Raw genomic sequence first — 60,948 nt, forward strand, 5'->3', positions numbered from 1 at the left:
CTGATGAGGAGACCCTCCCCTACTATTGGAGGCCCTCCATGCGACTGAAGCCCCATCTACATCGCACCGCTGTCACCCCCCACCTCGTTGCAACTGCACAGCAATGCGGCTTCAAGCTCGCATCCCCTGCGAGACACTCGCAATTTACTGTGCATTTCCCTAACAGACGTGCTGTGATCTTTTTTGCCATTATACTTAAATGTGCAGCTGTGCAGTCCTGTGAGCATGAGGGTGCAACACTTCATTGGCTGTTCTGTATTTTAGGGGTTCTGTTGTGTTAGTTAAACCTTGTTAGTTAAAAATTTGTTGCCCTGTGCTCCTTCATTTCCATGCCATCTGTTTGTCAGTTCCCCAGCCTGAGACTCTCGTGATGGTTCGCACTCACAAGCGTGAGCAGTATGTGCCTACTCATCGAACTCTGATTTTCCAGTGCTTTTGTCCTGCCAACATGATCCGCCTTTAATTTGCTTCCCAGGGGTTCCATATTCCTACTACTTTGCAGAGTCCATTTTCTGCTTCCTCTCTCTGCATCCCTTTACTAGCTTGCTTCCATATGGATCATGGATCTATTGAAATACATGGGGGCATTTTGGTCCCCACTGATGAGTTCCTTCTGAACTTGTAGGCTGTAATCCTATGTACACTTACCTGGGAGCACATCTCACGGAACTCAATGGGTAGGCAAGAACGGGATGGTGCTGTAAAAGCGTACTATTCATAATGTGGCAAACTTTAACATTTTTTCTTATCGAAGTCTAAAGTTAATATTAAACACAATTACAAAATAGATAATACACCTAGACACAAAGATAATAATTTTTCAATGTGACGCTGTTCTTTGTTGACCACTGTAAGGGTGGTTTCCATGTATAGCCCCTTCTGTCTCTTCTTCAAGCATTAGGGGTGGACGAAAGTCACTTACCTGTCCTTGAAGCTTGTTCGCGGTGGGGGGGAGGCGCTTCTCTGCTCCCCCCGCGAAGTTCAGGCTGCCCTTATTTTTGCTGTAAATAGCGTTGCCCTTATTTTCGCCGTAGTCTACATAAATCTTTACGTAGACTACAGCGACCAAATAAGGAACGCGAATGGCGGCTCCCTATGGGGGCCGCCATTATCCGTACGTGCTTTTTTTTTTTTTTAAGTCACCCGTGATAGGCTACGTGACGATTAACGTAGCCTATCACGGCTGACTTTGCAGATCTAGCCATGATAGGCTACGTTAATCATCATGTAGCCTATCACGGGGGCATTTTTTTTTTCTTTTATTGGAATGGCGGGGGCAGCAGCCGGTCAAAAGACCGGCTGCCGCTCCCGCCCCGGACGAAGACCCGACGAACCGCCGGCCGGACCCGCCGCCAGGAGGGACATTCGGCAAAGGTAAGTCCTGTCCCGGGGGGGGTGTGTGGGGTGCAGGGGGGTGCGGAGAATTTCTCCCCGAAACTTGTTCGGGGGGCCAAACATGTTGGCGCTCGGCCCCCTGAAGTTTCGGGGAGAAATTCTCCGCCATCCCTATCAAGCATAGACAAGATTCAAGAGAGACTGCTGGAAATATGGTGAGCCTTGGAAGCAGTGACAGTTAATGAGTAACATGACACTCTATTCAAGATGTCCAAAATTGTATTTTTGACAAGCCTGTCTTCTCACTATGACTATTGCTTCTTCTCCCATCTCCATTATTGCTTTCTCTGATTGAGTCAAACGGTACAATCATATGATTGACCTTGGGCCTTGTTACTACTAGACTGTCTGGAATTTAGAACAAGCAGCCATGCCTCCCCCGCCCCACCATACACATATTGCTTTTGTTTGTTGAGCAAGAAGAAGCTGTGCCCACTTTTAGCTCTGTGGATTTCCCCAAGTATCCTTTGCTTTGTTATTATTTCATCTATTTCACAGTTGAGGCCCACATTTGAAAGCTAAGCTGTCAGGTTAAGATGTGATACAATTTGCTGGGTTGGTGTCCCCTCCCCCCCCCCCAACCTTCTACTTCCTTTCCTCAATTATTACAGTTTGGGCTTTTTTGAGGGCTACTTTTGAAAATGGCAAAACAGCTCTTTGTTCAGTGATGAGGCAAGAGTGCAGGCTAAATGCCCTGTAAGAGCTGGCAGCCTCCCAAATATGGGTTGAGTTTGGACAGTCTCTTTGTTTACCCTCAGAGTTTGGCTGAAGATTCAGCCTGTACAGTTTCCCTCAGAACTAAATGTTCTCACTGACAGTTTCTAGTACTTTTGTACAGATAGTTCACATTGTAACAAAATTAAGGGAGATCTGAACTGAACAATAACCTGTTGTTGTTGTTGTTGTTGTTGTTGTTGTTAAAAAGTAGAGTGTGGTGAGAATACTTTTGAATACAAACTTTCATGCAGATTTTTTAAAAATCAGATTCATGCAGAAACAGGATGAATTGAACAGGATGAACTTCAGGCAAAACTGAAAGGGACTGGAAATGGGGTTGGATCCACATTTAGCCCTTTGTAACTGGGCTGGCGGAAGTGGACTTCCCATCGCCATCCCTTCCTCCCCGTGTCAGCCCCTCCAGCTCTTGGAAAATGTGACACAGAGAGTCAGGGGACCCTGCTGAATGGGGGGAGTTGTGGTGTAGGGGAGACGGAGGGGTCCCCAAAATTGGTCATAGGCACCTTTAGTGAGTGGACCCCTTTTGGCAATGGAAGGGAAACCTTGGATCCAACCCAGTCTGCTCTGTCCACCATTATCCAGCATGGAAAAAACTACAACCTCCACAATCCCCGACCATTGGCCATGTTTGGTGGGGCTGATGGGAGTTGTATTCCAAAACAGCTGGAGGGTGCCATCTTGTCTACCACTGGTCTAATCCTTTTCTAGAAGCTTATGTGGCTGCCTTCTACAGTTAACCCCCCCCCCCGAAAGAACCTTATTTTAGTACTATTTCCCCTACCTTTGGTTCTAATTTGAATACTAATGATACTTTACAAGGCTGTTAAGGGCTACAAGTTAACCATATACTTTTCCAAATATTAAAATGTGCAAAGTGGGCATCCAGCAGTCTATAGATATTTATTTTTATTTGAATTGTTTTCTTTGTACACAGCAAATTAAAGACTGCTATTGCAAACATTTCTTCTTTTTTTAAAGAGAATTCCAGCTCTGACAGAGTACCACCACATCCAAGAAGAGGTGACTGGATTAATCTGAGTTTTACCAAAATGCCAGCTTCTTACAGCTAGTTTAGGGAGAAAAACAGGCAAAGCACATTTAAAATGTGGATCATGTTGTTTTACATTTTAAGCATACTTGAAGAAGCACATGGCTCGCTTTCAGGAATGCACCCAACACCAGTTTTACACGTACCCTTGTCCCATGCTCTAAGGTGGTTTACAAATGGGTAACAGTTGCTTAATCTCCCTTTCCCTCTTCTCTGGAACTGCGATTCTAGACCTTTCTAAATTGCACCCCATGGTCCAGCACCCAATGGAGGACTTCCAAAATCCTAGAGGTGCTTGCCCCACCAGGCTTAAAACATGTCTACATTACAGAATTGTTCAAAAAAGACTCTCTTCTTTCCTGCTTATCCTTGCAAATTTCATTTTTATCACTCTAAGGATTATGTTTCCTTTAACTTCTGTACCTTAAAGGATAATATTGTGCAATATTCAGCTCTACCATGTCCACACCCAGACACTCCCAGTCCAACACTCTCACCACTACACCACACTGGCTCTTAAATGTAGCTGGCAATCCAGCATATAATTCATTTGATCTACAATTTGCCACCTCGGCTGTGTCCATTTGCCAAAATGTATCTGCTATCCTTTGCTTTATGAGCAATTTGGCCATGTCATAACCCTTTGATAAAAGAAATTCATACGAGAAACCAGTCTAGGTCCCATACTCTCTCATTGTACCTGACCATGACCTGGCCACATAATTCATCTCTTCAAAAGCAGGTTGACACAATGGTGAGGTTAGCTGGAAAATCAATCTGAGCCAGAGGTGAGCCTCTGCCTTCATTACCAGGCCCGAAATAGGTAAAACCCCCATTTCAGTTCTTATTATGGCCCTTGCGGTGCTTCTTGCTACATCGAGCTCTAGTTGAAAACCCATGTTGAACTGACTCCAGCACAGCCAGGTTTGAATTTGCCCATAGTGCAGCCCCATAAAGCATAAAACAAAAAACCAAAACCTTGATATTGGTCAGTGGAGGGTTAAGCCAACAGGAATGGGTTAACTCCCCTCCTCCATATTGCTAAAAATGTGAAGACCAATGGTGAAAACAGGAATTTAACTACATCAGAAGCAGGAAAATGGCTAGAGAGGAGACAGGACTTGCTGGATAACAAGGAAGTTGCACACCTGTACTAAAGGTGGATCAGGAGATGGCAGAAAAACTGAATCAATTATTTTTGTCTGTCTTCACCACAGAAGATGGGAGGGTAGATCTCTATGCCTGAACTGATTTTTTTTTTATTTCAGGAAAAGTCTGTAGAACTGAGTCAAATAGTGGTGACAAGAAAGGATGTGTCCTTATTTCTCTGTGTGTGTTTCTGCCTCTGTGTGTGTGTGTGTGTGTGTGCGCGCGTGTGCAAGCAAACATCCAAGCACAGGCATTAATAATTAATTTTCTAGGAAATCTCCATGGCTGCTGTTTAGGGACACTGGGGGTGGGGAATTATGAGAGGAAAATAGCTTGTAAAGCAAATGGTGGTAACAAGAGAGCATGCGTGTTTGTTTGTGTGTGATTCTGCCTCTGTATGTGTCTGCGTGTGCATTCGCACAAGCAAGAATTCAAGCATAGGAATTAAGCATGAATAATTTGTTTTCTAGGGAATCTTCATGGCTGCCCTTTAGGGGCATGGGAGGGAGGACCAAAACCAACCCCCTGCCCAAAAAAGACAGCTGCACCAATTATAGGGTTCCGACACGCTTTGAAAATCCTGTTTATCAAGGGAATCTCAAACTCTTAATCACTGCTCAGGAGGATTCTTTCACCTTTTCCTCATCCATGGTGGTGGTGGCGGGACAATTATGAGAGGGAAATAGCTTGAAAAGAGTTAAGCATCCCTCCCCCCTCCGCTGCTCCTACACTCAAAATTGCAACCCCTGGGCCTGCTTTTTATTCCTATTTTAGAAGTCCTGCTGGGCAGTGTTACTTACAGCCATTTCCTTACCCTGTGCCATTTGCAGCTGAATTTATTTACCAATTTACTTGTCTGAAGGATTTTAAATCCTGTCTTTCCATTGTACAGTCCTTCAAGGCAGCTTACAAACATAATGTCAAACAATATAAAATGTCAGTAATAAAACCATTAATAGAAATATAAATTAAGTAACACCGCCTTAAAACAAATTTTAAAAAAGTGGTAGCCAGCAGCAAATACGTTGGCAGTAATCGCCAGTAAATGCCCCTTTTTGTTAGCTTTGTCTTATGTAAATATAAATTATGCAACTTTGGGGTAACACAAGTCCTTTTTATATAAACAGTTCAATGTTCTCTTGTTGCACAATTTAATTGTGGGTCTGTGATACCAACGTAAATATTTTAGTCATTTGTGGCACAATATGAAGGAAGGACTGACGTGACTTCATTTATATTTCAAAGCTGGCTTTTAAAGCCATTCTCGGGGCCATTGTCAGCCCTTGCCAGCATAGCCAATGGTGAGGGATGATGGGAGTTGCAGTCCAACAACATCTGCTGAGCCACACCTTGCCCATGCCTGTAGCAAGACAACCATAATACTGTGGGAGACCAAATGCCATTTTTCTAGGGCAGGGGTGGGAGGTCCACCTTCACTCTGAGGCCCGCATTTCCTCAAAGCTAACTTTCCCCTCATTGTATACGAGCAGTGGGTGAGGCCAAAGCAAAACATGGGTGGACTCACCTCACACTTGCTCTTATACACCCCCACACCTATTCACACTCACATGCCTTCTCAATTTCTCATATATATAACACACACTCACATTCATACACACACTCTCATAAATTAATTCACAGAGAAATTCACATATACATTTTCACGTATACAAAAAGATGCCCATCCCTCCTCTGTGTATCAGTTAGCCTTGAAGTAAGTCTTAGACTTCAACAGATGTCACCCAGATTTTGCATGGAATGAAAGTAGAAGTGAATTCCAAAAGCCTCCCTCGGGGGTGGGGGGTGGGGAGAGATCTGAGGGATTTTAAGGAAAGCAAAAACTGTACTGAGAATTTCTCAGGTTGTTTTTGCACATTGTTAACGGCTAATTAGAAAAGAAAGACATAGCTATTTCTCAAATTGCCCCAGAACTAAGAGCATGCCATGGAGTTTCCCTCCCGGTGTTCCTATTCTGACCCATTGCCTCATGCTGTCCTTGAAAATTTCTACTCAGTCCTGGTTGGTGTGTTTGCTCTTTAGTTCAGACAACAGGACCTTCCCTAGTTGGAATTTTGGAGAAGAAGCCAAATTATGTCAACACAGCTCAACTATAAAAAGTAGAAAAAAAAGCCCCCAGAGTGTGTGGACCATAGAGAAAGCTGTGCAGATCCATTCACCGTGCCCGGTAACCTTCGGCAAAGGTAATTGCTACCGCTGCTTGAAGCTCTTGGTAAGCACACCCTTTCTTCTTAGGTGCCTGGAACTCTTCCACAAAGAAAATCTAGTTTCTCCTACTGAAGGACATGATGTGCCACATTTGAATTTTGGATTTCCTCTATGAATCTCTGAGTGGCAAACAGAATTTCCCTTCATTTTTTCCTTGCAAAACTGACAACCTTTTATTATGCAGGTTAGGCCAACAGTTCACTGCCTGGAGGACACCAGGCACCTCTGTATGCTGAGGGGATACTTGAAACCTTGTCTCCTGAGACAGGTCAAAACTCTAGGCACAATGCTATACTTGCTCTAGCAGTTGAAAATGTTCGAATTAAATGACTTTCTGCAAGCTTATAAAATCCCACTTTATTTCCCCCCCACCAAGACTGCTAATTCTACTGATTCAGTTCATATTCTGAAGGATATCTACATTATTCCTTTATTCCCTTGCACAATCTTGCAGAATCCACACTTTGTGCCAAGAGACTCTTGGAACCATGATGCAGTGCAACTCTGCATGCTGCCTGCCTGCATGGAGACATGTGGAGCCTGTACTGCAGGCAAGGAAATGCTCATGTTGAAGGAATGTTGGACGAGATGGGCCATTGGTCTGATCCAGCATGGCTTGTCTTATGAATAAGTTATAACACCAATGGATTTCTGATGTCTCTTTTAGGCACCTCTGGCCAGAGTCCAACCTGCAACCCCAGCCTTGTGCATCTTTTCTTGTTCGCCATGTGGTCTCTCCTGGCCTGCAGTCTCCTTGCTGCTCTCCTAGCTACAGGTGAGGAGATGCCATCAGCAATTGGGGGAGCAGCCCCAGATTCTGGGTTCTTCAGGATCAAGTGAAGTAGCTCCTGTGATAATGCAATCAGGGAGTTGGAGGGGCCCCTTATAGAACTAGTTTGGGGCCCCACACTCAATGAAGAAAACCCAAAGCGAGATCATATGGAACTAGGCAGCAGCGAACAGTCACCAAACCTCAGCTGTCTGCTCATCTCTCCTTGATTTGCACTCACATTTATGATCACTGTTCCTTCTGTGTGAATGGGAAAACGGTGCAAAATGAACAACTATCAAATGTGAAAGAAATGTCCAGAAATGTGTGTAAGAAGCTCACCAGCATTTTGTATGTTTTAAATGTTGTGGCCAGGTGGGGGGAGTTTGAGATGAACTGAATGGTGTGAATGAAAAATGTTATCGGACAGAAGGATGGCAGACCCAGAAGCTCCAGATCCATGTCTGCCTTGACCTCTTTCGGTTTAACCATCATTTAGAAAAAGAAAGCTTGTGACAGACAGGCAACACCTAGTTCCATGCATGGAAAATTGTGACCCCCCCATTTGAACTTCCTGTGAGCTTTCCTGCTGCCACCAGGTGGAAATCTCCCCCACCCCTAGGTGTCTCTGCTAAACCAGCCTTAAAGGTCTCTCTCTCCCACTTCCTTTGCCTGTTCCTGCATTCTCTCTGTCTGCCATAAGCTTTTATATCTCAGAATTAATTTATTCTGCTCCCCAACTCCAAGCAATCAAGGTTATTCCTTGTTCACTTTTGCAACCTGCATTTCTAACTCCTACCTTCTTCCTCTCACCTTCTGTTGGATGTCCTGAAAACTTCATCATCTCATGTTCCTCTGACCCTAGGCTGAAACTGATCAGCACATATACAAAAAGTTTTAACCTTTATATATATATATATATATATATATATATATATATATATACACACACATACACAAACACACACACACATATATATAATCTCCCCCCAACTTACTACAAAAAAGGAAGACCGTTCGGTTCCTTCACAAAGTCTAAGAGTTCATGCTGTCATGCCCTGGTCCTGAAAGGGAACCCTCAAGGCAAGATGGGGGAAGGAGGCAATCATTGCGGTACCAAGGAAAGCTCTTAGTGAGCAACTTGCTTTAACAACATTGGGACCAGACTGATTCCTTGACCTCCAGATCCCCCTCTCAGCCTATATCCCCTTCTTGAGTAGTAGAAACCTTAAAGGTGCAAGTCCCTAACCTAGAGCCTAGCACACCATCCCATCTCCACAAGCCTAGGACTCTGCCTGCATTGGTGTGCTGGCTCTGTGGACTGTGAGGCATTTGGAGGTGAGCATGCTGGCCCCATGCTGCAGTGGCGCTGATATCTTTGGATGAAGGGTGGTCTAAAAGTAAGTTATAGAAAGAAAGAAAATAAATTGATGGTCTGGCTCAGGGATCACAGTCTGGTATCTTGGGCTCAGGAGTCAGGAGGCTCTGATTCAGTGGTGGTGTTTTGGCTTTGTGCTTCCTCCATCAACACCACTCATTGCTCAGCCTCCATGTCTGTGTCCGGGTCACTGCTGGACTCCAGTTTCATGACATTTGCTCACACTCCTCCCTTATCTCCCTTCTTCCTAGAAGAAAGAGCCGGCGTGGCGTAGTGGCGAGAGTGTTGGACAGGGAGCTGGGAGATCCTGGTTCTAGTCTGCACTTGGCCATGGTAGCTCACTGGGTGACTTTGGGCCAGTCACAGACTCTCAGCCCAACCCACCTCACAGGGTTGTTGTTGTGAGGATAAAAGGGAGAGGAGGAGGATAATGTGAGCTGCCTTGGGTCCCTTGCAAGAGGAAAAAAGGCGGGGTATAAATGCAATAAACAAACAAATATATAAATGAAATAAAGTGCTAAAATAGTTTTGTGTCTTCCTTCTCCAGGCACCTGTCTTGAGTGTGAGCACTGCAATAATTTCGGCAGCACCTGTTCAGGCTATATGAGCACTTGTGATCCTGAAGAAGACACATGCTTTACCAGTCTGAGGGAGTTAACAGTTGGTACGTGGCCTTGAGAGCCCTGGGCTAATCCATAGCACATAAGAAGCTCATGGCCTATCCACTGTAGATTAGAAGTTAAGAGTGTTACAAGTTGGATGGCGCAGGCTTGAGTTCAAGTCTCGCATTTAGCCCTGAAAAGCTGAATGAATCCGCAATGTTTAGAAGAAATATCACTTTGGGTGCCCATGTGGTGGAGTCATCCTCTTTGTGCCAGGCTTGTGGCCCTTACCAAGGGAGTTTTCAGCTTGATGTCTTGGTCAGGTGCATTCGTGCTATTCGCCTTTGGCCTCAGTGTTCATTTACAACCCCATCCCCACTGTCCTTATAAGGATTCTAGTCCTTATGGATGAAAGCAGGGCCTCGAATGTGTGGGCAATAACATTGCAGAAGCTGGATCTACTTCATGGCGGTCGGGGGCAGTGCCCTTGTATAGTTCCTTGCCATGACAGCAAAACCAGGGAGAATTACAGAAGAAATGGTGCAAATAAGCAAATCTGAATTAATTAGGGGTGGACGAAAGTCACTTACCTGTCCTCGAAGCTTGTTCGCGGTGGGGGGGAGGCGCTTCGCTGCTCCCCCCGTGAAGTTCAGGCCGGGGGGGGAGGCTTCCCGCCTCGCCCGGCTGAAATTCAGGCCGGGGGGGAGGCTTCCCACCTCGCCCAGCCGAAATTCAGGCCGGGGAGGAGGCGCCTAGCCTCGGCCGGCCGCAAACTCCAAAGTTTTTTTTTTTTTTTTTAAATGCCCCCGTGATAGGCTACGTGACGATTAACGTAGACTATCACGGCTAGATCTGCAAAGTCAGCCGTGATAGGCTACGTTAATCGTCACGTAGCCTATCACGGGTGACTTAAAAAAAAAAAAGCGCGTACGCAAATGGCGGCCCCCATAGGGAGCCGCCATTCCCGTTCCTTATTTGGTCGCTGTAGTCTACGTAAAGATTTACGTAGACTACGGCGAAAATAAGCGCAACGCTATTTGCGTTGCCCTTATTTTCGCGTAGTCTACGTAAATCTTTACGTAGACTACAGCGACCAAATAAGGAACGGGAATGGCGGCTCCCTTTGGGGGCCGCCATTAGCCGTACGCGCTTTTTTTTTTTAAGTCACCCGTGATAGGCTACGTGACGATTAACGTAGCCTATCACGGCTGACTTTGCAGATCTAGCCGTGATAGGCTACGTTAATCGTCACATAGCCTATCACGGGGGCATTTTTTTTCTTTTATTGGAATGGCGGGGGTGGCAGCCGGTCGAAAGACCGGCTGCCGCTCCCGCCCCGGACGAACACCCGCCGAACCGCCGGCTGGACCCGCCACCGGGAGGGACATTCGGCAAAGGTAAGTCCCGTCCCGGGGGGGGTGCGGGGGGCATGGGGTGAGGTGAATTTCTCCCCGAAACTTGTTCGGGGGGCCGAACACATTGGCGCTCGGCCCCCCGAAGTTTCGGGGAGAAATTCTCCGCCATCCCTAGAATTAATTCTATGGATTTGCATGATGCATACACCACGCCACAGAGTCCTACTGTTCTTGACTTGGGATATTTCTATGTGTAATCCAGAGTACGTGTGGCCCTGAGCTCGTTGTTTTCCAGCAATGGATATTATATGGCCTTCTTATTTGATTTATCTTTTAAAATTATTTTTTAACGTTTATATACTGCCTTATTTACTAAAAAGTGGTATTGATCCACATAGGAATGTGTCCTTGTGTTAATGGATAATCAATAAGAAGCCTAAGGAACCTTGATCCCAGAGACCCCTGCCCTCCGATTTTAATAAAGTACTTTTTTCCCTCCTTTCGCATCCATGCAGCTCCTCTAACAGTGACGTTCATCGGCAAGGGCTGTGCCAAATCCAGCACCTGCAAACGTCGTGTAGCTGAAGTAAATTTAGGAAATAAAGTGTTTCTGAGAGCACACAGGGTCTGCTGCACTGGGAATGAGTGTAATTCACTCCCATATCCTGGTATGTATATTCAGAAGGTCTAGGAACTTGTCTGGCAACACCTCGTGATCTGGCGAACTTCCAACATTCTCTCAGTTTCTAAGGGCAGAAATGCATGCAGAAATACAATGGGTGAAGTGTATACAATTCTGCCTGCATTTATCCTAATGTATGCTTGTTTGTACACCAGTTTTGATCAGATCATTGCATCACAAAATGCAAAGAAGTGCAAACCTGGAAGGATGATTGCTTTCCAGTTTGCTGTATATGCGGGGTGATTAACACTCCATACACCTGGGGTTTTAACCACAACAGTTTACCGGTAAACTAAAGCAAGCAATTTATAACCAAAGGTATTCCAAATGAATTTCTCACCCATCCATCGGTAAGCCAGGTTTTCCTAACTGAGAATGAAACAGGGAACAGGACGTATATGCTGCCCAGTGGGGCACCCGACTGGGGCTTCAGTCCTTTAACAGATGTTGGTGCTCGACCCAACAGCACCCCCTGGTTTGGATGTTCTCGCTGGCAAACCCTGGGCTGTGCAGATTCTCTGTAGCTTCTCAACCGTTTAGTCTATACTTCTTCAAGAGCACTTTCATCTATTATCACTTCATATTTTGTGTGGGTTTGTGTGTGTGCGCTCTTCCACTAATGTGTTTTACTTCACTGAATGTAAAAAAAAGAAAAAAAAAAGATGTAGTATGCAATATGTAGGGAAAATTGCAATGGACCAAAGATGTGTGGTGTGGTGGCAAGAGTATTGGACTAGGAGCTGGGAGATCCGGGTTCTAGTCCCCACTCGGCCATGGAAGCTCACTGGGCGACTTTGGGCCAGTCACAGACTCTCAGCCCAACCCACCTCACAGGGAGAGGAGGAGGAGGAGAATGTAAGCCGCCTTGGGTTCCTTGCAAGAGGAAAAAAGGCGGGGTATAAATGCAATAAATAAATAAATAATAAAATTCTGTAAGCAAAAATCTGTGAAGCTTACCAAAAAAATAACATAAGAGTAGCTTGTTGCAAAACATTTTAACTCACCTGCACATAGTCCTCTCTGATTTACAATGGCTTCCAACTGAACAAACAAGGATACACACATGCTTGACTAAAGGGAAAACTTCTAGATCTTAGGGATGGGCGAAAGTCCCTTACTTGTCCTCGAAGCTTGCTTCGCAGTGGGGGGGGAGGCGCTTCAGTTCTCCCCCCGAAGTTCATGCGAGGGGGGGAGGCGCCCTGCCTCGCCCGGCCGAAATTCAGGACGGGGGGGAGGCACCCCATCCCTCGCCGGCGAAATTCAGGCCGGGTAGAAGCGCCCCGTCTACCTGGCTGTGAAAAAAAAAGTAACCCCCCCCCCCGTGATAGGCTACGTAATGATTTACGTAGCCTATCATGGCTAGATTTCCAAAGTCAGCTGTGATAGGCTACGTAAATCATCACGTAGCCTATCACGGGTGACTTTGAAAAAAAAAAAGCGCATACGCAAATGGCGGCCCCCATAGGGCGCCACCATTTGTGTTCCTTATTTGGTCCCTGTAGTCTACGTAAAGATTTACGTACACTATGGTGAAACTAAAGGCAATGCTATTTGCGTTGCCCTTATTTTCACCTTAGTCTACATAAATCTTTACGTAGACTACAGCGACCAAATAAGGAACGCGAATGGCGGCTCCCTATGGGGGCCGCCATTTGCGTACGCGCTTTTTTTTTTTTAAAGTCACCCGTGATAGGCTACGTGACGATTTATGTAGCCTATGACAGCTGACTTTGCAGATCTAGCCGTGATAGTCTACGTTAATCGTCACGTAGCCTATCAGGGGGCTTTTTTTTTTTTTAACTTTTAATTTCACGGCCGGGCGAGGCGAGGCGCCTCCTCCCCGGCCTGAATTTTGGCCGGGCGAGGCGGGAAGCCTCCCCCCCAGCCTGAATTTCGGCTGGGCGAGGCGGGAAACCTCCCCCCCCAGCCTGAACTTCGGGGGGAGAGCAGCGAAGCGCCTCCCGCCCACCGCGAAAAGCTGCGAGACCAGGTAAGTGACGTTCGTGCACCCCTATTTGCGTATGCGCTTTTTTTGTTTTTTTCAAAGTCACCCGTGATAGGCTACATGACGATTTACGTAGCCTATCATGGCTGACTTTGGAGATCTAGCCGTGATAGGCTACGTTAATTGTTACGTAGCCTATCACGTTTTTGTTTTTTGTTTTTACTTCACTTGTAATGGCAGCAGCGGCAGCCAGTCGAAAGACCGGCTGCCGCCCCTGCCCCTGACGAAAACCCGACGAACCACCACCGGGGCCCTCCACCGGGAGGGACATTTGTCAAAGGTAAGTCCCATCCCGGGGGGGGGCAGGGGGGCGGAGAATTTCACCGCCGATTTTGGGGGGCCGAATGCGTTGGCACTCGGCCCCCCGAAGTTTCAGGGAGAAATTCTCCCCCATCCCTACTAGATCTACCGAATCAGAACTCTTGCTCCAAATGGTTGTAATCTCATGGAGGATTCCTAAGCATTATAGCAGTCATAGTTTTGTTTTGTTTTTTCCCTAGGATTTTTCATCTCCTGCCATTCCAAACTGCCACTCCTGCTATCCACTTAACATCACAGCTACTGAAGTGGAAGGGCAGAAGATGAAATGTTCAGCTCTAATTATATTTTTAAATGACTCTGTTGTTAGTCTATCTAATATATAATATACAACATAATATATTGTATTAGCACAGCACTAATACACACACACACAAAGACTATATATATATATATATATATATATATATATATTGTGTGTGTGTGTATTAGGGGTGTACGAAACCCCGCTTACCTGGCTCCGCCGGGTTCTGTTGTGGGGGAGGCACTCCGTCCCTCCCCCTGGAATCCTCGACAGAGGGGGAGGCGCTCCATGCCTCCCCCTGGAATTCTGGCCAGCCTGCTCCGCTCCGCGGCCAAGCTGTGGAGCCGCCGGCCAGCTCCGGCTGCCCGCAGCTAGACATCCGGCCACTGGGCAGCCCTGCAGGGATGCAAATGGCAGCTGCCATCATTTGCATCCCTTTCCTTCACCGTGATAGGCTACGTAAAAATTTACGTAGTAAAAATTTACATAGCCTATCATGGCAGGGGGGAAACCCCAGCATACACAAATGGCGGTAGCCGCCGCCATTTGCGTACGCTGGGTTTCCCCCCCCCCGCCGTGATAGGCTACGTAAATACTTACGTAGCCTGTCACAACCTCCACAGGGACGCAAATGGCGTCCCTGCGATAGCCGTGATAGGCTACTTAAGTATTTACGTAGCCTATCATGGCTGAAGAGGAGCAAGTGAATGGCGGCCGCAGGACGGCTGCCATTCACACAGCAGCGTGGATGGGAGCAGGTAAGTGCTCTGTTTCGCACGCCTTTTGTGGGGTGGGGGCGGTGGGCACTTCGTCCCTTGCGCCTTTCGTGGGTTGGGGGGGTGGGGGCTTCATTCCGTGATGGTTTTCAGGGGGCCGAATGCACTGGCATTTGGCCTCACTGAGATCCGTTGCGGAATTCTCTGACATCCCTAGTGTGTATTAGTGCTGTGCTGAACATTTCTCCCACATGCTTTTTGACCATTCTCATTCAATTTGATAGAAAATAAATTGCTTTTGAAAAGAAATTCAAAGGAGAAGACATTTCAGAGAAACTCTCATGGGTTGGGTTTGGGGTTCTTGTGCTTACCTTACTTATGAGGTGGCTGAGGAGTGTGCATCAGCTTCCTGTCTGTCACTGTATGATAATCTTTGGCAGCCTGTAGCCTCCTCGGTTTCCCGCACTTCAGTTAAACCCATCATGAGGAAGACATCATAACTCGATTCCTCCCATGGGGCCTTTTCAGTTTAGAAAGTGCAGGTGGCCTGGGAGGCTGCAGAGCAAAGGAAAGATGTGTAATCGAGGGAGAAAACACACACAGCACCCTCAGCCACCTCACAGGGATTAGGTAAATTCAAAAATACCACCAAAAGAAATTCAAAATTCTGGCTCAAAAAAGTGGAAGCCTCAACAGAGTTGATGCTGTTGCCAGCTACAGAATCAGTGCAATAAATTAAAAAAAAACACTTATGGAAAAAAAGGGACCTGTGATACAACCCTTGCCAATAGTGAAAAACCATTGCAGAATTTCTCCTCCTGTAGGAGAAATGTGGTGAAATTGTCCCCCCCCCCATTTCTCCGCCCACAAATAGGCTGGAGAATTTTGAGAGGCCATCTGCACACAGCTCTAATATATCTATATCTCCCCTGCCCTTCCTCGAAAGGTTCCTTCCTCCCTATCTTTGCCCCATTTGTTTCAGGATTGAAACCTGACATTGATCAGAGACACTGAGGCAGAGAACTGATGGGCCCTGGCACTGCTGACTTTCTACTTCAATTTGCAGAGCTGCTACCACCAGAAACCAAATCGAATGGGCTCTATTGTCCTGGATGCCTTGGATTTTTCTCGCCTACATGTCATGGAGAGCGTGTTGACTGTTTCGGATCTCAGAACAAGTGCATTGATGTCTCTCTGAATGCAACAGGTACTAATTTGATGTGTCCAACACTGCATTTCTAGCCTGCCCTTCTTCTAATGAATGCGGAGTGGTGCACATCAAGCAGAGGTGCAGAACCTCAGGTCTAGGAGCTAAATGTAGCTCTCTGGAATTCCCAATCCAGCTAGAGATGTTGGAAAAATCTGTAATGGAACCAAATGAGTTCAGATTTTCATGAATCTGACCCACAGATTCGGCAGCAGACCAGCCTATCTCCTGTTGGGCAGATTCCACATACCTGCATACTGGTTTTCTGAATTTCCTACTGCCCTACTGAATTTTCACACAAAATTGTGTGTAAATTTTGTGTGAATTTTGTCTTAGAAAATATATGCAAAATAAAAAAATCCTGGCCAAAAAAGTGCATTTTCCCCATAGGCTAAAATTTGAAAATGCACATCTGGGTGAATTTGCTCATTTTCACACATGCAAAATTGCACAAATGCATATTTGTGCAAATGCACAAATTTGGAAACAAAAAAAATCCAATTTTGTCGATGGGTGGATGACGGAACAAAAGGTGCCTGGCAATCTGTGAAACACAAGACGGAACTAATTTTCGTTCATCTGGATTTAGGAATGATGGTACATCCCTAAATCCAGCCCAGCAGGGACCCTCTTCCCCTGGCCTCCTGCCTCTCCCTGTCTGCCAATTGTTTGGTGGATTTCCCAGGTTTTGTGCATTTTTCCGCCATTCTAAGAGGTTGAAATGCCTCTGCTAAGGCTGAGTTCCTGGCAGTCAGAATTCTAATCCAAAACGTGCTGGTGTTTACGGCATTTGGGCCCTGCTCCCAGCTCAGCCCCCTTTTGCTTTCAAAAATGCATCCACTAGTGGAATGAAGCCCCAGGGCTGAAGGAGATCCAACACACCTGACTAGGGCTGTACAGACTGTGTAAAATCTGCTCTGTCTGTGTTTCATGGATTGTCAGGTGCCTTTTGTTCTGTTGTCCACCCACAGATGGATGCGAATATTTTGTTTTCATCATGCAGAAAAATATGCAAATAATTGCATAAGTATTTACATAAGAATTTACATAATTTGCCTTAGTATGTAACATTTAGTGTATTGTTCCCCATTCTATTCAATGTTTCCTCAGCAGAAACGTATGTATTTTCCCACTAATTTATATGCATAAATTTTGGGAAAATAAATAAAAAAATCATCCGAAAGTCCACGGACTCCACACAGCCTGAGGGGGTTGGTCTACAGCAGATTCCACAGGTTAGATTCTTAGAAATCCGAGCTCATTTTAGTCTACCTCAAAATTCTCCAGCATCCCTACCCCTACACAGAGCAGCCACCATTTTATCTACTTAGGAGCCTTGTGAGGTAGGCTGAGAGTGTGATGCGGCCCTTCAGTTTTCATGACTCAGTGGGGATTTGACCCTATGTCTCTCTAGTCCAGGGTGATGTCCAACACTATACATCACTGTGGCACTTCTCCTTGCACATTAATAATCTCAAAGTACATGGGGGGGGGGAGAGAGATTTAGAAGCATTACACACAGTTAGGGATGTCAGAGAATTCCTCCACGAATCTCCGGGAGGATGAATGCCAACGCATTCGGCCCCCCGAAATTGGTGGAGAAACGGTCTGCCCCCCCCCCGGGATGGGACTTACCTTGAGCGAATGTCCCTGGCGGCGGCGGCTCCCAGCGGCGGTTCGGCGGTGGTTCAGTGGCGGTGGCGGCCGGTCTTCTGACTGGCTGCCGCCGCCGCCATTTCCAAGTAAAAAAACCAAACAAACAACAAACGTGATAGGCTATGTAAAGATTTACGTAGCCTATCACGGGTAGATTTTCAAAAAACAATGTGATAGGCTATGTAAATGTTTACGTAGCCTATCACGGCTGACTTTGAAAAAAAAAAGAGCGTACGCAAATGGCGGCACCCATGGTTGCCGCCATTTGCGTTCCTTATTTTGGCACGTGTAGTCTACATAAACATTTACGTAGACTACGGCGAAAATAAGGGGAACGCTATTTGCATTCCCCTTATTTTCGCCATAGTCTACGTAAATGTTTATGTAGACTACACGTGCAATAATAAGGAACGGAAATGTCTGCGCCTATGGGCGCCGCCATTTGCATATGTGCTTTTTTTTTTTTTCAAAGTCAGCCTTTTTTTTCAAAAGCAGTTGGGCGGCGGCGGCTGCGGTGGCCGGTCTTCCGACCGGCTGCCACCGCCACCATTTCCAAGTAAAACAAACAAACAAACAAACAAACAAACGTGATAGACTACGTAAAGATTTACATAGCCTATCACGGTGTTTTTTAAAAATCTAGCCGTGTTAGGCTACGTAAATCTTTACGTAGCCTATCACGTTTGTTTGTTTGTTTGTTTGTTTTACTTGGAAATGGTGGCGGTGGCAGCCGGTCGGAAGACCAGCCGCCACAGCCGCCACCGCCCAACTGCCGCCGAACCGCCGCCGGAGCCGCCGCCGCCAGGGACATTCGAACAAGGTAAGTCCCGTCACGGGGGGGGGGGCTGCGGGGGGGCACACCGTTTCTCCACCAATTTCGGGGGGCCGAATGCACTGGAGAAATTCTCTGACATCCCTAGTGAATGCAGCAACTATATATACCACACAAGTTCCCTGAGAAGTTCACCGGACTGGCAATAGCTTTCTCTTGGCTTTGCCGTTAGGAGCAAAGCCAGGGGTGCATATTGCAAAACTAAACTTGGATCCCGGGTGAATGTGTAGGAGTACAATGTGGGTGCTTCATCCTTCCACACAGGGGCTGCATGTTGCCCTCCCCTGCTTTCAGCCAATCGCAATCAGAGTTGTGCAGGGAACAGTGCCTGGGGGATTTTGCTAGGGTTGTCGACTCTTTTGGCCTCCCTCAAAATTCCTTGGATGTTTTGCCCCATCCAGAGTCTCCAGTTTCACCTGAGGAGAACTGTGGGGACAGCTCTATTGGGCTGAGAAGTATCCATTGCAAGCTCGATGCTGACCACCATCTCGGTTATTCCTGCAGGTCCACCATTCTTGGAATTTGCTGCCAAGGCCTGTGCTACTGAGGCTGCCTGTGCCGTAATTGAAGACGGTGTCAGGAGCTTTATAGGTTCAGATATACACATGGATGTTGGCCTGACTAAGGCTGAATGCACTGCAGCCTCCAGCATTTCCACCTAGGCTGCTTCTCCAACCCAGAATATCATCACTGCACCTCATCCTTCTCCTCTAAATAGCCTGTCTTATCTGATAACCTCTCAGTTGAAGGCTTGTTGTTCTGCACTTCTTCGCTCCCAGACTGATTGATTGGTTTATTAATTGATAAGCTTCTCCTAGAGTTGAATCCATTAAAAAGCCACTTTAAGAACAGAACACCCTACTTTGTACAGAGCTTTATTTGAATTGAAGATTTTTATTGTGGAGAAAAGCCTTGGGGTACAATATGTATTGCTACCTCTTGGGGCAGCACTTACTCCATGGGGATGGGGAAAGTCCAGAATGTGGGAACTGGGAGGCAGTGCGGGCAGAGGGAGCCAGGGCGGCGGGGTTGTCCCCATCCACCCGTCAGCTTCCCTGCCTTATCGCTCTGATCATTGGTCAGCAATAAAGCTGTTCTATGGCTCCTCTGCCTAGGGATGGTGGAGAAATCTGTCACAGACTCCAATCTGGCCCCCCAGAGTCTGGGGCAGAATGGACTACCCCCCCACCCCCAAAATCCCCCCAGGATGGACCCTACCTGGCAGCGGCTGGTCCAGGTCATTGTCTTCAATCCGCAGCTGTCCACTATGCCATTTGCATCCCTGCTGTTTGCCGTGATAGGCTATGTAAATATTTATGTAGCCCATCAAGGCCAAAGGCAGGGATGCAAATGGCGTCCCCTATGCCAGATGCCATTTGCGGCTGCAGCCTGGTAGTGGATGGAAGTCTGACTGTGGGCGGCCCCAGCTGGTGGCTCTGTGGATTCGCCGTGGAGTGGAGCCGGCCAAGCAGGTTTCTTGGGGGAGAGATGGATTGCCTCCCCCCGCAGCAGATGCCTGGACCAGAATGGGGTGAGTATTCCGTACATTCCTACCCCTGCCCATGCTGTATTAAGGCTATTGGAAAGCCTCCTTTGAAATGATTGGAATCTTATAAAAACCCAATTGCAGGAAGGGGGCATTTTTTGGGGGGGGCCATTGGGGAGGGGAGGGCTAACTCTTCTCTACCGAACACTACAAGCATCAAAACATGGCGTGTGTGCCCCCCCGCAATCTGGCTTTTTAAATGGCTCCCTTTGTACCAGGGATAGGGATCACATGGCCCCCTAGATGCCGCTGGGCTGCAACTCCCATCAGCCTTTACCACTGGCCATGTTGGCTAGGGCTGATGGGTGTTAAAGTTCAGCAACATAGTGAGGACCAGAAGTTCTCCATTCCTGCAACAGAGTCAGTGTCTGCACTTACATGTGAGTGTGTGTGAGTAGATATGGACAATCACATTGAGGGGCCACATGGAAGCAGTGGGTGGCCCCTCCCACTGTTGGATGTGGCCCCACCCACTGCTAGCATGTGGGCCCCGACATGCTTGCCTGGAGCCAATGCAACCCTCAGGTGGTATAAGGTTTCCCACCCCTGTTCTGTACAACAAATCCATCAATATGAGAGGCATTTTCTCCTTATACTTAATTAGGGATGTCGGAGAATTTCTCCACGAATCTCCGGGAGGCCGAATGCCAATGCATTCGGCCCCCCGAAATTGGTGGGGAAATTCTCCGACACGCCCCCCCCCGGGATGGGACTTACCTCGTGCGAATGTCCCTCTCGGTGGCGGGTCCCAGCGGCGTTTCGGCAGCGGCGGTGGCCGGTCTTCCGACCGGCTGCCGCCACTGCCATTTCCCAGTAAAGTAAAAAAAAAAGAAGAAGAAGAAGTGATAGGCTACGTAACGATTTACGTAGCCTATCACTGTTTTTTTTTTTTTTTACATAACTTTTTTCTTTCGCAGCAGGAGAGGCGAGGCGCTCCCCCCCAGCCAGAATTTCAGCGGGAAGGGATGGGTAGCCTCCCCCCCAGCCTGAATTTCGGCAGTGAGGGGCGGGGCGCCTCCCCCCCACCAAGAATTTTGGGGGGAGAACCAGAGCGCCTCCCCCTCCACCGAAAACAGCTGCGGGACCAGGTAAGGGACTTTCGTCCATCCTTAATAATTATGCTACTCAATAAGATAAATGGGAAAGCAAATACAGCATCAAGACTGTTTTTTCCCCCCTCAGTGCTATGATATATTACTTGAACATCCTTCCTCCAAAGCACTGGGTTTGGAAAGCCTGTTGAAACCATTCACTGTAATGGGAAGCTAAATCTGCCAGTCACAAAACTGCCCTCCCCACCCCCTTCTCTCCCATCCATCTATTATAGTGATCTTGTGGAAGAAAAGGTATCATCTCATGTAGGGATGTACAAATCCCTTACCTGGCTCTGCGCAGGGGCATCCGCGGTGGGGGGGAGGCGCTCCATCCCTCCCCCCGGAATCCTGCCTGGCTGGCTTCGCTCCAGGGCCAAGCCGCGGAGCTGCTGGCCAGCTCCGGCCGCCTGCAGCCGGACATGCAGCCACTGGGCAGACCTGCAGGGATGCAAATGGCAGCTGTCGTAGCTGCCGCCATTTGTGTCCCTGTATTGAGCCGTGATAGGCTACGTAAATATTTACGTAGCCTATCACGGCAGGGGGAAAAACCCCAGCATACGCAAATGGCGGTAGCTGCCGCCATTTGCATACGCTGGGGTTTTTTCCCCCTTGCCGTGATAGGCTACATAAATACTTACGTAGCCTATCATGGCGGGGGGGGGGAACCCAGCATATGCAAATGGCGGTAGCTGCCGCCATTTGCGAACACTGGGGTTCCCCCCCCCCGTGATAAGCTACGTAGATACTTACGTAGCCTATCACGGCCTTCGCAGGGATGCAAATGGCATCCCTGCATTAGCCGTGGTAGGCTACATAAGTATTTACGTAGCCTATCATGGGGGGGGTCCCAGCGTATGCAAATGGCGGCGGCTACCGCCATTTGCGTACGCTGGGTTTTTTCCCCCCTGCCATGATAGGCTACACAAGCATTTACATAGCCTATCATGGTAAGGGGGAAAAAAAACCCAGCGTAAGCAAATGGCGGCGGCTAACTATCACGTAGCCTATCACGGCTATGAAGAGGAGGAAGCGAATGGCGGCCGCAGGACAGCTGCCATTCGCAAAGCAATGCAGACGGGGGAGATAAGTGCTCCGTTTCGTGCGCCTTCCGTGGGGTGGGGGCGGTGGGGACTTTGTCCTGCGCACCTTTCGTGGGTTGGGGGGGTAGGGGCTTCGTTCCACGACAGATTTCGGGGGGGGGCGAATGCATTGGCATTCGGCCTCACCAAGATCCGTCGTAGAATTCTCTGACATCCCTAATCTCATGGAGATACAATGTTTGTGTCTCTGTGTCCCTCTGAACCCTGAATCTTCAGGAATGTTTACATTCAGATTCAGTTCACTTTGGAGGGGCCCCACTTCGATTTAGGTATTTCCCAAATTTGTCTTAATCTGCTCAATCTAGTTTGGGATTCAGCCAAATGCAGAGTACACTCCTCCTAGAAATGCTGACTAGCCTATAGCCCAGGGGAGGGCAATCATGTTTGGTCTGGGGGATGGATTACACCTTTGGTCCAAGCTAGCAGGGCAGATGATATTAAAACTCCAAACATGATTGCAAGCACAAGCATGTGTCCCTCGAAAATGTTCTTAAATGGCTGGATGTGTACTTGTGTTTGATTTGTGCAAATTCCCAAAATTTACACACATTTTCCCCATGGACTGAATTAGGAAATATAGAAAATTTGTGTAAATCAAATGGGGGAACACTGCGCAAATTTCACATCCAATCCCTGCTCAATTGGCACAGTTTTCCCATTGGCACAGAATGAGCAGCTGTCGCAAATTCGTAGAAAAATGGGGCATGATGCGACTGGCAAGCAAATATTGAGAGAATCATGCCAATTTTGGAAAGGTCTCATTTGCCCATCCTTATCTGTGTGTCTCTGAAGGTTGTCTGCTGGTGAGGGAGGATGCTTTGGAGTGGGAGACACACACAGAGAGCAAGGACTTTTGTCTGGGAGCCGGTCAGTGAAGGCTTATGAAGCACCAGTGGGGACTCTAAGGTGGATAAGATCATTTTTAGCCATTTGGAACAAACAGAATTCTGGGACTGTCATCAAGTCCAAGAAAGTTGGAACTGTGCAGGCTTCCTGTTTAACTGACAAACTATTACATTTTTGATCCAGTCCGTTGGTGTGTGCCACCCCCTAAACCGCTGAAATCCTTCCCAGTGTACCAGCACCATAAAGTCACCTATTGTTTGTACCTATGAGTCAGTGTGATTGCTGGAAGCCACCAGGGTTTGTACAGAAGTTACTCACACTGAAGTGCATTCAGCACTTGAATTCAGTCTTGATGATGTAGGCACACAAATGATTTATAAATTCATAACAGTAGAGAAATGAAACATGGAAGTTGGTGCCCATGTGTTGACTTTCTGAAGGAAGAAATATGGTGCAAAAGCCCCAGTATTTGCTGTGTGTGTTTTGTGCATGCATGCGTGCATGTGGTAGAGAAAGGATGTGCAAGGATCATGTCTCACCCTAGGGACATTCACACATGACACTGAACATATGTTTACACCCAAGCGGAGGCTCTCCTCTATCCATAGAAACTTTTCTCTGGGATTTTAGAAAGCCCAATGCAGTTCCCCTGTCAGCATTCTGGTAGGGCAGCAATCAGGAAATGTCAACTGACATGGAGTAATTTACCCAGTGATTTCAGTTGAATGTACTTCCAAGGACGTTATGTTTAGAATTGCACCCTTACAGTACTATCCTAGGCATATTTAGTCAAGAGTCAGTCCCACTGAGTTCAATGGGAGTAACCTCCTAAGTCAGGGTGGGTAACCCATTGACCTCCAGATGTTTTGGGTTGCAACTCTCATAATCCCTGACCATTGGGCATGCTGTCTGGAGTTTATGTAAAATCTAGTCAAAAACAACTGGAGGGCAGCAGGATGCCAAGCCCTGAACTAAGTAAACATCCATAGTGTGACTGCATCACAAGTCATGCACTTAACTTTCCCATGCAAATTAATGGGACCCCAAAGAATTTCATTTTGGCTGGATCATGGCCAATGCCTTGGGGGCCAGATTTGAAAGGAAGCCTTTATCTTTCTAATTCTCAAGTTCAAACAGTATTTTTAAATCCTCTAAAGTGTTTTACCTATACAAACCCCTTAGACTTCCGGGGAAAATTTGATCTTAAAACTATTTACCACTCAATTTCCCTACTGATTTCAGGACTGGAGCAGGCCATGGTGGGTTTGGTTTGAGATTTCCATTCATAATACCTGTCAGTAAAAGTTGGAAAAAAATGGGGATGCTTTTCACCCAGTCCACTATCAGTTACTTGGATTCAAACAGTTTCAGATCCATTTTTTGGACCATGACCTTAAAGGAAACATTGCCTTTTGACATACTCCAGTTCAGTCTGACAGAAACCCTCCAGGGTGAATATTGTACCAGGACCACATCTTTTAATCCAAATGCTTCTGTCATACTAGCTTGTGGACTGCTCTGAATAGTCAGAATTCTATAAACTGAACCCTCAAAGTCCAGTTTAGGGATAGGTGAATTGGACTATTTCCAGTCCATGTCAATTTAACCTGTATCCAATCAAAAGATGGTTCTGTATGATTTCCACAGCAGTCTGTTGTTGTTTTTTTAAAGAAATGCATGAAAATTAGCCTTTATTTTCATAGGCAAATTTCCCTGACATACACATTTTGTATGCAACTTTCCTATATATCCCTAGTGTATGCACCACCTTGATAGCCTTTGAGCAAATGAGGTAGTATAAACATGACAATAATAAATGGTCTGCAACTTTCTTGAAGACGGACATTTTAATGCAGTTTTTAAGATGAGAACTGCATCAAAAAATGTGGAGAAGTTCCTAATCTGAAGGACTACTGTAATCCACATATTAGTTTGGGAAGTGTGAATTCAGACAATTCGCTTATAAATATGGAATAAATGAAATTCTCCCCATCCCTAGATCAGCTATCTTGACTCAAACCACATTTGTCATGGAAGGGAAGTGGGAGCATTCTTACAGGATCACATTTTATTTCATGGTTCCTCCATTTTGAAAACATCTTGCTTTTCACTGTTTAAAAATTAGATATAGAAATATGCACAAAGAAAAAAAGATGTGCTTACTTATATGACAGTAACAGTCTAAACATTAAAACCTACAACTGCATTGACCAAATGGATATATTCTACTCACACTTATAAATTGACCAAGTGGGCTCACTTGAAACCTACTTTTTATAGACTTTATAACTTCATAAATGCAGTATCCAAGTCATTCATACCCAATTAATTGCTAATATATTGAATCAAAAGTTCCAACCTTTCTAATACCAGTGCATATTTTATTGATGTAACTCTGTAACGCTGTACACGTAACCATCTCAAAATGATCCCCAATTTTCTTAATTAATTCCCTTTTACTTAGTTTATGATTACTCTTCTGTAATTTAACAAATAACATTCTTGCATTGGTAGTTGTGTGCAATACAGGCTCCTCCACAGCCAGGGGAATAAACATTTTTATATAATTAAAGAAATAACCTTTGCTTTCAAAATTTTAATTCGAAAATGTCATTAAAAAAACTCCTGAAGAATCCAACATTTATTTCCTCCTACATTATGTATTATGTACATTTGCCAGGCTGTAAAATGCCAGTTTTTACTATGATTTGTTTCAAGAGAAAAGTAAGCATTTTTCCTGCAGTCCAAGATCCAGTTTCTGAAGAATTTGGGGCGAAGATGTGTAGAATTTAAATGCAAATTTTCCTAAGCTTGAAGTTTAGCAGAAAATGGGATGGAATGGAGGTGTGATTGAACACATGCAAAGCTGATACAGACCAAATATAGAATGATCTGTCCATCCTTACCCTGCGCAAAGGGTCTACGGTGCTCAGAATTCACAAGCTGTTAAGATCCTCCTGAGTTATCCCCCCCACAACCCCCCCCCCAAGTTTGCGGTGCCAATTCCTCTACTGTATGGAATTCAGAAGCAAATAAAACACAGGGGAGGGGCTTTCAGAGAAGACGATCTTTTATTTTTAACGTTGCTTTATGCATGGATTTTGACACCCCCCCCCCGCCCCAACCCATAACCCCAGTTTAGCTACTAATCCTGGGGGAAGGGAGTGGAGGAAAGGAAAGGATGCCCTTTTGCAATGGGTTGTCTCCCAACTGTACCGTCTTTTTTTCACCACCCGTTTTACCTTTCTCTTTCCCATCAAGGCACCACCTTAAAAGTCACCTTCTAGAGGAGGGAGATGAACAATTGGGGAGAACAGTGATGGAGATCTAAAGCTGCAGATGAAAGAGGGAAAAGGCAGGAACTGTATTCTTTGCCCACACAGAGTTCCCTTTCCAACACCTTACTTTCTGTTCCTGGTCCTGCAGACAAATCTGAATGCAGCTGTCGAGGGTAAAATCCACTTCTTCTTGTACACAGCTGGGATTTCCCGGTCTGCAGCAGCTGCTGTGGCTTCCTCTTCTCTCTCCAGCTGACAATGGCATCCGCACAGGGGGAAGAAGAGGTAAAAAAAAGAAAGAAAAAAGGAGGGGTTGTTTGGGAGAAGGAGGGGAGAGAGGAACGGAAGTCATCATTGGGCAGTTATGAGAAGTGGAGGGGGAATCCATTCCTTCTCCTCCTTCCCCTCCTCCTCATGTTTCCAGAGCTGATATAGAGAAGGAGAGATTCTCCTCTCAGAGCAGTGCTAGGAAAGCCTCCAGCAGGGGAACCCAAGAGCAGCTGAGAAGCTCCAGCAGGTAGCAGCAAACCAGACCTTCTTTTCTAGGCTACTCAGCAAAGCCTATGGATGGACTAGAAAGTCCAAAAACCTGGTTTCACTGGAGCTCCTTCCTCTGCAGCCCTGGCCCAAAAACATTTTGCTGTCTGAGGCAGAGCAGAAAATGGCACCTGCCTGCTAGGTCCAGGTGCACAGTCAAGTTTATTTTGACAGTTAAGGAAGACAAGAACATCCTATAAAAGTAGGGATGTACGAAAGTGACTTACCTTTTCGCGGATTCTGTTCATGGTGGAGGGGGAGGCGTTCCGTCTCTCCCCTGGAATCCTCGATGGGGGGGAGGCGATCTGGTCCTCCTCCCCGGAATCCTCGATGGCTGGCTCTGCTCCGCGGCAGCTCCGCGGAGCAGCTGGCCAGGCCAGGGCCGTCCACAGCCGGATTTCCGGCTGCAGTGGCTGCTGGGTAAAAAAAAATGGCGTACGCAAATGGCGGCTATGGCCGCTGCCATTTGCGTTCCTTATTTTTCGCCGTCTTAGTCTACATAAATATTTACATAGACTATTACTGCGAAAATAAAGGGGAACGTAAGTAGCATAGTGGGCGCTATCTGTGTCCCTTTTTGATTCACCGTAATAGTCTACGTAAATATTTACGTAGACTAAGATGGCGAAAAATAAGGAACGCAAATGGCGGTGGCCATAGCCGCCGCCATTTGCATACGCCGTTTTTTGTTTTTTGTTAAGTGGGATGTGATAGGCTACGTAAGTCTTTATGTAGCCTATCATGTCTCTGTAAAAAACAAAACAAAAAACCAAATGACCAGACTGCAAATGGCGGTAGCGGTGGCTGGTCGGAAGACCAACCGCTGAAGCCGCCACTGCCAGAGCTGCCGCCCGGAACATCCACCCCAGGTAAGTCTCGCCCCGGGGGGGATCCACGGGGTGGCGGGGGGGGGGTGGCAGGCCATTCCGCCACAGATTTCGGAACACCACTGGCATTTGGCCTCATCGAGTTCCGTGGTGGAATTCTCTGACATCCCTATATAGAAGCACTAAATAATACAGTCATTCTAAATTAAGTAACTGAGAATTGGTTGCATTGTGACACCCACAATGTTTACTCAGAATCAAAGCACACCTTATTTTAAAAAAATGAAGCAGGCAGTGGTGTCTTTTTTGTTGTTGTTAATCTTGGTAGGGATGTCAGAGAAATCCACAGTGGATTCAGATGGGTTTGGATCTCGGTGAATCTGACCTGCAGATTCTTCAGCGGGCTGGCTTCTTCTGAGTCGTGTAGTTTCCATGGAGTTGCAGACCAATTTTTCACTCGTATTTGCGTGTGTGTGTGTGTGTGTGTGTGTGTGATTAGTGCTGATTTGCATTAACTAATGCAGATTGGCACATTTGTGCAAGTGCGTACTTGTGCAAGTGAGCATTAGCGCTAATGTGAATTAGTGCTAGTAGAACAAAATTCTCATTAAAAAGAAATCCAATTCTGTTAATGAGCAGACGATGGAATGAAAGAGACATGACAATCCACAAAACACAGATGGAAGGGATTCAGCAAAAACTCCACATCCTCTAGCTCTAGGTGAAAAGCAAGGGCTGCAAGCTGTATTGGAACCTAGTAATGTGGGGGGTAGGGGGCCTTTAATGTTTTCTTTTCCCTCCATTGTTGTCCCAGTCTGGATCAGGGCAACCATGCCTGCAATTTATATTGTGAAATAATGATCCATTAACACATAGGTAGGCAACCAGAGACGGTACACTTGGATGGACCAAACAGAATGGTCAAAGTGTGCATCTCCAGGCAAGGTGACTGTCCCTGTAACAAGTCAAAGGTCTAAGGTGTTGAAGTGTCAGTCTCTGACTGCTCCTCAGGAAGCAGGTTGGTGGAGGACATTCAAGGAGGGATGTCTGCAAAATTTGTTTCAGTTTGTTTTTGATCAGTATTTACCCAGTCTGCACTGTCCAGACTGGACATGGATGCAATCTGCAGTCAATGGTCATACATTACTGAGCTTGCAATGAGATGTACGGGCAACCCTCCCCGCAACCCTGCCAAGTGCATTCAACAGCATGCATACATTTGAAAAATGTGCATGAAAAAATATGTACTTTTGAAAATATGCACAAATAGGCTTTAATCAATGGGAGAAGAATGCATATATTTCAACGTTGCTCATAACTGATGCATTCATTTGGGGGGCAAAATGCACAGAAATATGCATGGATTTTCATGTGAATAGAAAAGAAGTGAAGCTTGCAATCCAATATCGACTTGAGTTAGAAGGAGCATCGAGATGGAATTTGGAGAACTTCAGTGAGATCAGGTTTTGCGGGTTCACACATCCCCATGTTTGAGCTCAGTTTAAGTTGGGACCTCCTTGGGGTAAGTTGTTCCTTAGAGCTATGAAGGGTGCCAAAGGCTCATTCCCATCCATCATGGGTTAACTCCTCCCACTGCTCAGAACAGACAAGGAACATGTGACCAAGCTTTTTGCCTTGGTCCTGTCCTCTGTGGCTCCTCCTAGCCAGTTCGTTCCTTGCCTTTGCCTGGGACAGAGCTTGCTCTTCTCTCTCTTCAACCATCTCCTTTTCCAGGCCTTTCCCCCCCCCCCGTCAGTCCTTGTTCTACCTCTTCCTTAACAAACCTTTCTCTCTTTCTAATTTAGTCCTTTCTCTCTTTTAAAAATGAACGAATAGAGAAGAAGAGTTGTTTTGCTGACCTGTTTTCTGGCTCTTCTGCCTTTTCGCCATGAGATGGCACCACTTAGCAAGAAGAGCTCCAAATCTAGTAAGGAAAAAGAAAAGGTGTGGTCAGTAGCGCACCTCAGAGTCATCTGGAATCCAACCACGGATCACAAGGCACCACTCCCGCTCAAGCTTGAGGAGCTGGTGGCTCTGACAGTGAGGAGTTACAGGAGGGCTGGTAGCATCCAGGCACAGCCGACGCACGAACCCCACTGTTGCCGTAGCAACCACAGCACAGCAAACACAAGCAGATCGGAGTGGAGCCTTTGCTGTACTGCATGACGAGGGACTGGGTGTCCTCTGCATAGTTCCTGCCTCAGAAGAGGCCGACCCAGATACCAATCTGGATGAATCTGTGAGGGCGCATAAGCATTCTGTGGGGCCCAGGAAGTGGGAGTAAGCTGGGACGCACCCGGTATTTTGCCACCAACAATCTGTTTCATTTTCCCAGGATTGTGCAGCCTGCTTTTTGCAAACACAGCCTTTTCTGAGGGATAATAGGGAGCCACAGCATCCCCAAGGCGCTCCCTCCTCCCGCACAGGAGATTCAGCTGAACAACAGTCCCTCCTTCCCCAGGTTCAGGCCTGGTTTAAAACAATTCAACAGGCCATCAGAAGGGAATTGGCTCAGCTTCCTCTTCAATAAAAGGGATATAAAAAGTGCAGGGGAAGGACTCCTTCCTCCGTTTCTTCTTCTGGGGCTCCTTCACACGGAGCTTTTATCCTGCAATTGAGATTGCTCCTTCACAGATGTTTGCGGGCTCTTTACATGACGCCATGACCCTCCAGGGTGTCGCCTGCACTAAATGCCCTTTGTTCCATTTTTAAATAGATTGCAGATAATGAGCTATCAAATTACCCCGTTCTGTTCCACTTCAGTTTCCTCCGTGAAAAGAGTTAAAGCGGCAAAAAGAGGAGCGAGATCAATGAAAGATCATGGAAGACTCAGATATGGGGAGAAGGAGGGGGGAAGGGGAGGGGGGAAAGAAAGCATGTGTAAAGGGGGTCAGTTGTGATCCTGCATTTAAAATGGAAGCAGAAAGCCCCATTTTAAATGCAGGATTTTAGGCTAGTGTAGAGATGCCCCTACTCCTTCCCTACAGCTAGGGATGTATGAAAGTCACTTACCTTTTCGACGCGCCGCACCTCCACCTGAAATCCTAATCCAGTCGGCTCCGCTCCACGGAAATTCCACAGAGCCGTTGGCCGGGGCCGCCTGCAGCTGGACATCCGGCCGCTGGGCAGCCTTCCGGAAAAAACAACAACTGTGTACGCAAATGGCGGCAGCTACGGCGGCCACCATTTGCGTTCCCTTTCTTTTGCTGTTTTAGCCTACGTAAATATTTACGTAAGCTATTGCAGTGAAAAAAAAGGGGAACCCAAATAGCGTAGTGGGCACTATTTCTGTTCCCTTTTTTTCTGCCATTTTAGCCTATGTAAATATTTACATAAGCTATTACGGCGAAAAATAGGGGAACACAAATAGCGCCCACTACGCTATTTGCATTCCCCTTTTTTTTCACCGTAATAGCTTACGTAAATATTTACATAGGCTAAAACAGCAAAAGAAAGGGAACGCAAATGGTGGCCGCCGTAGCTGCTGCCATTTGCGTACGTGGTTAGGTTTTTTTTAGCTTGCAGTGATAGGCTACGTAAGTATTTATGTAGCCTATCATGGCAAAGGCAGCTACGCAAATGGCGTGGTGACCGCCATTTGCGTAGCTGCCTTTGCTGTGATAGGCTACGTAAATACTTACATAGCCTATCACGGCAGCCTGGTAAGCTTCGTCCCGGGGAGGATTCTACGGGGGGTGGGGGGCCGTTCCGCCACGGGTTTCGGGGGGCCGAATGCCAGTGCATTCGGCCTCACTGAAATCCATGGCGGAATTCTCCGCCATCCTTACCTACAGCCAAAGAAAACATGAAAGAGGGCACTTCAGTCCAAACACTCCAAGGTGCCTGCTAAAACTAAATTGCTCACACCTTCCACTGTTTTTCAGCCCCTAGTTCTTCTGACCCTTGCCTCACAGTCAAGAGAAAACATCATCACTCCAAAGGAATCTCACCTGAGCACCCTTTCTGACTCAGTTTCACTTGTTTTGCTAAATGAGTGGCCAGGTGGATGGTCAGATCCTGGGACAGTGGACAAACCTTCCAGTGTAGGATTATTTTACAATGATGATTTTCTTCCTATTCTATCTAAAGCTATGGCTACTCTGAACCGTAACGCTTCTCAGGAAACAACCAAGCAGCCTTACAGAAGTGAAGCATTATTCCCTGACCCTAAGTCAGTTAACTGTGAGATACCTTTTCCTTCTTCCTTTGAAAAATTGGTTAAAGGTGAATGCAAGGCCCTCTACCAAGGCAAAAAAGAGCTCAAAAATACTACTTACCACAGCTGATTATGGAAGAACTTAAGGTTCCTCTAGTTGATGCCCAGTGGCAGCCTTATTTATTTATTTATTTATTTATTGCATTTATACCCCACCTTTTTTCCTCTTGCAAGGAACCCAAGGCGGCTTACATTCTCCTCCTCCTCCTCTCCCTTTTATCCTCACAACAACAACCCTGTGAGGTGGGTTGGGCTGAGAGTCTGTGACTGGCCCAAAGTCGCCCAGTGAGCTTCCATGGCCGAGTGGGGACTAGAACCCGGATCTCCCAGCTCCTAGTCCAATACTCTTGCCACCACACCACACATCTTTGGTCCATTGCAATTTTCCCTACATATTGCATACTACATCTTTTTTTTTCTTTTTTTTACATTCAGTGAAGTAAAACACATTAGTGGAAGAGCGCACACACACAAACCCACACAAAATATGAAGTGATAATAGATGAAAGTGCGCTTGAAGAAGTATAGACTAAACGGTTGAGAAGCTACAGAGAATCTGCACAGCCCAGGGTTTGCCAGTGAGAACATCCAAACCAGGGGGTGCTGTTGGGTCGAGCACCAACATCTGTTAAAGGACTGAAGCCCCAGTCAGGTGCCCCACTGGGCAGCATATACGTCCTGTTCCCTGTTTCATTCTCAGTTAGGAAAACCTGGCTTACCGATGGATGGGTGAGAAATTCATTTGGAATACCTTTGGTTATAATTTGCTTGCTTTAGTTTACCGGTAAACTGTTGTGGTTAAAACCCCAGGTGTATGGAGTGTTAATCACCCCGCATATACAGCAAACTGGAAAGCAATCATCGTTCCAGGTTTGCACTTCTTTGCATTTTGTGATGCAATGATCTGATCAAAACTGGTGTACAAACAAGCATACATTAGGATAAATGCAGGCAGAATTGTATACACTTCACCCATTGTATTTCTGCATGCATTTCTGCCCTTAGAAACTGAGAGAATGTTGGAAGTTCGCCAGATCACGAGGTGTTGCCAGACAAGTTCCTAGACCCTGTGAGGTGGGTTGGGCTGAGAGTCTGTGACTGGCCCAAAGTCACCCAGTGAGCTTCCATGGCTGAGTGGGGACTAGAACCTGGATCTCCCGACTCCCAGTCCAGCACTCTCGCCACTACACCACGCTGGCTTTCATATTGAAGCCACACTGAAAAGAGCTCATGGAGCTGCAGCTTTTGCTCTCCACTCCTCCTCTCTGGCTCCCCCCCCCCAAGCCACTCTCCTGTGGGTTGAAGATATTTTCAACAATAAAGGGCTGGATAGTGTTTCCTTGCTTAGGAGCCTTTCTTAGTTATACAAAGATTCCATGATTTTTTGCATCCTGTTCCATTGCTTCAACCACAGTGGCAAGACGTTCACTGTGGCTGAAACATGGATGCTTATTCCAAAGGAAACCTAAGCAGAGCTCCTATCACAGGAACATGCCTCTTTGGAGAGGAAGCCTTCAAAAACTTTTTAGTGGAAATCAAGGGCTATGCCCTCTTTGTCAAAGAGGGATGACAGGAAGTTCTCCAACGAAGCTCCCCCAAATTAACACTCTCTTTCACAAAATGCAATAAATTGTTCTTCCCACATTGAATGTTAGAAGGGCCATCAAAATTGACCTTAAGAGGACCAAGGAAGTCAGATGTTCCAATTCCTTATTTGTTTCCTTTCATCCAACAGACTTTGGGCAGAAAGCTTCCCATGCTCCTTTGCCAGGTGGCTGGAGGCATGTATTTTTGCAGCCTATGAGGTTAAAAAAAACTCCCTAAACTCACTCATGTTACACCACATTCCACCAGGGACATGGCTGCTTCAACAGCTTTTTATACTAATGCCCCCTTAGCAGAGACCTGTAGGGCAGCCACGTGGTCCTCACACCACATATTTGAAAGGCATTATAGGATGGAGAAATATGCTTCTGCTGAAGCAGGCTTCAGATGTAGAGTGTTACAAAAGATACCTAGAGATGTACAGACTGTGTAGAATCTGCTCCATCTGTGTTTTGCAGATTGTCAGGTGCCTTCTGTTCCATCGTGTGTCCACAGATGGATGCAGATGATTTTTTTTTCATCATGCAGAAAAATCTGTAAATAATTATGTAAGTATTTATGTCAGTATTTACATAATTTACCTCAGTACGTAACATTTAGCGTATTGTCTCCCGTTCCATTCAATGTTTCTTCAGCAGAAACTTAAGGATTTTCCTACGAAGGTATATGCGTAAATTTCAGGCAAGTAAAAAAAAAATCATCCGGAAGTCCACAGACTCCATGCAGCTTGAGGGGTGCTGCTCTGCAGTGGATTCCATAGGTCGGATTCTTAGAAATCTGAACTCATTTTAGTCCATCTCAAATTTCTCCAGCATTCCTGGATATTACCTCAACCATAGGTAGGTCAGCCTGCTTTGGGTCCTGCCCTATGGGAATAGTAGCTCTTGTTAGGGATGTACGAATCCCACTAACCCGTCCATTCTGGGACATCGGTGGTAGGGGAGAGGCACCCTGTCCCTCCCTCCGGAATCCTCCCCAGCTGGCTCCACTAAAAGTATTTAAACAGCCTATCATGACAAAAGGCAGCCACGCAAATGGCGGCTGCTATGCCATTTGTGTGGCTGCCCTTTGCTGTGATAAGCTACGTAAATACTTACGTAGCCTATTATGGCAAAGAGCAGGGGTGCAAATGGCATTGTTCCACTGCTCTTTGCCATGATAGGCTACTTAAGTATTTACGTAGCCTATGCCTATCACGGCAAAAGGCAGCCAGGCAAATGGTGGCCACTACGACTGCTGCCATTTGCAGCCGCAGCAGCCCAGCAGTGGCTGGGAGACCAGCCGGAGCTGCTGACGCATCCACCGCTGCATCTGCTGCCACATCCACCGCCAGGTAAGCTCCGTCCCGGGGGGATTCCGCGGGGGGGGGGAGGCCATTCCGCCACGGATTCCGGGGGGCCGAATTCTAAAGAATCCAGCCTCACTGGAGTCCATGGCAGAATTCTCTGACATCCCTAGCTTTTGTACATCCCATGATGGATGTCTCCTTCACACCAGATGGGAATGGAAAGTTGGGTAGTTACCATGAAGTTCCATTCTGTTTTGGTACACAGGAGACATCCATAGTGCATCCTCTGTCAGCTGAACATCCCTGTTGATACTAGCATTTATTACAATTTTTCAAATGCAGCGTTCCAATACACAGAGAGGTTTTTTCCCCTCCTTTTCTTTCTACCTTTTTTTGTTTTTGAATTACTGCATTAACGGCTCCTCAAGAGCTACTCTCTCCAAATATTCGGCTAGGAAAGAACTGGCTGTGAGGAGCCACGGAGCCTTGGTCCAAGGAAAAAAGCTTGGCCACATGTTCCTTGCCTGTCCTGGGCAGTGGGAGGAGTTAACCCATGATGGATGCTTCCATCATGGTTTATATGTTGTATAAATTAATTATATTTTTAAATGACTCTGTTGTTAGTCTATCTAATATATAATATACAACATAATATATTGTATTAGCACAGCACTAATACACACACACACACAAAGACTATATATATATATATATATATATATATATATATACATATACATATATACATACACAGAGAGAGAGAGAGAGAGAGAGAGAGAGAGAGAGTATGTATTAGGGGTGTACGAAACCCCGCTTACCTGGCTCTGCCGGGTTCCGCTGGGCAGGGGAGGCACTCCGTCCCTCTCCCCGGAATCCTCGACAGAGGGGGAGGCTCTCTGTGCCTCCCCCCAGAATCCTGGCCATGACAGGTAGGGATGTACGAAAGTTCCGCCACGGATCTCGGGGAGGCCGAATGCCAGCGCATTCGGCCCCCCGAAATCGGTGGCGGGACGGCCCGCCACCCCCGGGACGGGACTTACGTGGGGTGGATCTTCCTGGCGGCGGCGGCGGCGGCTGTGGCGGCGGTTCGGTGGCGGTTTGGCTGCGGCGGCTGTGGCAGCCGGTCTTCTGACCGGCTGCCGCCGCCGCCATTTCCAAGCTTAAAGAAACCAAAAAAACAAATGTGATAGGCTACGTAAAGATTTACGTAGCCTATCATGGCTAAATGTTAAAAAACACCGTGATAGGTTACGTAAATCTTTACGTAGCTTATCATGGCTGATTAAAAACAACAACAACGCGCGTACGCAAATGGCGGCACCCATTGGCGCCACCATTTGCATTCCTTATTTTGGAACATCTTAGTCTACGTAAACATTTACGTAGACTACAGTGAAAATACAGTGAAAATAAGGGGAACGCAAATAGCGTAGCGTCTACACTATTTGCGTTCCCTTTATTTTCGCCGTAGTCTACGTAAATGTTTACATAGACTAAGACGTGCCAAAATAAGGAACGCAAATGGCGGCGCCCATGGGCGCCGCCATTTGCGTACGTGCATTTTTTTTCTTTTAATCAGCTGTGATAGGCTACGTAAACATTTACGTAGCCTATCACGGCTGACTGCAGGGACGTAAACGGTGGCGGCTATGGCCACTGCCATTTGCATCCCTGATAGCCAGCGGCCAGATGTCCAGCCACTAGCGGAGCCAGCTGGCGGCTCCGCAGAATCCCTGCGAAGTGGAGCCAGCCGGCTAGGATTCGGGGGGGGGGAGGGACGGAGCGCCTCCCCCCCAGTCAGAATTTCAGGGGGAGGGACGGAGCGCCTCCCCCCCAGCATCAGCATAATCTGCGAACAGGTAAGTGACTTTTGTACATCCCTAATGACAGGCCTTGTTTCTCTGAGGCCTACCCGGCAATTCCGCAGGCACCACTAAGTTTGCAGGGGGACCCAGGCGAGTCGCTTCCTCATCACCAGTCAGACTTTCCTTTCAGATTGTTCCCCCTTTACTGGGGTGTATGGCTCAGCAGTGGCAGCTCCTCTTCCTCTCTACCCGCCAGTAAAAGGAAGTACTGTGGTAGCTGGCTGGTCAAGGCTGCAGCCCCGTGACCAACCATTTGAAGGGATTTCCCAGCTTTCCGTAACCTTGAGTAGCAGTGAGATGAACCAGTCAGGTTCTGACTTTGGGGGCACAAAGCCGATGAGAGCACAAGAGCGGTCTTATCACTGATCCTGTGCCTTCATTAGCTGCCCCCCCTTCCCAAAGACGGTATGTGATTGGTCTACGTAAATATTTACATAGATTAAGATGGCCAAAAAGAAGGAACGCAAATGGCGGCGGCCGTTGCCGCTACCATTTGCATACACGGTTGTTTTTGTTTTGTTTTTTTACCCAGAGCCCTCTGCAGCCAGAAATCCAGCTGCGGACGGCTCTGGCCGGGCCGGGCCTGGCCAGCTGCTCCGCGGAGCTGCCGCGGAGCACAGCCGGCTGTTCAAGAATTCCGGGGGGAGGAACGGGGCACCTCCCCCCCCGGCCAGGATTCCGGGGGGAGGGCAGGAAGCCTCCCCCCCACCATCAACATAATCTGCGAAAGGTAAGTCACTTTCGTACATCCCTACTGCTACCAACTAGTGATTTTGAAGGAGGAGCTGCTAAAGGAGCCCAGCCGTTGCTTGGCAGCGGTCTGTCCCCTGAACATAGCGCTGTGCTGGCAGCACCACTGTGCACAGGCTTTTCCTTGTTGCGTTATCTGGCCAGAGTGAGGGATCAGTGCCAGCAAATCCAGTAATGGGCCAAAGACCACCCACATCTGGACTGAGCATGGCCAATGACAGCTTCTATCAAACTTTCCTCAGACCTTGACTGAAGATGCATCCTTCCTGTTTTCTCTCAGAAATGAGTGTTCCTGTTGGCATCAGGCTCAGGGATGTCTGTCCCATGTAGCTTATGTTGTAACAAAGTAAGCACCAGTCTAAATTCAACAATACATTGGTCCTGTTGACTTGTACCAAAAGTTCACATGTTCCAGTGGCAAGAATGTCTTTGAGAAATAGAAGGAAACAAGTGGGACCTGCAACAAATGCTGCTGTCTGGAGTGCTTCTGTTCAGAATTCCCGTCTAGGGATGTCGGAGAATTTCTCCACGAATCTCCGGGAGGCTGAATGCCAACGCATTCGGCACCCCGAAATTGGTGGGGAAATTCTCCGACACCCCCCCCCGGGATGGGACTTACCTTGCGCGAATGTCCCTTGCGGTGGCGGGTCCCGGTGGCGGTTTGGCGGCATTTCGGCTTCTGACTGGCTGCCGCCGCCGCCATTTCCAAGTAAAGTGTAAAAACAAAACAAAACGTGATAGGCTACGTAAAGATTTACGTAGCCTATCACGGCTAGATTTTCAAAGTCAGCCATGATAGGCTACGTAAATCTTTACGTAGCCTATCACGGCTGACTTTGAAAAAAAATAAAATAAGGGCAAATAGCATTGCCCTTATTTTCGCCGTAGTCTACGTAAATCTTTACGTAGACTAGCCGGGACCAAATAAGGAACGCAAATGGCGGCGCCCATGGGTATCTCGGGGAGGCTGATTTGTGGAGAAATTCACGGCCATCCCTAGTTTGATCTTCTTGCAGTCCAAGGCACTCTCAGAATTTTCCTCCAGCACCACAGTTCAAAAGCATCTATCTTCCTTCGCTCAGCCTTCCTTATGGTCCAGCTCTCACAGCCATAGGTTACTACGGGGAAGACCTTTGCTTTCACTATGCGGACCTTTGTTGTCCTTATAATTACACTCTGGCAAGGTGTTTGCAGACAAAAGCAATTCCTATTAAATCTATACATATTCATGCCTATGCTATATTTTAGTATAAACTAGGGGTGGACGAAACTCACCTGTCCTCGAAGCTTGTTCGCGGTGGGAGGGAGGCGCTTCGCTTCTCCCCCCGCGAAGTTCAGGCTGGGGGGGGAGGCTTCCCGCCTCGCCCGGCCGAAATTCAGGCCGGGGAGGAGGCTTCCCGCCTCGCCCGGCCACGAACTCAAAAGTAAAAAAAAAACAAAAAAACGCCCCTGTGATAGGCTACGTGACGATTAACGTAGCCTATCATGGCTATATCTGCGAAGTCAGCCGTGATAGGCTACGTTAATTGTCACGTAGCCTATCACGGGTGACTTTAAAAAAAAAAAGCATGTACGCAAATGGCGGCCCCCATAGGGAGCCGCCATACGCATTCCTTATTTGGTCGCTGTAGTCTACGTAAAGATTTTCGCTGTCTTTACATAGACTACAGCGACCAAATAAGGAACGGGAATGGCGGCTCCCTATGGGGGCCGCCATTATCCGTACGCGCTTTTTTTTTAACGTCACCCGTGATAGGCTACGTGACGATTTACGTAGCCTATCACGGCTGACTTTGCAGATCTAGCCATGATAGGCTACGTTAATCATCACGTAGCCTATCACGGGGGCGCTTTTTTTTCTTTTATTGGAATGGCAGGGGTGGCAGCCGGTCGAAAGACCGGCTGCCGCTCCCGCCCCGGACGAACACCCGCTGAACCGCCGGCCGGACCCGCCGCTGGGAGGGACATTCGGCAAAGGTAAGTCCTGTCCCGGGGGGGGGGGTGCGGGGGCCGGGTGGGTGCAGAGAATTTCTCCCCGAAACTTGTTCGGGGGGCTGAACACGTTGGCGCTCGGCCCCCTGAAGTTTCGGGGAGAAATTCTCTGCCATCCCTAGTGTAAACCTAGAAAAATATGCATTTTATACATCTCAGGGAAATTATAACATATATAAACCATTCATGTGGTTTTTAACATTGCCCCAAGAATATTGCTGTTGAAGAATATTGAACCTATATGAGAAACTGCATAGCAATTGACACATTTTTAAGAGTTTCAGCCTGCTTTTCTAAAATGGACGGTGATACTGGCTTTTCTACATTTACCCAATGTGGCAATAATTGTCCCAACAAATCCAATCCCTATGTAATTTTAGTATATAGCTTTCCAGTTACCTTACACACTTCATTTTCAATATAAACTAATTTATTAGCAATCATTTTAATGTCCACACTATATATTATTGCCTCCCCTCCCCGCAATGTACCAGTTCTTCCTAAGACATTTCTAACACTTCTTTTTCACCATAGAGCACACCAATTTGTAGCAGGTTTTAAATACCCAGTGCTGAAAAAAAGGGGCTAAGTCATCCACATTACTGTTAAAAGTATAGTGTTGGCTTCATATGCCATCGGAAAGGTATCTCTAATACAAATGCTTTTATATATTACACAAAAGATGCCAGATCCAGAGAAGCATTAAAACCTTTAGGGATCACAGGCTGTAATTTCAAAATCCACTCCGTCTCCTTACTTAGCAGTAAATTATTACAATCTGTCCAATTGTGTTTGTGAGAATAAATTCTATCTTCAACTAGGAACGTAAAGTCCTCATGCGTATGAGCCCGTTCTGCAAAATGTTGCACCAAGGGAGCATCCAAAACGCAGTTTCTTAATTTGGACCGATGTTCAATAATCCTAGTTCGAATGGCACGAGAGGTTTTTCCTACATAAAATAACCCACATGAGCAAATAATAAGATAAATAACTTCCTTGGTCACACAATTGGAAAAAATGATGTAATTCGATTATAGACAAGGATCGAGGAGGGGAAGATGGCGACGGAGTAACATCGACTAGATGTAGCTCCCACCTACAATGGGACAAGTGAAGCCGCAAACAAGAAAAATAATAAGGATTTATTTACAGTCAAAGGAAGGAGGAGATTAAGAAAGAGATGGCAAACTATAAATCCCGGAGAAGAAAAGTTGGAAAAGGAGAGGAAGAAGAAACAGCTGTCAGGAGCGCCCTAGCGGCCTCTTTCAGTACATTCCAATAGCCAACTCAAGACACAGACGAAAGGATTCTTTTCAAGGCTTTAATACTTTTACAACTTAATGACTCTTTCAGATGCTAATCACCAGCAACTAAGCAATGAACAGCAGAGTAGACTATGCTCCGGGTAGGCAGTTGGTCCCCATTTGAAGGAGAATCACTTGAAGACCCTGAACTTATGGGCTAGGGAGAGATCCTTCCTCTTTCCCTTGGGTCCATGGGATGCGGCCGTTGCTTGCGCGCCAAACAGGCGCTATGCCTCCTTTCCACACCATCCATCGCTCGTTGCTCCCTGTGTCTGCGTCGAGCATCTAGCAAGCCCCCCTCCCGCACTCTCTCACTGCCAGGGACACTATCTCAGGAATGCTGGCAGGAGGAATCTCTGCCAGCTGCTGTGCCTGTGAGGGATGAGCTGGCTCCTCTCCCACAGATTGCTGATCCTCCTCAGAATCAGAACTGCTCTGGGGTTCTATCGGCTCAGTTTCCACCCTGAATCGAAAGCTTCCTTCCCTCAAATGGGGCTACATATGCTGTGAGTATCAAAAACAGTACTAAGAATAGACTTGCGGCATTGGCCACAACCCCTATCAGCACCTCAGTCTGCCAAGAGATAGAAAGCAGCTTACTAATTAAAACCCCTGTGAAGGAGAATGCAGAAAAGCGTAATTGCTAGGACAGAAAGTAAACAGTCAGAAGGCAGAATATGCTTTCCCTTCACAGCCAAATTGCCTTCCTCAACAGCTGGGTGAAATCTGCTTTATATCTGCAGAAACCCTAATTTTAATTCTAGACCATATAAATAAAATTAAAAGGCAATTAGGAGCCTTAATCCAAACATATGTTCATCCAGTATCTAAATTAGAGCAAAGAGGTATAGGGATGTACAAATCCCACTCACCTCTCCATTCCGGGGCATCAGCGGTGGGGAGGAAGTGCTCTGTCCCTCCCCCCAGAATCCTCCCCAGCTGGCTCTGCTCTGTGACGACTTCACGGAGCCGCCACAGGAGGAATTCCAGCCGCAGCCAGGCTGCTGTGGCTGCAAATGGCGGCCGCTACGCCGGCCAGCATTTGTGTGGCTGCCAAGCCATGATAGGCTATGTAAGTATTTAAAATACTTAAATACTTACGTAGCCTATCACGGCAAAAGCAGGAGGGCAAATGGTGTAGTGGCCACCATTTGCGCCCCTGCTGTTTGCCATGATAGGCTATGTAAGTATTTACTTAGCCTATCACGGCAAAAGGAAGTCACGCAAATGGTGGCTGCTATGACAGCTGCCATTTGCAGCTGCAGCAACCCGGCAGCGGCCAGGAGACCAGCCCAAGCCACTGCCACATCCTCATCCTCCACCACTGGAGCTGCTGCCGCCGCCGCTGCTGCATCCACTGCCAGGTAAGCTCCATTCTGGGGGGATTCCGTGGGGTGGCAGGGGGGAGGCTGTTCCACCACAGATTCCGGGGGGCTGGATTCTAAAGAATCTGGCCTCACTGGAGTCCATGGCAGAATTTTCTGACATTCCTAAAGAGGTAAGAACGAGGAAGACACCATCGTTACTCGCCCCCCCTCTTTTAACCCTGAGCAAATGCAATATGCACAACACAATACAAAAGAGAGAGTACAAAGAATACTCCAAACAAATCAGGTCCTAATATGCTTCCCAAAGAAAGATGCACAGCTTTGGACAAATAAGAAAAGAATCCTTACCTCTCTGACAGAATTACTGATTTGTGTTATTCCCCTGTTGGATTTAAAACACTTCCACTTTCTGCCATCACAAATGGACTGCAAAAGATTATTCCTAGACTTTAAATCAACAACTGTGCCTTTACAACTTTTCCACTTGGCACAGCACCTGAGAGGATATGTTATAACCCTTCAGAGAGTTTTTAAAGAGCTCAGAGTTAGAGCCCTTGCCAGAGGGTTAACTATGGCACCACTTTATCATTGACAATTCAGACAGCAGTGGAGGAGTCTAGCCATGATAAGAAAGATAAACTGCTAAAGAATAATTACTGTGAGCTGGCTGCTAACCACCCAGTCGAGCAGGATGGACTCTTAAAATTAAGGAACAAACTGGATGAGCTACCAATGCCAGTGAGAATTAGATTACACAAAGAAGTTCTGGCCTTGGAGAGAGATAGCGATACTTTAGATCTTGAGTCTTCTATCCAGACAAGTCTAGCCCTTATGAGCTCCCTGGACCTAAATTTGGGCACGCACCCCTGATAGTCATTTAGACTCTGATATGAAACTAGCTGATAATGTTGGACTGGATAATAGGCTGCTCCACTCCTTATTGACCAAGGAAAAGCCTATGGTAACAATGACTCCAGAAATAATAGCAATTTCAAACCTACAATCGTATAGCAGAATGGCTAAACCTGACACTGGAAATTCATCTGAGCTATGTATGCCACTGAGCTATGTATGCCCTATGTATGAGTCCCCTGGACTGCAAGGAGGTCAAATCAGTCAATCCTAAAGGAAATCAATCCTGACTGCTCATTGGAAGGATAGATACTGAAGCTGAAGCTGAAATATTTTGGCCACCTAATGCGAAGAGAAAACTCTCTGGAAAAGACCCTGATGCTGGGAAAGACTGAAGGCAAAAGGAGAAGGGGACGGCAGAGGATGAGATGGTGAGATAGCATCACCTATGCAATGAATATGGACTTGAGCACACTCCAGGAGAGAGCGCAGGACAGGAAGGCCTGGTGTGCTATGGTCCATGGGGTCACGAAGAGTCGGACATGACTGAACGACTGAACAACAACAATGTATGCCACAGACTGCCATAATGGATGACGGGGAAGTGGAACTAGAGATGGAGGCACTAATGGGGACAAGGGAGTTGACCCCAATAAGCCCACTCCCTGCAATGGAAAGGAAGAACTACAACTCCTCTGTTATGTGTGAAATATCTTCAATAGACTGAGGAAGGATGCTGGATGAGATCCAGACCTGGAGGCCTCGGACTTCTACTGAGAAACTTATAGAAGAATTACAAAATTCAACAAGTATACAGCTTAGTAGAGAGCCAGATGGTGCTGCAGAAGCAGACTGCCAGGCCCCTCCGATACCCCAAGCCAGTGCCTCCAGCCTTCAAGGGATGATTGGACACCATTTAAAATCAGGTGTGATATATCCCCAAGTTGATTCCCCATTGGGAGAGAATTGGATGGACTCACCTGTCCCCTCAATTGGACTGGCCTCAGAGTTAACAACCAAGCTGAGTGAAGAAAAAAAGGGTGCCCAGGAGTTGGAAAGTACCACTCCTGAATCTCAATGACATGCAAACAACCGGCATATAAATAAAATTGGCCTTACAACATGGAACATAAACAGCTGGGCTGGAATCCTGCAGGACCCTGAATCAAAAGACTATCTTTCTTCCTAGGATACTGTACTGCTACAAGAAACGTGGGTCCAGGGGAATTTGCTGTTTAATGGTTTTCAATCATATTTTATTGGAGCAGTCCCTGGGGAGGGACACAGAAGATGTAAAGGAGGTTTAGGAATCTTAATCGCTACATCTTTGTGCGTAAGCACAAGGATGCTGCCATCCTATAAACAACATGCAATGGCTGTTCTTGCTCATTTTGCTCGATGGGATCTATTGATAATAAATGTTTATCTTCCCCCTCAAAAGAAGAAATTACAGACTGGGGAAATTTGGGCAGAATTTGAAACATACGTAGCAGATCTGCTCCAATCCTATCCCAATACATATGTGGTTTTGGGAGGGGACTTTAACGCCAGGATGCGCTCAAGTGATCACGCCCTATATTTCCAGCAAAAATCTTATCCCCCTACACCTAGTATAAATGGCCTTCCATTTGTTCAATAATCTAAAGATATAAAATCTAACTACTCTGGGCTCTTACTACATCAATTGACTACAAGGCTCAACCTGCACACTCCTAATGGTGCATTCGGGAAAGACCATCTGGTGGAATTTACCTATCTGGCGGGAACCAGAATGAGTCAAATAGACTGTCTTATTGTATCAACAAACTTGATTCCCTTTTTGAAGGACATGGAGGTTGTCCCAAAACTTCACAGTGATCATCTCCCAGTCTTATTGACTTGGAAAGCCCCGTACCCCTATCTATGAAGTGCCAATTGCTATATGCCTATGATACTCCCTGAGGGGGAAGCTTATTGTCATGTCAAATGGACCCCAAGGATGGACATGGAATTATGGGCTGTACTTGCATCAGACAACATGCAAAACATTAGGACATCTGTAATACTTAACACCCAAACCATGAGCCCGGTGGAATTATATCAGATGTTAGCCCGAGATTTGAAACAAGCCTTCACTCGGAGAGCAAGAGTGCCTCAACAACGGCACCACCCATACGGATGGCGGAGAATTTCTCCCCGAAACTTCGGGGGGCCGAGCGCCAACGTGTTCGGCCCCCCGAAGAAGTTTCGGGGAGAAATCCTCCGCCCCCCCCCCCCCGGGACGGGACTTACCTTCCCTGAATGTCCCTCCCGGCGGCGGGTCCGGCTGGCGGTTCATCCGGTGTTCGAGCGGGGCGGGAGCGGCAGCCGGTCTTTCGACCGGCTGCCGCCCCCGCCATTGCAATGAAAGAAAAAAAAAAACACGTCCCCTGATAGGCTACGTGACGATTCACGTAGCCTATCACGGCAAGATTTGCAAAGTCAGCCATGATAGGCTACGTGAATCGTCACGTAGCCTATCACGGGTGACTTAAAAAAAAAAAAAAAGCCCGTACGGATAATGGCGGCCCCCATAGGGAGCCGCCATTCCCGTTCCTTATTTGGTCGCTGTAGTCTACGTCAATGTTTACATAGACTACGGCGAAAATAAGGGCAACGCTATTTGCGTTGCCCTTATTTTCGCCATAGTCTACGTAAACATTGACGTAGACTACAGCAACTAAATAAGGAACGCGAATGGCGGCTCCCTATGGGGGCCGCCATTCGCGTACGCGCTTTTTTTTTTTTTAAAGTCACCCGTGATAGGCTACGTGACGATTCACGTAGCCTATCACGGCTGACTTTCCAGATCTAGCCATGATAGGCTACGTGAATCGTCACGTAGCCTATCAGGGGACGTTTTTTTGTTTTTGCTTTACTTTCGTGTTCGCGGCCGGGCGAGGCGGGAAGCCTCCTCCCTGGCCTGAATTTCGGCCGGGCTAGGCGGGAAGCCTCCCCCCCCGGCCTGAATTTCGGCCGGGCGAGGCGGGAAGCCTCCCCCCCCGGCCTGAACTTCGTGGGGGGAGCAGCGAAGCGCTCCCCCCCACCGCGAAAAAGCTGCGAGAAAAGGTAAGTGACTTTCGTTCACCCCTAACCACCCACCCTCGAAACCCTGGTTCAACAGAGAATGTTTTCAAGCAAAAAAAGCCTTATAGAAGGCCTATCAAAAGTATAAATTTAGTTCTGATCTGAAGGTGGTGCAACATCTTCTTGAACAGAAAAAATCTTATAAACAGCTACTGATACAAAAGAGAAAAAAAAGCTTGGAAGGACAACTCTGTGAAACTGATTTAAGCAACCAAATCTAAGGTTCTGACCATGTTCTGGAGGTTGATAAAGATCTCGCCAATTTGTGGATCAACATTGCCAGACTGTTATATTCACCTAAAGGCTTGGGAGAAGCATTTCCATCAATTATATAAGGATTTTGACGCTGCCCACATGGCCTGGAAAATTGCGCTTGAAGATACTCCGCCTTGTCTCCCGGTCTTGGCTTCAGAAATGTATGATCTAGCTGTCCAGATGAAAATGGGCAAAGCACTGGGCGAAGATCTGATCCCTTCTGAGGTGGTCAAAAACAACTTAGAATGGTGGGCCCTGGCTCTAGCCTCGCTATTCTCCTACATTGACATGACTGGGCAGATACCAGAACACTGGGGCTCTGCCATTATTGTTCCTACATTCAAGAAGGGAAAGAGAGACGACCCCGCAAATTACAGGCCCATCAGTTTATTAAGTATTATTGGTAAATTATACACCAGAGCCGCCTCCGCTGGAGCCGCCGCTGCCGCATCCGCTGCCAGGTAACCTCCGTCCCGGGGGGATTCTGCGGTGTGGCGGTGGGAGGAGGCCGTTCCGCCACGGATTCCGGACTCACTGGAGTCCATGGCAGAATTCTCTGACATCCCTAATGATCAATTATCAAAAAACAAAAATAATGACTTTTGCAAAAAGACCAAAAATCAGATCATGGATGATAAATCAGCACAAGATTGAGCAGGTCTCCCAATTTAAATATTTAGGGGTAGTCCTTCAAGCAAACGGTTCCAGGAAGGCTCACGGCAAATATGTGGCGTTAAATGCACAGAGAAATTCATCAGCAATAGCACAATTTATGAGAATGAAAGGTGACCACTATATCCCTTTAGCCCTCCAATTAGACCAAGCAAAAGTACTAGTGCAATTATTGTACAGCTCTCAATTGGGGCCTTTCCGGAATACCCAAATATTAGAACATCTACAATCAAAATTGATAGAGAAGGACAAATTGGAATACCCCAGAGAGACTGTAATCTTATTATTAGATCCCCTATCAGGTGAATTTAATAACATAGGTCTAGAGACTGTATCTGCTCATGTTTCAGCATCCCGTATTATATTCCTTGGGTAACCCCTATCCATCAATTGTTACCTACATAGTATTTTTTGATTCACATACTCATGATACTGTGAGGCGTTCCTCTTAAGACGTAAATATTGTCCATATGGTAAATTCCTTTACAGATGCACAGGGTGAAAATATTCAAAATGCAAAAGAGAATTCCTGTCAGTTGGTTTTCTGAATCCTCTAATGTATAGATGATTTTGTCTGCAGTATACCTCTGTATCTAAAAATGAAACACTCAGTGCATCAGAATGAGAAGAAAATTTTATAGTGGGATGTATGGTATTGATCCAGGTCAAAAATTGATGTAAAATGTCTTGTTTCAAAAATATTAGAAAGATATAATAAATAAAACGTTTATAAAAAAGAGAATATTTATAAAATGAATTGAAATTAATGTTACATATTGCGGTGTCCTCTAGGGATGCCATGAATAAATTTGCCACACTAGGAGCAACAGGACTTCCCATTGCTACTCCTCTAACTTGAAAATAAAATTGTTGAGAGAATCTGAAATAATTTTTCTCAAGAATGATGTCCACTAATCCCATAAGGAAATATGTGGGGGGTGGGGGGGAGAAAGATCATCCCTAATATCAAGGAAAGGGCTACAACTAACCATATACCTTTTCTATACATTTAAATGTGCAAGACGAGTGTCAAGCAATCTATAGCTGCTCATCCCATGCCCTAAGGTGGTTTACAAAACTGTACTACCTCTCTTTGGTACTAGTTTAAATACAGATGGAAGGTAATGATATTTTTTACAAGGCAGTTAAAGGCTACAACTAAGAGTATACTTTTTCCATACATATAAATGGGCTGCAAGTGGTCTATATATTTTTATTCATTTTTTATTTGTTTCCTCTGTACACAGCAAATTCAGAACTGCTATTTCAAGCATTTTTGGAAATTCCAGCTCTGACCACTATCTCCAAGAAGAGGTGACTGGATTAATATGAGTTTTACCAAAGTGCCAGCTTCTTACAGCTAGTTTATGGTGGGGATGTATGAAAGTCCCTTACCTGATCCCGAAGCTTGATTCGCAGTGGGGGGGGAGGCGCTCCATCCCTCCCCTCGAAATTCTGGCCGGAGGGGAGGCGCCCCATCCCTCCCCACTGAAATTTTGGCTGGGGGGGAGGTGCCCCATCCCTCCGGCTGCGAATCCTTCTGTCCTGCCAGGACGCAAATGGCGGCGGCCGTAGCCGCCGCCATTTGCGTCCCTGCAGTCAGCCATGATAGGCTACATAAATGTTCACATAGCCTATCACGGCTGAGTGAAAAGAAAAGAAAAACGCGCGTACGCAAAACCGCGCATACGCTATTTGCGTTCCCCTTATTTCCGCTGTAGCCTACGTAAATGTTTACGTAGACTACACGTGCCAAAATAAGGAATGCAAATGTACATTTGCGTACACGCTTTTTTTTTTTTTTTCCACTCAGCCGTGATAGGCTATGTAAACATTTACATAGCCTATCATGGTGTTTTTTTAAAATCTAGCCGTGATAGGCTATGTAAATCTTTACGTAGCCTATCATGTTTGTTGTTGTTTTTTTTAACTTGGAAATGGAGGCGGCGGCAGCTGGTCGGAAGACTGGCTGCTGCGGCCGCTGAACCGCCGCCGAACTGCCACCGGAGCCGCCAGGGACATTCGCACAAGGTAAGTCCCGTCCTGGGGGGGGGCAGAACCTTTCTCCACCTACTGCAGGGGGACGAATGTGCTGGCATTTGGCCTCCCCGAGATTCGTGGAGAAATTCTCTGACATCCCTAGTTTATGGAGAAAAACAGGCAAAGCACATTTACAATGAGAATCATTTTCTTTTCAACGTTAAGCATTGTTTAAGAAGCACATGGCTCACTTTCTGGGGTGTATCCAACACCAGTTTTACACATACCCTCATCCCGTGCTCTAAGATGGTTTACAAAAGTGTAATGGTTGCTTAAACTCCCTTTCCCTCTACCCTGGAACCTTTCTAAATTGCACCCCATGATCCAGCACCCAAAGGAGGACTTGTAAAATCCTAGCGCTGCTTGCCCCACCAAGTTTAAAACATGTCTGTTTTCAACAGAATTGTTGAAAAAGACTCTTTTTTGCTGCGTATCCTTGCACATTTCATTTTATCATTATAAGGACTACATTCCCTTTAATTTCCATACCTTAAAGGATAGCATTTTGTAATATTCAGCTCTACCATGTCTACACCCAGACACCTCTGATTAAGGAAGAGTTACTGGAGATGCCTTGGCTACTACTAGAGACATCTTGGCTAGCTGTATGTTCCATGCCCTTCTTCATTCTACATATTGAAAAGTCTGCAGCCCCAGACCCTTGCTTGCTAAACTGTGGTCTCTGCATCCAGTGGTTCTTTTGTTTGAATGTCTGTTGGTTGTAATCTCTGTTCGTGCAAAAGTAGTATTTTTTTTTGCATATCAGTCATGTTCAAGAGTGTATACAAAAGCTCAAACCAACCTTTTAAAATAGTTTTTCCTCCTTCTTCCCCCAACTCAAAATGGCATCTGACCCATGCTGCTTGGCTTACGGAAGCCCTTGTATTGTGGAGAAAATACACTGTATTGGCCCCAGGATCATAACCAGGTCATTTATAGTGTTAGAGGGGGCTAGAGATACATAATGCTTGCATAAGCTCATTATTGGTGCAATTCCCATGCTAGTAAGCCTCTGAGCATGTGCAGATGAGTCAAAAGGCTGATAACAGCCTTCTCAGGGAATTTCTTACTAATGAGTAGAAAGCCTTATCAAACACTCTGCCTGGGAAACGAAGTCTGTTTACAGGTGGCTGTGCTTGAGAACCAAACACTTCTATCCTATTCTGGGAATGAACACTAGAGGGCGATTGCTAGTGTCGTGCTGCCTCACTGCTGACATGTATTGCATAAAACCCATTTGACCCCATGGCTCGTGGTTCAGAGAAGCAGTCTGATCCAACCATTGGGTATGCCTGTGTGCTGTAGGTTACTCAATAGTCTCCTTGTAAGCAAACCTTTGAGTCTGATTTATCGCTATTTTGGCACTTTTAACCTAAGAGTTCAAAGCCCACGGCCGGGGCAATACATACACAAATGTGAAGGGTCTGCCCTAAGTGCTTACTGCTAAATTTGTAATATATTCAGAACTGTTTTAAAGATTACACTGGCTAGATTTATAAATACATACATGCATGCATGCATACATACAGTACATACATACACACATACATACATACATAAATGGTGTTCTCCAGAAAACACCAGCCTGGATGTTTGCTGGGTAGGTTAGTATAAAACCCTTCTATCAATGCACAAAGGTTGATAACACCATTCAAAAGTCCATTGCTTGCGCTGTGGCTGCATTCTACATCTAAAATTAGGATTAATGTTATTCTTTAATTTACAGGGTTTGTTGTAGATGATGTCACTAATGGAAAGCTTGCTGGGTTTAATTTAATTCAGGTCTTGCATTCTAGAAGCATGGTATCTGGAAAACCCTGTAGTATTTTTACTGTAACTATGGTGATGGGTCTTCTCACAGGTAAAGTTGCAGTATGTTTTAAAATACATTAAAACGCATTCTCAAAATAAAACAGATGTTCTGCAGGAGAAGAAAATCAGGTACTTAATGCAAATACCGTCTGTTTTCTCTCTCAGCGAGCTGGTTTCCAGGATAACAATGGCAGCTCACATTAAGGAGCGAGAGCTGTGGGGCATTCCTGGACTGCTTGCCGAGCCCTCCCTGGCTTGTGCAGTCCAGCTTGCAGGGGCAGAGGGCAGCAGGGATGCAGCGAGCACCTGTGATTGGCAGGTGCAAAGGAGTCCGTCCATCCCCACCCATTCAACTCCAATCTGGTACATACTGTGGATACGTAAATGCGGATATATACCCTGGAGTGGCAGTTCCTGCTGCTACCATTCCTGGCCAAGTTTGTGTAAAAGGTCAACCTTCTGCTGCTGGTCTAATGGAACGACCCCTCGTTCTAATACTTTGGATGTCTGTTTATTTATTGCTTTTACATCTGTGCCCAGCTTGTGGAACTGAGCCCACAAATCAGCATGGATATCTTCCTCTGGTTTTGAATATGTAATGACAGAAGCACCAACGTTCTGTGTTGGATTTGGTTCATAGTAAAACAGTATGTTTCAGACTAAACTTCCTTGCAAAATATGACTTGTCAATTTGTATAGATTTTGGCCCATGAAAGAGAAATCAGTTGAAGGTTTTGCAACTGGATGCTATGAAGGCATCCCAGCCAGGGAGGTGCATGTGGGAAGAGGCAATTCGCAGCTACTGAGTTTGCAAACAACACTTTACATTGGGTGTAGAAATGGACTGGGAGGCACTGGAGGTGACAAAGCACCTCTGCATGTAATATCCTTGCTTCACCCAGCCCTGGTTAGCACTTCTGTACCAGCTGAAGTTTCTGGGCTGTTTTTAAAAGCATTCCAATGTCCATTGCAGTAATGTAAAAGGAGAAGTCGTCTGGCAGGGATGGCCCTAACATTAGCCAGAGTGAGGGAACCATCTCAGCTGGCAGATGCTGGGGGACAGTGGCAGCCTCCTGAACTTCCTGTCTATTCCCCTACTTGAGGACTGAGCTGTGCAGGCCACACAACCTGTCCCCCACCTCTCACCAAAACTAACCTGTTGCCTCAGGTGTGGTGGGGGACATTACCTCACTGCCAATGTTGAAGTAAGATTCAACACCATCCCAGCTGACTTCTGTACATGGGGGCGGGGAGGGGTGCCATCTTGCCTTTTGCCTCAGGCATAGGCTGACCATATGTACCGTTTTAAATGGGACAGTACCATTTTTTTCATATTTCCCAACCATCCCGTCGTTTTAATATAAATGTCCCGTTTTTAATTTTTTGTAAAAAAACTGAACACGTTTATCATAAGGCTCTATACTAAACAATGCGTGCAGTAAAACTACTAGGGTGACGAAAGAGGAAGTTCCATTTCCTTTATCCAGTCACGGCCAGGCTTCTTGAGCCAGCGACGATCAGACACCGCCCCCTTGCTTGTCTGCAGTGGCGGGGAATTCAAGAGGCGGTCGCTAAGCCCCATTCAGCGTGTGGGAGCCAGGAGGGTGAGTCTTACTGTTATTTCTACCAGTTATTTCCGCCCATAGAGATTCTTTCTGCCCTACATTCAGTTTGATTCAGACTTTTCAGACTCATATTTCAGGCTGTTAGCTATTTTTTTATTACACCAGAACTCTCTGGTGGGACATTACATAACCCCGTCCTGTTTTTGTCATCCCAATATCCCGTTTTTGTCTCAAGGAAATATGGTCAGCCTACTCAGGCATCAAAATGTCTTGGGCCTAGGGATGGCGGAGAATTTCTGCCCGAAACTTTGGGGAGCCGAGCGCCAACGTGTTTGGCCCCCCGAAGAAGCTTCGGGGAGAAATTCTCCGCATCCCCCCCGCACCCCGCACCCCCCCCCCGGGACGGGACTTACCTTTCCCGAATGTCCCTCCGGGCAGCGGGTCCTGGCGGCAGTTCGTCGGGTCTTCGTCAGGGGCGGGAGTGGCAGCCGGTCTTTTGACCGGCTGCCGCCACCGCCATTCCAATAAAAGTAAAAAAAAACAAAATGCCCCCGTGATAGGCTACGTGACAATTAACGTAGCCTATCACGGCTAGATTTGCAAAGTCAGCCGTGATAGGCTATGTAAATCGTCACGTAGCCTATCACGGGTGACTTTAAAAAAAAAAAAGCGCGTACGGCTAATGGCGGCCCCCATAGGGAGCCGCCATTCACGTTCCTTATTTGGTCGCTGTAGTCTACGTAAAGATTACGTAGACTACGGCGAAAGTAAGGGCAACGCTATTTGCGTTGCCCTTATTTTCGCCGTAGTCTACGTAAAGATTTACATAGACTACAGTGACCAAATAAGGAACGCAAATGGCAGCTCCCTATGGGGGCCGCCATTTGCGTATGCGCTTTTTTTTTTTAAAGTCACCCGTGATAGGCTACGTGACGATTTACGTAGCCTATCATGGCTGACTTTGCAGATCTAGCCGTGAAAGGCTACATTAATCGTCACGTAGCCTATCACGGGGGCGTTTTTTTAAAAAAACTTATTATTTCGTGGCCGGGCGAGGCGAGGCGCCTCCTCCCCAGCCTGAATTTCAGCCGGGTGAGGCAGGGAGCCTCCCCCCCGGCCTGAACTTCGCGGGGAGAGCAGCGAAGCGCCTCCCCCCCCAACGTGAAAAGCTGAGAGACCAGGCAAGTGGCTTTCGTGCACTCCTACTTGGGCCAGCCCTGTTGCCTGGGCAGAGATCACTGAAGGCAGGACTTCTCTGTGCAGGTTGGGTTGTAGCTAACATACCAGTCTATGCTGCGGAAAAGGTGCTCCAAACTAGGGATGTCAGAGAATTCTGCCACGGATCTCAGTGAGGCTGAATGCCAGTGCATTCGGCCCCCCGAACTCCATGGCGGAACGGCCTGCCACCCCCATCCCCCCGCGGATCCCCCCCCAGGATGAGACTTACTTGGGGCAGATCTTCTGGGTGGTGGCGGCTCCGGCGGCAGCTCCAGCGGCAGCAGCTGCGGCGGCTGGTCTTCCGACCGGCTGCCACCGCCGCCATTTGCAGGCTTGTAAAAAAAAAACCAAAATGACGTGATAGGCTATGTAAAGATTTACGTAGCCTATCATAGCTGGGTTTAAAAACAACAACAACAACCGCGTACACAAATGGCATCGGCTACAGCCGCCGCCGTTTGCATTCCTTATTTTTGGCTGTCTTAGTCTACGTAAATATTTACGTAGGCTAAAAGGGTGAATCAAAAAGGGACGCAAATAGCACCCGCTACGCTATTTGCGTTCCCCTTGATTTTCGCCATCATAGTCTATGTAAATATTTACGTAGATTAAGATGGCCAAAAATAAGGAACACAAATGGTGGCAGCCATAGCCGTCGCCATTTGCGTACGCGGTTTTTTTTTGTTTGTTTTTTTCCCAGAGCCCTCCACAGCCGGAAATCCGGCTGCGGACACCTCTGGCCTGACTGGGCCTGGCCGGCTGCTCCGTGGAGCTGCTGCGGAGCACAGCCAGCCATTGGAGGATTCCGGGGGGGAGGAACGGAGCACCTCCCCCCCCATCGAGGATTCCGTGGGGAGGGACGGAATGCCTCCCCCCCACCATCAACATAATCCGCAGAAAGGTAAGTGACTTTCGAACATCCCTACTCCAAACCACAGAGGACACTATGGTGGATTGCTATGGAGGATTGCTTCTAGGCAAAGGAAATCAGCACGGGGTATTGTGCTCCATTATTGGGAAGTATGACTGGCCAGTTTGATCGTATTATGCCAGTGCTTTATGAGCTGCATGGCTATGGATGGCGCGAGCGTCCAGTTGGGGCTCAAGGCCTGGCAAGAAGTTGCGTGTTTGCACCTGCTCCCCAGCCCCCGGATGTCTGTTCATGGACCTGAGCTCTTGCCCGACTCATGGTGTGCTGAGTCAGGCAACAGGGCGGGCAACCGCTCCCTCAGCGAGCCAGCCGCCTGTTGCTGAGAGGGTAAGAAGGCAGCCCCTCTCCTCCTTCCCCCATCCTTGCTACGGCGGCAGTGGCATGGGACAGGCTGGTCGTTTTCCATAAGTCTCTTACACTTACATAAAATGACAAGCCTGTCCCTCGCCACGGCTGCTGCACGAGGAAGAAGGGCGATGGCGGCACCCCGGTGCTCTCACTGGAGGCCAGGGTGAGAGTTTGGGGGCTGGCTGCCAAAGTCCTTCTTCCCCACACCCAGCCCTTGACAGCTGGCACAAGGAAGAAGGGTGATGGCGGCACCCCGGTGCTGTCGCCCGGACCTCCTCTAGAGGAGGCCAGGGCGAGAGGCTGGGTGCTGGCTGTGCCAACGACTCAGCAATCACACCCATGTGGGCATAAAGCACAAGGGCTTGGCTGGAGTCCTTGGTGTGGAGAGGAGGGGTGGCTCACATAGCTTGCAGGTGAGCAGGGCAAGCTGGGAGGCTTGCCAAGCAGGTCTGGGCTGCATAAGCTGGGGTTGGGGAGCAGCTTGTTGAGCTCCCCATGACACAGATGGCGATGGGCTTGTCTATTCCTATGCATGACTGCCAGTCTGGTTCCAGGCCCAATTCAAAGTTCTATAATTAAACTACAAGTGGCTTGGGGACAGGTTACCTGAAGGGTTTCCTCCTTCCATATATGCCTGCCCAGACTCTAAGGATCATCCTCAGGGTCCCATCTCCAGGTTCCCCCATGGTATAAGGTGAGGTGGATGTCTACTAAGGACAGGGCCTTTTCAGTGGTGGCAGCCTGATTGTGGAATGATCTCCCCAGTGAGGCTGGCCTGGTGCCTATGTGGTGGTCTTTTCATTGTCAGGTGAAAACCACTTTATTTTCCCAGGCTTTTTAGTCCTGGGGAAAAATGTGAGAGTTCATTTTTAGATCTTTGCACTGCTGCTGGATTTTACCCAGGTTTTTACTTTGGTTTTATACCATTTTAAACCATTTTCATATTATAGTTCTTATTGTATTTTATGTTTTCCTTTTTGCTTTGTGAACCGCACAGAGATCTTTAGCAATTAGGTGGTATAGAAATGTAACGAATAAGTAAAAAAAAAAAAAAATTCAAAATGAGCTTCCGTAAGGTCTTTGGAGAAATCTAGCAGCAAAGTGGGAGACTCTTCTCCATTTTCTTTTATGACGTGCAAAGCATATGACATTAATCTCTAAAGTGACTTGTAAGGCAATATATAAAACTGAGTTTGCCTGGAAGGAGATTTCTATCGTTGCATGTCTACCCTGATTGGCTCTGGTTTACTCAGAGTCATTAAAAAAAAAAAAAAAAAAAGACAGTTCTAATATTATTCAAGGGATCAGGAAACATTTACTACATAAGGGAATATTTGTTTGCTCAAGAGGCCTGCTTTGAAAAGCTGCTTTGACATTCCCCCCACCCCCGCCGCTGCCATCATATTTACTTGTTCCAAATCCCTTTAACCTTGAGGGTAGGACAAAGAGTGGGGTGGGCATATTGTTTCAGATCCCCCACCCTTTCTGGGAAGTGTCTGTCTTTTCTTCTGGCTTTCTGGTTCAGTTCTGATCTAGCCCCCGGGCAACACTGGAATTATGGAGACCCCTCTGCACGTCTGCCTCCTTGTCATCTTCATAGGCAGAAGTGAGAAGTTCAGACCAAGAAGCTTCGTGGGTGAATGGGTTCCAAACCTGCCTGCCATTGCCTCAGGAAATTTGCTGCCTAATTAACTTAAACAGACGTCTGTCTGAGAATTCTCATGGCACCAATATGATCAGCCTATCACACTTCTGAAGGTGCAAACTGAGTAATCGCTGTGTGCCAGTACTGAAATAGGAAAAGCATACTGAAATGGGAATAACAGTATTATAGTGTCACATCTACAGTTGACTGTAGGGATGTCGGAGAATTTCTCCACGAATCTCCGGGAGCCCGAATGCCAACACATTTGGCCCCCCGAAATTGGTGGAGAAATGGTCCGCCACCCCTCCCGCCACCCCCCCGGGATGGGACTTACCTTGGCTGAATGTCCCTGGCCACCACCATTTCCAAGTGTAAAAAAACCCAAAAAAACATGATAGGCTACATAAAGATTTACGTAGCCTATCATGGCTAGATTTTCAAAAAACACCATGATAGGCTACGTAAATCCTTACGTAGCCTATTACTGCTGACTTTGGGGGAAAAAGAAAACGTATGAAAATGGCGGCGCCCATGCGTGCCACCATTTGTGTTCCTTATTTGGGCATGTGTAGTCTTCGTAAACATTTACGTAGACTATGGCGAAAATAAGGGCAACGCTATTTGCAAATAGCGTTGCCTTTATTTTTGCCGTAGTCTATGTAAATCTTTACGTAGACTACAGGGACCAAATAAGGAACGCAAATGGTGGCACGCATGGGCGCCGCCATTTTCGTACGTTTTCTTTTTCCCCCAAAGTCAGCAGTAATGTAAATGTAAATCTTTACGTATGTAAATCTTTACGGAGACTACAGGGACCAAATAAGGAACGCAAATGGCGGCGCCCTATGGGCGCCGCCATTTGCATATGCGCTTTTTTTTTTTTTTCAAAGTCACCCGTGATAGGCTATGTGACGATTTATGTAGCCTATCATGGCTGACTTTGGAAATCTAGCCATGATAGGCTACGTAAATCGTCACGTAGCCTATCATGGGGGTGGGTTTTTTGTTTTTTGTTTTACTTTTTTTTCGTGGCCGGGTAGACGGGGCGCTTCTACCCAGCCAGAATTTCAGCTGGGCGAGGCGGGGCGCCTCCCCCCCCTCGCCTGAACTTCGGGGGGAGAACTGAAGCGCCTCCCCCCCATGGCGAAGCAAGCTTCGAGGACAGGTAAGGGACTTTCATCCATCCCTACCGCCGCCCTTTGCGTACGCTGTGTGTTTTTGTTTTTGTTTTGGTTAGTTGTGATAGGCTACGTAAATTCTTACGTAGCCTATCACGCCTCTCTGGCTGGATGCAAATGGCGGCCACTACGGTGGCCACCATTTGCATCCGCACCAGCGAGTCCGCGGCCGGAAATCTGGCTGCGGACAGCCCTGCCTGCTTGGCCGGCTGCTCTGCAGAGCCACCGCGGAGCAGAGCCGGCCGTTAAGGATTCCGGGGGGGAGGACCGGATCGCTTCTCCCCCTGTCAAGGATTCCAGGGGGAGGGACGGAGCACCTCCCACCCCACCAAGAACAGAATCCGCAAAAAGGTAAGTGACTTTCGTACATCCCTACTGCCCGCCAGCCTCCAGCAAAGCCTCCTGGATCACTCCAGGCTTGTTTGGACTCTTCCTCCCAGCCATGGCTGGGATCCTGGTTATGATAGTTCTTCTGTAATTTTGTTCACGTATTTTGTTCAAGTACCAGAGATTCAAGTATCCTGGTTCATTGAGTCCTCCTTGCCCCCTTGCTTGTAGCTCTTAAATCTCATAAAGCCCACAGGCTTTCTAGAGATGGTGGAGCTTTTATTGCCCTCAGTCCATGTGTTCCTTTTCTGTCTGATTATGGCCTCCCGATAGTGAGAAGGGGGTCAATGCTTGACCACTGCTTTTAAGCTGTGGTCGAGAGAATTACCAGTAGTTTCCAGAAACTGGGATCCAAACCTGGGATATTTTTGCCTGCAGAGGATTTGCCAGAGCTCCTCCCCAAACTTTTTGTCCTGCCATCAAGAAGTGCCTGCTGTGAAAGGCCCAACTAAGCACCCAACACCAAAATTAGGAACTCCACCCATGCTGCTTCAATTCCTTCTTAGGGAGTGTCAGCTAGGGATGTACAAAAGTGACTAATCCTTTCGCGGATTATGTTGATGGTGGGGGGGAGGCATTCCGTCCCTCCCCCCGGAATTCTCGATGGCCGGCTGTGCTCTGCGGCAGCTCTGCAGAACAGCCGGCCAGGCCCAGCCTAGCCCAGAGCCATCCACAGCCAGATTTCCAGCTGCGGAGGGCTCTGGGAAAAAAAAACCCCGCGTACGCAAATGGCGGCGGATTTACGTAGGCTAAAACGGCGAATCAAAAAGGGACGCAAATAGTGCCCGCTACGCTATTTGCATTCCCCTTTATTTTCGCTTTCATAGTCTACATAAATATTTACGTAGACTAAGACGATGAAAAATAAGGAACGCAAATGGCGGCGGCCGTAGCCGCCATTTGCGTATGCGGTTGTTATTTTTTTTTAAACCCACCCAGCCATGATAGGCTACGTAAAGATTTACGTAAAGATTTACTATCACATCGTTGTTGTTTTTTTTTAAACCTAGCCATGATAGGCTACGTAAATCTTTATGTAGCCTATCACGTCTCTTTTTTTTTTTTTTTTAACAAGACTGGAAATGGCGGTGGCAGCAGCCGGTCAGAAGACCAGCCGCCACTGCCGCCGCCGAAACCGCTGCCGGAGCCGCTGCTGCCCGGAAGATCCGCCCCAGGTAAGTCTCATCCCGGGGGGGATCCGCGGGGGGGCGGAGGGGTGGCAGGCCGTTCTGCCACGGAGTTCTCAACAAGATCCGTGGCGGAATTCTCTGCCATCCTTGGTGTCAACCCATGAAGTACCTAGACATTTTGTGTCTTTTGAGACATATCCCCCCCCTTACTGTTTGTTCTGTTATTATTATTTTTCTTTTAAAACAGACTACAATATAAGTGAAAGAAATGCAGTTGGAAGGCTAGAAAGACAAAGCTGAAGGCCAAAGACTTTTATGCGCCCATCTAGTTTTCGGTATCAGTGTGCTGATATATCCTCCAATTTTCCAAAAGTGTTCTTCCCCTGTGAAAGGGCTTCCATGGTTCTGCCTTATTCTCATGGTACTTGGGAATTTCTATAAAATTTCTTTGGGTGTTGTGTTTGAGTGAAACTTATTATTGTGAGGTGGCCAAGGGTGCTGTGTGTGTTTTCTTTCTCTTACACATCTTCATCACTCTGGAGTCTCCCTGGCTGCCTGCACCTCCTGCTCTGAAAAAAAAGGCCTTCTGGGAGGATATGCTCATGACTTCTTCCCCTGTTCTTACTGAAGTGCAGGAAGCTGAGGATGCTGCAGCCCTCTGGAAAAATGATTGTCCAATGAAAGACAGGACCCTCTCAGACATCCTTGGCTACCTTATAACTAAAGTAAGTGCAAGAACCCCACATCCAATTCTGCAGCCAGAAATGGCGTCCAGCGTAGGAGACACCATTTGCGTCCCTGCATTTTGCCATGATAGGCTACATAAAGATTTACATAGCTTATCATGGCTGACTGCAGGGACGCAAATGGCGGGGGCTACGGCTGCCGCCATTTGCGTCCTGGCAGGAGACGAGGTTTCGTGGCTGGAGGGACGGGGCGCCTCCCCCCCGGCCAGAATTTCGGCGGGGAAGGACAGGGCGCCTCCCCCCCAGCCAGAATTTCGGTGGGGAGGGACGGGGTGCCTCCCCCCTACCCAGAATTTCGGAGGGAGGGACAGAGCGCCTCCCCCTCACCGCGAAGCAAGCTTCGGGATCAGGTAAGGGACTTTCGTCCATCCCAATCTAGGGATGGCGGAGAATTTCTCCCCGAAACTTCGGGGGGCCGAGCGCCAACATGTTCGGCCCCCCGAACAAGTTTCGGGGAGAAATTCTCCGCCCCCCCGCCCCCCGCCCCCCCCCCCGGGATGGGAGTTACCTTTGGCGAATGTCCCTCCCGGCGGCGGGTCCGGCCGGCGGTTCGGCGGGTGTTCGTCCTGGGCGGGGGCGGCAGCCGATCTTTCGACCGGCTGCCGCCGCCGCCATTGCAATAAAAGAAAAAAAAAACGCCCCCGTGATAGGCTACGTGACGATTAACATAGCCTATCATGGCTAGATTTGCAAAGTCAGCTGTGATAGGCTACGTCAATCGTCACGTAGCCTATCACGGGTGACTTAAAAAAAAAAAAAGCGCGTACGGATAATGGCGGCCCCCATAGGGAGCCGCCATTCCCATTCCTTATTTGGTTGCTGTAGTCTACGTAAAGATTTATGTAGACTACAGCAACCAAATAAGGAACGCGAATGGCGGCTCCCTATGGGGCGGGAAGCCTCCCCCCCCGGCCTGAATTTCACGGGGGGAGCAGCGAAGCGCCTCCCCCCCACTGCGAACAAGCTTCGAGGACAGATAAGTCACTTTCGTCCACCCCTAAAATGCACACAGATAAGAAAAGCCAAGAAAATCTTACAAACGCCTCTCAGCTAGGGATGTACGGATTCCCCACCATACGTTCTGGTGGGGAATCCGTGGTGGGGGAGGCAATCCGTTCCTCCCCTGGAATCCTCTGGAGTGGCTCCACTCCACGAAGATTCCTGGGGC

The 60,948-nt window shown here is 47.2% G+C and overlaps 1 protein-coding gene and 1 pseudogene across 1 annotated transcript; one reads left to right on the plus strand and one right to left on the minus strand.

Moving 5' to 3' along the window:
• The first annotated feature begins 3,932 nt into the window (after positions 1–3,932).
• On the plus strand, positions 3,933–19,433 carry LOC146337748 (phospholipase A2 inhibitor gamma subunit B-like). Its single transcript, XM_084816309.1, has 7 exons — positions 3,933–3,940; positions 6,371–6,531; positions 7,224–7,331; positions 9,251–9,367; positions 11,176–11,328; positions 15,692–15,832; positions 18,825–19,433. The coding sequence occupies exons 1-7, from the start codon at positions 3,933–3,935 to the stop codon at positions 18,980–18,982; spliced, it is 846 nt and encodes a 281-aa protein (XP_084672435.1). The 3' UTR covers positions 18,983–19,433.
• Positions 19,434–29,498: 10,065 nt separating this feature from the next.
• Positions 29,499–47,811, minus strand: LOC146337749 (uncharacterized; annotated as a pseudogene).
• Positions 47,812–60,948: the final 13,137 nt, after the last annotated feature.

This window comes from Heloderma suspectum, chromosome 10 (assembly GCF_057233095.1).
Source record: "Heloderma suspectum isolate Gila_16-S chromosome 10, 16-S_ref, whole genome shotgun sequence".
NCBI lineage: Eukaryota > Metazoa > Chordata > Lepidosauria > Squamata > Helodermatidae > Heloderma > Heloderma suspectum.

Bases quoted from the DNA above. Each gene is read 5' to 3' on its own strand.
- LOC146337748 (XM_084816309.1), top strand. The intron at 7,332-9,250 runs GTGAGGAGATGC...TTCCTTCTCCAG, and splicing joins TGCTGCTCTCCTAGCTACAG to GCACCTGTCTTGAGTGTGAG. The intron at 9,368-11,175 runs GTACGTGGCCTT...GCATCCATGCAG, and splicing joins TCTGAGGGAGTTAACAGTTG to CTCCTCTAACAGTGACGTTC.